This window comes from Gymnoscopelus microlampas (assembly GCF_963454915.1).
Source record: "Gymnoscopelus microlampas genome assembly, chromosome: 5".
Classification (NCBI taxonomy): domain Eukaryota; kingdom Metazoa; phylum Chordata; class Actinopteri; order Myctophiformes; family Myctophidae; genus Gymnoscopelus; species Gymnoscopelus microlampas.
In genome coordinates, this window is record NC_139942.1 from 15,856,661 (window position 1) to 15,928,749 (window position 72,089).

Genomic DNA, 72,089 nt, shown 5'->3' on the forward strand with positions numbered 1-72,089 from the left:
GATGCTTAGTTCTGCACTACAAAGCTATAGAGTAGTAACTGGTTAATTAACGGACAAATTGATCAATTAATGATTAAATGCCTAACACAACAAAATCCATAATGTTATTGTAACTTAGGATATTTTCCCGTCCTCATAGTTGATGTCCTATCCTGCAAATAGTGTTTGTTGATTGTGTATGTGTGTGTTCATTCAGATATAAAAAGTAGGTGTGGCTTAGGAGTTGTATGAGTGTTTTGGCATGATCAAATTCTTGTTCATGACCACCAAAAGGCCCCTATAGGCCCGAGGACAGTACATTTACACAATCAGATAAAGTGTATTGTAAGGCTCTTGTCCAAAATGCGATCTGAAATTCAATATTTTTCGCACTCAGGAAAAAAAGGCTATCTTTTTAATTATTATACAGTATTTTACACTAAAGTCTCCCTGTCCAAAGAAGGTTAAAGTGCAGCCATAAAATAGTAATAATAAAAAACACAAACATTTATTCAACTAGTATTTATTATGTTGGTCAGTTTTTTACATTACATTAAATTAAATCCCAAAATGTCTGTGAATTAATTTGCAATGTTTATTCACATACTTATTTTTTTTATCAATATCATTGAAGGTTATTTCAAATGGAATATCAAACCCACAAAACAATTACACAATAAAATGGTATGAAAAGCCCAAACATTCCTCCATGAGATAAATTGTAGGCTTACTGTATGAATGCAAGATATGAAAATAGTAAAACAGATTATTAACAAAGTATACAAAATATTGTCTATGGACCAAATAAACAAGATTTGAGAGACAAACAAAGTCAGATATACTTGAGGTGACACAACTCAGCAGTGCTTTCAGCATCAGTCCAAAATCCAGCATAGAGGGTCTTGGGGAATGTGGTATTGACTGTGCTAAGGAGAGTCATGGTGTCAGAGACGCTGTAGAAGGACAGAGTGCCTGCACTGTGATCCAGGTACACTCCTACTCGGGACGACACAGGACCTGAGATTTCTGTATCAATGCCTTGGTGTCTGAAATTATAACCTTCGGCCCTACACTGTAAAGACCAGGATTTATCATTGTGCCCAAATCCACTTTCATTCTGGGTACCTGTTCTGCTGATATCTTTATATGCAACTGATATATCAACCTTGTTTCCACCCCACTTTACCTCCCAGTAACAGTGTCCAGTCAGACCCTGTACACTCAGAACCTGATAGCAGTCAGTGAATCTCTCTGGGCGTTGATTGTTCATCCTTGTTACTTTTCTGTTTCCTTTAGACAGAGACAGGCGTTCATGTGCTGTGTTTGGATCCAGTGTAATTGGACACGAATATTGTAAGAAATCATCTCTGGTCTTGGGTTCTGGTAATGTCTGCAAAAGTTTTTTCTTCCTTTGTTTTGCCAATGGGTTCCCAGATTGGGGTTCTGGTGGTGTCGATAGTAAAACATCCACTCTATTCACTGTCTCTGATATGTTTGTCCCTTCCTCTTTAAGAATGTCCTCTAGTTTGTCCCTCATCTTTGACACGGACACAGTCACATTTTCAAAGTGAAAGACACTGCTGATGATTGGGAGTGTAGATTCACTGATCTTTGAGAGGGAGGTGTAACTGTGTAGAAAATGTATGTGATCCTCTGTGTGTGAGATCTGCTCCAGCTCAGCATGTCTGCTCCTCAGTTCAGAAACCTCATGCTCCACACACTTCCTCTGTTCTTCAACATGACTCACTTCATGTTTCTCCTGGTCTCTGATCCGCTCCCTCGCCTCAGATCGTTTTCTCTCAATGGAAGAGATGAGCTCAGTAAAGATGGTGTCACTGTTCTCCACTGCTCTATCGGCACATTGATTGATGCACTCTACCTCCTGGTGAAGCACCTTCACGTCCTTCTCTCTCTCCTGGATTCTTTGCTGGATGTTATGCTGACTCGTATCAAGCTCTTTCTGTCTCTCAGTCCTTTCTGCTGCAGCTGAGATAGTATCGTGACCTTTGTGTTCTTCCATGCAGCACAGATAACAGATACACTGCTGATCAGTACGGCAGAAAACCTTCTTCACCTCGTCGTGAAGAGAGCAGATGTTCTCCTGAAGCTTGCTGGAGGCTTTGACCAGCTTGTGTTTCTTAAAGGCAGGAAATTGATAGTGAGGCTGGAGGTGAGTGTCACAGTAAGAGACCAGACACTGAAGGCAAGACTTCACAGCTTTCAGTTTTCTCCCAGTGCAGAAATCACAGGCCACATCTTCAGGTCCAGCATAGCAGAGATCAGGAGGAACAGCTTGGAGTCCTGTCTTCTTCAGGCTCTCCACCACCTCAGCCAATATGTTGTTTTTCTTCAGATCAGGTCTTGGGTTAAAGGTTTCCCTGCACTGTGGACAGCTGTAGAGTCCCTTCTGGTCATCCTGATCCCAGAAGCCTTTGATACAGCCCATACAGTAGCTGTGTCCACAAGGAACAGTCACTGGATCCTTCAGTAGATCCAGGCAGATAGAACAGCAGAACTGTTCCTGGTCCAGTTGAACTCCTTGCTGTGCCATTTTACAACTGACTGTCTGACAGATTGAGAAATAGACTCAGTGCAGTATGGTTTCATTTACTCAGAAATCACATGACATGGGAGGTTCTTCCTGGCTGTGTGTGTGTGTGTGTGTGTGTGTGTGTGTGTGTGTGTGTGTGTGTGTGTGTGTGTGTGTGTGTGTGTGTGTGTGTGTGTGTGTGATAGGAGGAGAAATATGAGTCAGTAATTTTCCACTTGCGTTGAATACATCAAAAAAACTAAGCAGGTTAAAGTTCAGTCATAAAATAATAATACAAACACACACACAAAGAGTCTCCTTTGTATCTCCTACAGGAACCGCTGCCTACCGGTCCGCTGGTCATCAAATTATTGGCTTAGGAATGCAAAAAAATATCCATGAATTCAAGTCTCCATGGGGTGACTAATCGATGTTTTGGGGGGGTGAACTATTCCTTTAAAATAGACACAACTCTCTTTCTCTCTCTGCCCTCACTCCATGCTAAAGGTGATTCAAATGTATTTAGTTATTGTTTTATTTGCTACTATTTTAATTGTGACCGTTTCAGAGGAACATTTACTTATCGGTTTATTAAGTCAACTTCTCTAGATGATTATAAACCCTCCTTCACAAAGCACATCAAATTCACATTAACTGTATTTTACGTTACAGTGTCCCAGCCCACTTTACAGTGACAGTAATAAGGATCGTACAACAGCAGGTTATTTAAGTTCAGTCAAAAGAAAAAACAAAACAAAAAACACAGAGCCTTTTGAGACCCGGCTTGGTGTAGCAAAAAAAAACGAATTACAGATAACATGCAATATTATAACTATGTCATAGCAAAGCCATAGAGATATCCAGCTATATCTCAAGTATTTGCTGTTCTTTGGCTTGCAGGGCAGCAGTATCTGTCTGGTGTATGAATATTACAAAATTATATACTGTCCAATCCTGCACCACTGACACTATGATAGGATATCAACTATGAGGACAGGACAAGATCCTTAGTATTATAATAACGTTATGGATTTTCAACAATATCCTGAATATTACAACAACATAGGCGTTCAATCATGAATCGATCAATCATGAATCAATGTATTGGTCCATTAAATAACCAGTTACTAGGCTACTCTATAGCTATAGCTCTATAGCCTGAATTCATCTTCCTGAACTTTCAGTATGCTTTGCATGTAAACATACTGTAGTGAGCGATCTGGAACATGTAACACAACCACCAAACCTTACAATGTACAGATGAACTTTATTTATGTAAGGAATTGATTATCGCTTTTTAAAATGTAAACATTAAAAGGATATTTTAGCAATTAAAATAATTAATAAAAAGCACATGTGATGTGTGCTGTTTGTGTTTTGGATCTTTATTCAATAAAAAGCAAGTCTCTTGCGCACCTACAAAGGCAACAGGTGCGTAGGAGAAGACCAACCGAGGGCCCAACTCACTGAAAATGAAAAACTCCCTGTTACATATTTGAGTTCTATATAAGGGTTTTATTGTATATTCTGTTGCATTGGTATATGCACCCCTGATATGAATTCATCCAGCTCAGGTCCTGCTGTGGAGGAGACCTGGCTGCCACTGATTGGCTAGGCGCCTTCAATCAGACTGGACCAAGGCCTCCTATTTATGAGCTGTCAGCAGCTGTGTGCATTGGCAGTGTGTTACATGCTGTCCACTGAGGGGTGTGTTGCAATAGGTGTGCTAAAAGTTTGGCAGCCCCTGTGCTCTACAGGTGCCCACATTTTGAGTTTGTGAACCCGCTACTTTCTGTTGTACGATAGTTTCAACCACAACCTTGTTGTATGCATTACAAACCACCAGCGCCAGCTTTTTGTAACCAAACCTTTTTCCTTATGTAGATTAGAACAGATAGATTAGTTTAGATTCCCATTGTACTTTTTGTTTTGATGTAGGTTAGGATAGTTGGAGGGTTAAAAGTAAGGATAGGTAGGTTTTATGTGTTTATTGGTTATCTGGGGTTGTCCAGATTCAAGTGCATCCATTGTAAAATATTGTATTAAGATTCCCTTGTAAATATAATTTCAAACGTAAAAGAAATCAAAAGAAGGTCATGTAATAAAACAACAATTCACTTTTTAACATGATGTCACGGTCCTTTCATTCCCTAGACTAAGGATCCCACACACTGTCTTCAAATGCAATCAAAAAGTTGAAAAAAAAGGAAAAAAAAGTCTGAATGGGAAACTGGATCTTTATTTAAAACTGGTTCGACTTACAATATGTCTTATTGCAGTTTACAGTAATGTATTACTGTATATTGGTCAACATAAACTCTTTGTAAGTAGGCTACACACGTTAATCTGATGGTGCTATGTACGTGTGGCTTACCACCCAAAATCACACTGCCTGTTCGTATGTGTGCGTGTGTGTATTTCATGTAGCTGCGGGTGTGGCTAGAAATCTTTGGTCCGATAATATTGTAATATTAGTTAAACTGACACAGAAAAATTAAGAGTGCACTAATACCACTTTTTCATGACTGAGTATGAGTATGAATATGAGCATTTACAATAATGGTGTTTCCTTTCTTTTTCTTTACTAGTTTTTTAATTCTTATTTTATCACTTGCAACGTTTTCATTTTAGCTGTACAGAACCGGATTTGTCCCCTTTGAGTGGTATAAACATGTACTAAAATTATACTGCTCAGTCATTACTTATGGCCGAGCAGTTTTTTAACGTCCCTCTGGGTTATGGGATCTAAATAGCCGACACATCCCTCCGGATTATGGGAACGATGTCACTTACTTTTTTACTGCGTTTTTACTGGTCAAAGTGTCAAAATGGTACAGTACATTGTGCACCTTTACAATCATGAAAAAATAACCAACATTTTGGACACAAAGAGAGAGAAAAAAGTAGGTGAATGTGTGAGGGATTATTTTATCCTGGTATAATAGGGGCCCGGTCCTCCCCCAATCATTCAGCTTTTCCTCCCACCTTGTGTGGCTTTCTCTATTCCAGGGGTCTTCAACAGGGGGTCCGAGACCCAGGGGGTTCTTAGAGTTACTACAGGGGGTCCGTCAAATCTTTGTGTGATGGGGAACATTAGCCGAAAATAGCAGATCTGGGAGCTTGTAGATTGCCTATTTTGGTGAAGAGGGGGGAAAATAGCAGACCAAGTACAGAACCAAAGTTTACTAAATATTGAATATTTAAAAGGTTAACTATCTGAAAATACACATTAACATCAATCCAACACTGATGATAGTGCTGTCAAACAAGTCTATGAAGCAATCTATGAAAACGTTTAATCTGCAACAAAATTTTGTACAATATGTAGTGAGGGTCCCTGCTTCATCTCTCTCAGCTAAGGCGTCCTTGGCCTGAAAAAAGTTGAAGACCCCTGCTCTATTCTAATGTATTTCAGGAATTTGACACACTGTTAGACTGTTAGACTAGATCATTAACACCAAACAGCAGTTTATTTTCTTTTCTGATCTCAAAGGGGTCTTTGGGTGTCTCTTTGTAGAAAAGCATTGATAGAAAGAAATGGTCCACATTAGGACCTGTGTGACGCTCCTCTCTGCTGTGTAAAGATGTTCATATGGTCAATGTACAAGGTAATGGATAGGCTAGGAATGACGTATATTGGGAACTTAATAATCTTATTTTTAACTCAACTTCAGAGTCTGCTGTGTGACTGTATTAGTATTGTATTTTTTATTATTCTTTTATGACTGAACTTTAACCTGCTGTCTTACGTTCTTTATTGCTGTCCGTGGACTGAGACACTGTACCGTAAAATACAGTGTAAGTGAATTTGATGGGATTTGTGAAGGAGGGTTTATGATCCTCTAAGGCAGAGAAGTAAACTGTCACAATTAAAATGATACCAATTAAACAATAACTAAATACATTTTAATCACCATTAGCATGGAGTAAGGGGACAGAGAGAGAGAGGAGAGAGACAGGATGAGTTCCAGTTGATCTTGTCATTAAATATTGATCAATTTAATTGAGTTTAATTTGATAATTTCAAAGCAATAAGAAAATGACCGACTCATATATTTCCAAGCAATGAATCGCAGCGAAATAGACCTCTGTAAATACTTCTGTAAACACACACACACACTCACAAATGCAATCAGGCACGTGTGCACCCACACACAAAACACGCACACATATTATTTTATGACTGAACTTTAACCTGCTTAGTTCATTTGATGTATTCAACACAAGTGGAAAATTACTGACTCATATTTCTCCTCCTACCGCGCACGCGCGCGCGCGCACACACACACACACACACACACACACACACACACACACACACACACACACACACACACACACACACACACACACACACACACACACACACACACACACACACACACACACACACACACACACACACACACACACACACACACACACACACACACACACACACACACAGCCAGAAGAACCTCCCATGTCATGTGATTTCTGAGTAAATGAAACCATACTGCACTCAGTCTTTCTCAGTCTGTCAGACAGTCAGTTGTAAAATGGCACAGCAAGGAGTTCAACTGGACCAGGAACAGTTCTGCTGTTCTATCTGTCTGGATCTACTGAAGGATCCAGTGAGTGTTCCCTGTGGACACAGCTACTGTATGGGCTGTATTAAAGGCTTCTGGGATCAGGATGACCAGAAGGGACTTTACAGCTGTCCGCAGTGTAGGGAAACTTTTAACCCAAGACCTGTTCTGAAGAAAAACAACATGTTGGCTGAGGTGGTGGAGAGCCTGAAGAAGACAGGACTCCAAGCTGTTCCTCCTGATCTCTGCTATGCTGGACCTGGAGATGTGGCCTGTGATTTCTGCACTGGGAGAAAACTGAAAGCTGTGAAGACTTGTCTTCAGTGTCTGGTCTCTTACTGTGACACTCACCTCCAGCCTCACTATCAGTCTCCTGCCTTTAAGAATCACAAGCTGGTCAAAGCTTCCACCAAGCTTCAGGAGAACATCTGCTCTCGTCACGATGAGGTGAAGAAGATTTTCTGCCGTACTGATCAGCAGTGTATCTGTTATCTGTGCTGCATGGAAGAACACAAAGGTCACGATACGGTTTCAGCTGCAGCAGAAAGGACTGAGAGACAGAAAGAGCTTGATACGAGTCAACAGAACATCCAGCAGAGAATCCAGGAGAAAGAGGAAGACGTGAAGGTGCTTCACCAACAGGTTGAGTCCATCAATCACTCTGCTGATAGAGGAGTGGAGGACAGTGACACCATCTTTACTGAGCTCATCTCTTCCATTGAGAGAAAACGATCTGAGGTGAGGGAGCTGATCAGAGACCAGCAGAAAAGTGAAGTGAGTCGTGTTGAAGAACAGAGGAAGTTTGTGGAGCATGAGGTTACTGAACTGAGGAGCAGACATGCTGAGCTGGTGCAGATCTCACACACAGAGGATCACATCCATTTTCTACAAAGTTACACCTCCCTCTCAAAGCTCAGTGAATCTACACACCCAGTCATCAGCAGTGTCCGTCACTTTGAAGAAGTGACTGTGACTTTGTCAAAGATGAGGGACAAACTAGAGGACATTCTTAAAGAGGAAGGGACAAATGTCTCAGAGACAGTGAATACAGCAGTGGATGATTTACTGTCGACACCACCAGAACCCAAGACCAGAGCTGAGTTCTTACAATATTCATGTCCAATCACACTGGATCCAAACACAGCACACCAACGCCTGTTTCTGTCCAAAGGAAACAGAAAAGTAACAAGGATGAACAATGAACGCCCAGAGAGATTCACTGACTGCTATCAGGTTCTGAGTACAGAGGCTCTGACTGGACGTCGTTACTGGGAGGTAGAGTGGAGTGGAAGCAAGGTTGATATAGCAGTAGCGTTTCGGGATTTCAGCAGAACAGGGACCCAGAATGAAAGTGGATTTGGATTGAATGATAAATCTGTTTCTTTACAGTGTCAAGCAGGAGGTTTTAATGTCAGATATAATGGCAAAGTACTGAAATGCAAAGCTCCTGTGTGCTCCAGAGTAGGAGTGTACCTGGATCATAGTGCAGGTGCACTGTCCTTCTACAGCGTCTCTGACTCCGTGACTCTCATCGGCTGGTCCAAGGCCACCTTCACCCAGCCCATCTATGCTGGACTCTGGACTGGTGCTGAAAGCACTGCTGAGTTGTGTGACCTCAAGTAGATCTGTCCTTGTTTGTCTCTCATGACTCCACAAAAATGTCACTGTAATCATTATGTGTATTTTGTCTATTGTATAATTTGCTAATGATCTGTTTTTGTTCTCTTGCATTCATAAAGCACAATTTGTCTTATGGAGGAATTTGGGCATTTTATTGTGTAATTATTTTGTGGGTTTGAAATTCTATTTGAAATAACATTCAATGATGATTTCATTTGAATAAACATAGCAAATTAACTCAGACATGTTGGAACTAAATTATTCTATTCTATTTAATGTAATACAAAGTAACCAACATAATAAATACTATTAGTTGAATAAATGTTTGTGTGTTTTATTATTATTATTTCATTTGTACTTTAACCTTCTGTCTCATGTTCTTCATTGCGTTCAGTCTCTGTGACTGTCGTGTAAAATACTGTAGACGGTATAATAATTAAAAAGAGAGATTAGCCTTTTTTCCTAAGTGCGAAACAAATTGAATTGAATTTAGTGTCTTGGACAAGAGCCTTAGAAGAAACTTTTGGCAAAACATTTGTGCAACTCCTAAGCCACACCTATTGCTTATATTTGAATGAAAACACACACATTTACATGGTCAACAAACAGCTTGGCATGAGTGTTTGTGCACAGCCCTACCAGATGTTGCAGTTTCTCAAAGGACACGCACGCACGCACACGCACACACACACACACACTTATATTTATATATATATATATATATATATATTATATATAGATCTGTTTTTGTTCTCTTGCATTCATAAAGCACAATTTGTCTTATGGAGGAATTTGGGCATTTTATTGTGTAATTATTTTGTGGGTTTGAAATTCTATTTGAAATAACATTCAATGATATATTTTTTATGTGAATAAACATAGCAAATTAATTCACAAACATGCTGGAACTAAATTACACTATATATATATACATATATATATACATATATATATATATATATATATATATATATATATATATATATATATATATATATACATACATATACATATATATATATATATATATATATATATATATATATATAGGACACACAACAATTGTACAGTAGGGAAGTACTAATTACTAAATACTAAAAACTAAATACTAATTACACATGCTGTAACATGCAATATTATATATCATAGTAAAGCCAGAGAGCTACTTCCCTGTTTTCCAGATATCTGCTCCTTCTCAGGTATGTGCTGTTCTTTGGCTTGCAGGGCAGCGGTATCGGTCTGGTGTATGAATATAACTCAAGTATATCCTGTACATTCTGTACCACTGACACTAGGATAGGACATCAAGAGTACCTGACAATATCCTGACTATTGCAATAACGTTATGGATTTTGCAGTGTAGGCATTAAATCGTTAATTGATCAATCATGAATCAATCTATTAGTCCATTAATTAACCAGTTACTACTTTATAAATGTGTGGTGTAGAACATCATCTGGAGTATGGGCATTAAGCTAGGCAGTGGATTAATTAATCTTCCTGTGTATTGGCATTAAATTCCATTCAAATTAACATAACGAATAGTAACCAACATGATAAATACTATTAGTTGAATAAATGTTTACATATGTGTGTTGTGTTTGTATTATTCTATCATGATTTTACCTGAACCTTCTGTCTTATTTTCTTTACAGCTGTCACTACAGTGGACAGGGGCACTATTGTGTAAAATAGACCTGTATAGTAATAAAGAAGAGAGAGAGAGAGATGAACATTTTGTTGATCATTTAAGTTCATACGTGTATTTGGACAAAATCCTTACAATGCACTTTATATCACTGTAAACCATGGTCTCAGGGCCCCAGGATTTTGATGGCCCGAAGCAAGATTTTGTTTTTGCCCCCACAACATTCCTAGTGGAACCACCAAATCAATAGCTTATATCTGAATGAACACACACACACGCAGAGCTTGGTATGAGTGTTTGAATAAAAGGTACGAGTAGTGTCTTGTACACAGCGCACGCCGCACAGCCCTTTATGCAAACTTACACCCAAGCTGAAAGTTTGCATATACCGGTATTGTTTTATCAGTTTCTCAAAGGACTTTGTAACCAGGGTGGTCAGGTTAACTTGCATGTTATCATAAAATTGTACAAAACAACAGCTATATACTACTGTAGGAAAACCACACTTCTCTCAGGTAGTTTCTGCTCTGTGGCTTGGAAGGGAAGTGTAGTCATCATAATGACAAACTGACAAACATGCAATAACAACTGCAGTATGTTATAGCAAAGCCAGAGAGAAATGTGTCATTTTCCAGATTTCTTCGACTTCTCAGGTATTTTCTGTTCTTTGCCTTGCAGGGCAGCTGTATCTGTCTGGTGTATAAATATTACTAAATTATATACTGTCCAATCCTGTACCACTCACGGATAGGACATTAACTATGATCCTGACTATTGCAATAATGTTATGGATTTTCAACAATATCCTGAGTATTAAAATCCTGAACCGATCAATCATGAATCAATGTATTTGTCCATTAATGAACTAGTTACTACTCTATAGCTATAGCTCTATAGCCTGAATTCATCTTCCCGTACTTTGCAGTATACGATACGATACGATAATACTTTGTCAGTTTGCACTGAAATTTGTCTTGCGACCCAGAAACAGCCATGTATGCAACATATAACAGTACACACATTTGACATGACACAAGAAAACAACAAAATACAAATACATACATAAAGACATGCAAAGACAAGAGCAATGTCCACCACTCAGCCTACCCCTGGCTTATAACTCCTGATTAAGCCTCAATGTCGTCTGATGGACAAAGGACCTCTTCAGTTTGACCTTATTGTATGTAGGAACACTGTATCTCCTTCCTGAAGGCAGCAACCTATATTCTCCATACAAAGCATGGCTAGTGTTTGAAGTGATATTCCTTGCCAACCTTATCATACGTAGATGTATAGAGCCTCTGAAGTGGTTGTCCAACAATCTTTGAACAAATGTTCACTTGTTGCAGCAGTTGTGACTTTAGAGCTACAGACAGACATCTATACCAGGTGGTACTACAGTACTGCAGGACACTCATAATAACAGAAGTGAAAAACAAAAGAAGAATCTGTCTACTAGCACCAAAAGATCTCAGACGGCGAAGGAAATAGACTCTTTGTTTTGTCTTCTTACCCACTGATTCAATCTGGTCTTTCCATGACAAAAGGTGGTCTATTACTACTCCTAGGTATGTATACGAACATACCTGGTTGATCTGTTCACTATGAATAGTAATAGGGGATCTGTGTATCTCTAGTGGGGCACCAAAAACAATCTCTTCTGTCTTTTTTGTGTTAATGATAAGAGCGTTGTTATCACTCCATTCCACCACCTTATTTACTCTGTGTTGGTGCAGTCCAGGATCACTGGAACTATCCAAAAGAGAAATCAAAACTGTATCATCAGAGTACTTTAGAATGTATTGGTCTGGCTTGTCAGTGCGACATTCAGACAGACATTTCTCAGTACTACAGCTGTCAGTATAAAGGGTGAACAATACAGCTGAGCTTACACAACCCTGGGGAGCACCAACATTAGTGGTTAATGCTGAGGAGAGGGTTTTGTTCACTTTCACCCTCTGTACTCTGTTAGTAAGGAAGGAAGCATACCAGTGAATTAAGTATGGATTCAGTTCCAACTGTACCATCTTTGACACCAGAATATCAGACTGTATTGTATTGAAGGCTGAAGAGAAGTCTAAGAACAGCACCCTTGCATGATTCTTATTAGACTTATCTAGGTGTTTTGTAATGAAGTGGACCAGTGTGACAACCGCATCCTCTGTACCGCAACCTTTCTTATAAGCAAACTGACAGGGGTCAAATTTGTCTTTAGTTATACTCACAAGATGTTGCAACAGTATTCTTTCCAGTGATTTCATGGTCACTGAAGTAAGAGCTATGGGTCTATAATCCTTATGTTCTTTTGGACATTGGATTTTGGGTAATGGTTTTATGTGTGAGGTTTTCCAACACAGAGGAATTATATGTGTGTCTACAGAGGTTTGAAATATTGGTTGCCACACAGGAGCCAACTCGGATGCAAAGTTTTTGAGGAGAAAAGCACTGCACTCGTCCGGCCCATTAGCTTTCCTTGTGTTAGTACACCGAAACACTTTCCTGACATCCTCTTCAGTGATGATAATTCTGTCTGAGGGGGCAGGTGTTACAGCCTTAAGTATTTCAGTGCACTTAGAGGAATCGCCCAATGATTCGAATCTGGCATAGAAAGTATTTAGGTCATTGGCAAAGCCAGTATGTTTTGCATGTAAACATACTGAAGTGATGTAGACAATCACCAAACCTTACAATGTACAGATTAACTTTATTTATGTAAGGAGGAATGATTATCGCTGTTTAAAATGGCTTTGATGTGCTGTGTTTGGATCCAGTGTGATTTGACATGAATATTGTAAAAACTCAGCTTTGATCTTGGGTTCTGGTGGTGTTGACAGTACAACATCCACTCTATTCACTGTCTCTGAGACGTTTGTCCCTTCCTCTTTAATTATGTCCTCTAGTTTGTCCCTCATCTTTGACACAGCCACAGTCATGTCTTCAAAGTGACGGACATTGCTGCTGACTGTTTAGATTCACTGATCTTTGAGAGGGAGGTGTAACTAGAGGTGTCACTAGAGGGTGCCATGAGGGAGCGATATGAGAGTTAAAATGATAGCAATAAAGTAAAGTGTGAAACATGTTGTTGTGTGGTATACTGTAGACTGTCAAAACAATTTAAAATGAGCATTTTAAATAGCATGGGATCATTTGTTATACATGAATGAAGATTTCAGTCAGCAGGTTAAAATTATGTAAAAACATTAAGAGTTTAATATCTAAATATTTTAAACAAACATTTCATTAAAAAGTATTTAATAAAAACGGTCTGTATAAAATCAGTAAATATAGAAAGTTTTACATTTAAAATAATATATTCTATAAGCCTACTACACAATTTAAAGACACAATTGGTAAGTCAAGGAGAGAAGCAATTGCAACAATGTCCAAACTAAAGATCCAGCATACGCTCTGCTTCAAATAAGCAGGTGTAGGTAACCAGTAGCTAGGTGTCCTACCCGACACCAGGGTCTAAATGTCACAACAATGGAAGAGTAGGGAGACCACCTCCAACCACTGCAGATGTACTGTCATGTTAGCTTGTCCTACACGTCTCTAAGGATCTGAAACAAAGTTACAGTAAATATATATTTAAAACAGTAGGCTACACTGTTATTGAATATGCAGTGTAATATGTGTAGTCTGCTATTTAATTTACTATTTAGTCTAGACCAGCAGCAATCAATGGCGTAAAGTGATGCCAGAAATGACCCTATCTATCAAATAGTGGGACTACTGCAGTGACTACACCAAATGAAACTTGATAAAAATTATTAAATTGAATCTTTGAAAAGTGTATACTGTACCATTTCCATCACGTGTGTGCGCGTGTGTGTGCGCGTGTGCATGTGCGTGTTTGTTGTGTGTATGTGCGTGTTTGTTGTGCGTGTGTGCGTGCGTGCGTGCGTGCGTGCGTGCGTGCATGCGTGCGTTTTCAATATTTCGTTTTCTTTTTCTTTTTTGGTATTAATAAATAAAAAACTGCATAATAAAACAATTCACTAAAATGCAAGTTGTTTTTGTTCAGATCAGAATCAGAATCGCCCCCTTGAAGTAGCATAACGCATATCCTAAAATGACACTACTCCTCAATCATAACTTGTGGCCTAGCCTACTAAGCCTAGCAGTTTTTAACAGCCAATTGTAATGCACCCGTTCCTCTGGGTTATGTATAAACAGCTGACGTTTCCTCCCAGGTTACGAGAAAATGTAAACACAGCTCTTTGAAAGTTGTTTTAATGGTGAAAGTAGCAAAATGCCACAGTTCACCAGTTCACATTTTGGACATAAAGAGAGTGTAAAAAATATTGTGTGGATGGGAGTATTTTAGTGGTATCTCTGGAACGTTCCAGGGCTCCTGTCCAGTTCTGGGGCCCCTGAATCATTGAGGATCTCCTCCTACTTACTGCTTGAGTTTCCTCTAATAGTGTGTACTTCATGAGGTTCAGAATCAGGATCAGAATCAGGATCATCTTTATTGTCACATCACAGGTTTACAGGCGTAAAGAAGTGGGTGAAATTTGTTTTTGTGCAAGCTCCATCATTTTTGTTGTTTTCAAGAAGAGAAAAATAAAAGAGGGGAGGGCAGGTATAAATATACTTATATTTTCTGTATTTCAAATACATAAAATATATGTTATTACAGTATGTAATTATATTCTCAAATTGACACATTTAAACATACTGGTTTATGTTGTGGGATAAAAATAACAATGTGACATGTCACTTCTTTATTACCACTTGACCTTTCTCACCGTAGCTTGTACAAAGTGCTGCCGCACGCCTTGTAACGGGTACTCGAAAGCGAGAACACATCTCCCCCACTCTGGCCTCCCTCCACTGGCTCCCAGTGCGTTCTAGGATCCATTTTTAAATGGATTAGCGCCAGTTTATATCTCTGCTCATTTTGATCCATATGTCCCCTCCTGATAGCTCAGCAGACCAGTTGCTGCTTGTCAAAGGGGGGGGGGGGGGGGGGGGGGGGGGGTTGGGGAGGGGGTCATCTATGAGTTTCCACACACAACCAGGAAGAACCTTGTGACTTCTGAGTAAATGAAACCACACTAAACTCAGGCTGTTTGTCAGTCAGTCAGTCAGTCAGTCAGTCAGTCGGTTGTAAAATGGCACAACAAGGAGTTCAACCGCACCGGGAGCAGTTCTGCTGTTCTATCTGTCTGGATCTACTGAAGGATCCAGTGAGTGTTCCCTGTGGACACAACTACTGCAGTAGGTGTATTGAGGGATACTGGAATCAGGATGATCAAAGAGGGAGATTCAACTGTCCACAGTGTAGACAGACATTCATCCCAAGACCAGTTCTGAAGAAAAACAACATGTTGGCCGACATGATGGATTTACTGAAGAATACAGCACAAGATTGTCCTCCTGATCTCTGCTATGCTGGACCTGGAGATCTGGCCTGTGATTTCTGCACTGGGAGAAAACTGAAAGCTGTGAAGACATGTCTTCAGTGTCTGGTCTCTTACTGTGACACTCACCTCCAGCCTCACTATCAATTTCCTGCCTTTAAGAAACACAAGCTGGTCAAAGCCTCCAGCAAGCTTCAGGAGAACATCTGCTCTCTTCACGACGAGGTGAAGAAGGTTTTCTGCCGTACTGATCAGCAGTGTATCTGTTATCTGTGCTGCATGGAAGAACACAAAGGTCACGATACTATCTCTGCTGCAGCAGAAAGGACTGAGAGACAGAAAGAGCTTGATACGAGTCAGCAGAACATCCAGCAGAGAATCCACAAGAGAGAGAAAGATATGAAGGTGCTTCACCAGGAGGTAAAGTCCATCAATCACTGTGCTGATAGAGCAGCGGAGGACAGTGACACCATCTTTACTGAGCTCATCTTTTCCATTGAGGGAAGACGATCTGAGGTGAGTGAGCTGATCAGAGACCAGGAAAAACATCAAGTTAGTCGTGTTGAAGAACAGAGGAAGGGTGTGGAGCAGGAGGTTACTAAACTGAGGAGAAGACATGCTGAGCTGGAGCAGCTCTCACACACAGAGGATCACGTCCACTTTCTGCATAGTTACACCCTCCTCTCAAAGATCAGTGAATCTACACACCCAGTCAGAAGAAATGTCGGTCCTCTGGGATACTTTGAACATGTAACTATGGCTGTGTCAAAGATGAGGGACAAACTAGATCACATTCTAAAACTGAAGCTGACAAATGTCTCAGAGTCAGTGAATAGAGTGCATGATTTAATGCTAATACCACCAGAACCCAAGACCAGAGCTGAGTTCTTGCATTATTCATGTCCAATCACACTGGATCCAAACACAGTACATGAACGCTTGTCTCCGTCTACAGGGAACAGACAAGTAACAGGGATGAAAAATAAACAACTATATCCTCATCACCCAGAGAGATTCACTGTATGGTTTGAAGTTCTAAGTAGAGAGGGTCTGACTGGACGTGGTTACTGGGAGGTAGAGTGGAGGGGAACCAGTGTTTATGTAGCAGTCTCATACAAAGATATCAGCAGGACAGGGAAAAGTAATGAAAGTAGATTTGGGCACAATGATAAATCTTGGTGTTTACAGTGTTGGACAGGAGGTTATATTTTCAAACACAGAGACATTGACACTAAAATCCCAGGTCGTGTGTCCTCCAGAGTAGGAGTGTTCCTGGATCACAGTGCAGGTACGCTGTCCTTCTACAGCATCTCTGACACCATGAGTCTCCTCCACAGAGTCCAGACCACATTTACAGCCCCTCTATGCTGGATTTTGGCTTTCTGATGGAGCCACTGCTGAGATGTGTGACCTCAGACTTTCTGTTGGTAACTAATGGCTCCACAATCATTTCTTCATTTTTAATTTCTCTCAAGGTCAACATTTTCAGCCACTATCTGTTAATGTAAATAATACAAACTAATGATTTCTGATATTGTACAATTTGTTAATAATCTCTTTTACTATTTTGCTCTTCTCTAATATTCATACTATTTATTTTATGGGTGAATTGGGGTTTTCAGAATAGATTTTCTTTTAATCTATTCATGAAGTCATCATTATCTCTCAAGACAGATCCTTCATGGGTTCACAGATTGGAATAAACACTACAAATATGTTTACATACCGGACTGATTTTATTCAATTTAATGTAATAAAAAGTAACCAACATGATAAATACTATTAGAATAAAGGCTTGTGTATGACTGTATGTGTATTGCGTTCATATTATTATTATATGGTTGTACTTTTACCTGCTGTCTTATCTTCTGTAATGTTGTTACTGTAAAGTGGACTGGGACACTGCTACTGTAATATACATTATATAATGAAAAAAATAAGAGATTACCTTTTTCATGAGTAGATAATACCATCTACAATACCAAAATACAAAATACATATATGTATTTTGTATTTTGATATTGTAGATGGTATTGCTTAAAAGTTGTTTTTACTAGTGAAAGCATCAACATGCTACAGTACGTGGTGCACATTTAATATACTCCAAAAGAACCAACATTTTGGACGCAAAGAGATTACAATAAAACATTTACAATGTGTGTGAATGGGACTTTAGTGGTACAGTATCTCTGGCACGTTCCAGCATTTCCGTCCATCTCTGGGCCCCCTGAAGCATTCAGGATGTCATCTCACTCACTGCCTGTGCAGCTGCCTCTAATAGATTGTACTTAATGAAGTTCATGTACACTGTGACTGCATTACTGATGTGACATGTTAGACTGACTCTTATTGCCACCTAGTGGCAATAATAATGATTAACACAAACATTAGCTTTAGGGTCCTATTGCACTTGTCTCTGGGTCTCTTGTATTTGTAGAAAGGTACAGTATGACCTATAAGCTACCTAGAGAGTAAAATGAGCTCAATACGGCTCTCTACAAATCATATCTCATTAACTAATGGCTTCTTAGAGGCCCACTGTTATTTATTTGTACAGTATGTTATATGTATTGGTTTATGTAATGATTTCACATCCATATTTCCATATGAAGGTATGTATGTCCAAGACTTTGACTTCCTTGTCCAACGTCCCACAGTGGGAGGTTGTTGTATGACTGACAGGAGAGGACCAGGTTGTCTGGTTTGGAGACATCAGAACCTGTGTAGAACTGTGCTTATCTGTTTGACTGTGAGTGGCTTGTTTTTAATTTGCTTTTATATGGCTATCATGTTGTTGTTGCTGGTCATCCTTGATTGTCAACTGCTGTAGTTTTTAAATGTGGAATATAATTAAGGATGACTTGACTTGACTAGATCATCTCACATTAGATGACACAGTCTACAAGTAAACAAACTAATCTATCACGTATCAAGAAAATCAAATGTGATACATTATACGAATATTGAGTCAATCAACGTGAAATCCACGGATCCGGATCCAAATTTCAAATAGTAAAATCAGCAGGAAGTTGACATCTTTATTAAAAAAATAAACAGTACTGGGTTTGGTGATGTTCTAAATTGTCTGTATCAGCTTTGTTGTGTTTGTTTACGGGCTAAAAGAGTGACTTTGAGAATTGTTTTACCGTACAATGTAATTCAATGAGGAGCATTTTGAATTATCAATTTCTAATCAATGGAGCAATTATTTTGTATTTCTTGTCCACCTTTGGAGTTACATCATGGCAAGGTAACTACACAACCCAAACCTCTACAAAAGTGGTCTTGCCCTTTAAATACTGTATATGCTATTAAAATGTTTTATTTCTACAATCGTGGTCCTGACAGAATTGAAGATGCGATTTGTGGTGGGTGGTTGATTAACTAGAGTAGAATTCTGAATAAACTGGAATGTAAAAATGTATCTGAAACTGTCACGGTTCAAATAGTCACACATTGAAACTAACATAATACATTGTATTCACTTTTAGCATGCAGGGTTGGGAGAGGGGGCAGAGACAATGAAAGAGAGAAGGGGACAAGTTTCACTGCATTTTGTCTTTAAATGTTCATCAAGGTTTATTTGATCATTTCAGCAGAAGAGGAAAACTATACAGACTCATATTTCAACCGTGAACTAGACACAACCTGTCGGACAAAGTGCATTGTGTCTCAGCCACTGCGTGGGTGAGACCGTGACCATGTCATTTTTTACAGAGTAACAAATGACATGGTCAAGGTCAACGGACAGTTTGATCGCAACATCAGCTACAGTATGTTATGTAGAAGAGCGCCATCACATGACCTAAGTGTTAAACACACTCCTCCTAATCCACACCCACACAACCGGGAAGAACCTCCCATGTCATGTGATCTCTGAGGTAATGTAACCAAAGCAAGCTCCATTTTATTTGGGGTCAGACAGTCTGCATTTAAAATGGCAGAACAAGGAGTTCAACTGAACCAGGAACAGTTCTGCTGTTCTATCTGTCTGGATCTACTGAAGGATCCAGTGAGTGTTCCCTGTGGACACAACTACTGCAGTAGGTGTATTGAGGGATACTGTAATCAGGATGATCAAAGAGGGAGATACAGCTGTCCACAGTGCAGAGAGACATTCGTCCCAAGACCTGATCTGAAGAAAAACACCATGTTGGCTGAGGTGGTGGAGAGCCTGAAGAAGACAAGGCTCCAAGCAGTTCCTCCCGATCACTACTATGCTGGACCTGGAGATGTGGCCTGTGATGTCTAGACTGGGAGAAAAATGAAAGCTGTGAAGAATTGTCTGCAGTGTCTCATCTCTTACTGTGACACTCACCTCCAGCCTCACTATCAATCTCCAGCCTTTAAGAAACACAAGCTGGTCAAAGCCTCCAGCAAGCTTCAGGAGAACATCTGCTCTCTTCACGACGAGGTGAAGAAGGTTTTCTGCCGTACTGATCAACAGTGTATCTGTTATCTGTGCTGCATGGAAGAACACAAAGGTCATGATACCATCTCAGCTGAAGTGGAAAGGACTGAGAGACAGAAAGAGCTTGATGCGAGTCAGCAGATCATCCAGCAGAGAATCCAGGAGAGAGAGGAAGACATAAAGGTGCTTCACCAGGAGGTGCAGTTCATCGGTCGCTCTGCTAATAGTGCAGTGAAAAACAGTGACACCAACATTACTGAGCTCATCTCCACCTTTGAGAGAATACGATTTTCGGTGAGCAAGCGGATCAGAGACCAGCAGAAACGTGTAGTGAGTCGTGCTATAGCACTGAGGAAGCGTCTGGAGCGGGATGTTAATGAACTTAGGAGGAGACATGTTGAGCTGGAACAGATCTCACACACAGAGGATCCCATCAAGTTTCTACACAGTTGCACCTCCCTGTCAAAGATCCGTGAATCTAAACACCCAGTCAGCAGCAATGTCCATCCTCTGAGATACTTTGAAGATGTGACTGTGGCTGTGTCAAAGATGAGGGACAAACTAGAGGACATTCTTGAAGAGGATGGGACAAAGATCTCAGAGTCAGTGAATAGAGTGGATGTTTTACTGTCAACACCAACAGAACCCACAACCAGAGCTGAGTTCTTGAAATGTTCACGTCCAATCACACTGGATCCAAACACAGCAGAAAAATCCCTGTCTCTGTCTAAAGGGAACAGAAAAGTTACAGTGATGAACCAACAACAATCATATCCTCATCACCCAGAGAGATTCACTGTATGGTGGCAGGTTCTGAGTAGAGAGTGTTTGACTGGACGCAGTTACTGGGAGGTAGAGTGGCGTGGAAACAGTGTTTATAATGCGGTCTCATATAAAGATATCAGCAGGACAGGGACCCATAAGGAATGTGGATTTGGACGGAATGATAAATCTTGGTCTTTACAGTGTTGTATGGACATTACGTCTTCAGACACAAAGACATTAGTACTTATATCCCAGGTCATGTGTCCTCCAGAGTAGGAGTGTACCTGGATCACAGTGCAGGTACTCTGTCCTTCTACAGTGTCTCTGACACCATGACTCTCCTCCACAGAGTCCAGACCACATTCACACAGCCCCTCTATGCTGGGTTTTGGCTTTCTGATGGAGAAACTGCTGAGTTGTGTGACCTCAAGTAGATCAATCAGACTTGTGTTTGTCTCACATGACTCTACTCTTTAGTTTCTCTTTCAAGGTCAACATTTTCAGCCTTCAAAAAGTGAGCTGTTTTGTTGATGTACATAAAACAATCAAGTGATTTCTTTGACTTTAGACACCAGTAGTGTTGTTCCAAAGCTGTCACAGGAATCATATGTTTATTGTATTTGTCTATTGAGAAGATTTGTCATAATCTCCCAGTGTTTTTGTATTCATAAGATGTATTCTATGGGAGAAATTAGCTTTTCTGAATTGGCTGATCTTTATTTTGTTTTTGTTTTTTACCATTGTGTATTGCTATGAAGTAATTGTTATTTTGTGGGTTTGATATTCCATGTTATAACATTCAATGATTCCTTTTTTTTATGTTTAAACATTATGAGAATAATCATTAGCCTACAAATGACTGATGTAGTTGTTGTCTTAAGTGTATGCCCATGGCTCCAGGTCACCCCGCAAGGAAGGCTGACTAACTGAGGCCTGTGACTAACTAACTGAGGCCTGTGTCTCTGAACCCAGGTTCGGAGAGAGTGGAAGAATGATGTAAATCTTCCACCGCAGCAAGATATTTTCACATAAGTCACATAAGTCATGTCAGCAAGATGTCAGCAAGGTGGACTTTGATTAATCTGTCCCTATGCCTTGCTGACAGTTTGGTAGAGGATGGGGAGGATTAGGTCAAACCTAGTTGGGAGACTGTACCTTATGGGGTGGGGTGGAGGATTAGGTCATACCTGGTGGGGAGACAGTGGGAAGAGTTAAGTCGTGGCCAGAAGATATTTAAGCAGATAGGCACATTGAGAGCACAGGGCCTTTTATGGGGACACAGGGTTTTTGACTGGTAAGAGGGACTGCTTGTTCATGTTCTGTCTATACTGTGCTTTCACCACTGTATGTCAATATATCCTGAATACTTAAAGTAAAGATACATCTGTTCTGCAACCTATTTACCGTGTGATTGAATTATGTGTCTTTGTGTATTTCTATGTGATCCACTGCTATACGAGACCCCTCCAGGAGCCAAAAAAGTGCATCTTCACTGACCTGGTTGAATTTGAATGAATCTATTCAATTGAATTTAATAAATAGCATAACCAACATGATACATATACTGTAGTTGGATAAATGTTTGTGTATTACTGTACGTTCTTTACTGATGTCACTGTAAAGTGGACTGGGACACTGTAGTGTTAAGTATAAGTCAATTTGATGTGATTTGTGGTGGAGGGTAGTAAACTTCTGAATAAACTGACATTTAAGATGAACGACCCAAACAGATTTCTGAACAGTTCTTTGTTATTCTATTGTATTCTATGAATGCATTTGACACAAATTACAAACGCCCTATAGCTGTGTGCGTGGGTGGGTGTCTTTGTGTGTGTTTTGAGTTTCGGTTGGGTTCATGTGTGATGATGCTAAATGAGTGTGAGAGAGAGAGAGAGAGAGGGACAGGGAAAAGACAAAAGAGATGCTGGCGGAGAGAGAGATGACGAGATGAAGAGTGTGAAACAGAAAACAATGAGAGAGAAGAGAAATCTAGAGGAAGAGAAGGATAGACGAGAAAGTGAGAGAGAGGGAGAGAGAGAGAGAGAGAGGGGGGGGTGAAACGAGAGGGAAAAGTGAGTACGGGTACAAAAAAAAAAGACAAAGAGAGATAATAGGAGTAAAAAAAAGAAAGAAAAGAAAAACAGGAGGAGCTTCCTGTTGTGATCTGTGACACTTTCTGTGATCCCAGAACTGTGGCCCAGTTTGTTCCTCCCTCCCTATCCCCCCCAACCCACCCTGGTCCTTCTGGCCCAATGTGTACCTCCCTCCCTATCCCCCCCAACCCACCCTGGTCCCTCCACCAGGGTGGGTGTAACCCTAACACTTAAGAGGAACTAAAACAGCAGGGCTGGGCAGAGGAGATAGGAGACGGTTTCTGTCACACAGCTTGAATTTAAAACTCTGTGCCAGTCAGCTGTGTCCTGCTTGTGCAGCCAGCTGCATATAGGCACAGACCTAATGACGAACATTAGGCTACAGGTCCAGATCTGGTCTGTTTCTCACTATCCTTCCCCTTGCTTAAATATGAATGTCTCAAATCATTCATTAAAACGGGCGTTTGCAAAGTTCTCACCTAAAATAAAATAAACTGAAAAATAAATTGAACATAGTAATCTAACATAAGACCAGACAAACAACAAGCACATGCAGCAACAAATGAAAATGTTGATTGGGAAATGTGCGAGTTCCACGGAAGGTGAAGTAGAATGCGTACTTCTCAAAGGTTGTGGAGTCAGTGTTGCCAGTGTGCTGCTGAATAGCTCTCTGTTCCTAAGCTTTAACTCCCACACAAAGTTCCTGCAGTTCTGTTCTCCATAAAACCTTGAACAGATAAAACGTCAGCTCTTTGCCAGAATAGCTATGAGTTATGCTGATGCCAAACTCCCTACTGATGTGTGTTCATGCGTCGTCCTGTCCTCGGCTATCTAATGACTCTCTTCCACTCAAAAAGAGCAGTTTTAAGGCGCGCGCGCGAGCGAGAGAGAGAGAGAGAGAGATTGCATGCAGTTTCTGGTTATTGCTGCTAGAAATATTTGGCCTCTGAGATCTGGTCTCCCGGGCCCCCTAATAATATATTACTTAAACTGACACAAAACAATTATGGGCGCAGTGAACACTTTTTTCATGACTGAGTATGAGTACTTGAGTACCAAGTACAGTATGAGTATTTTCAATGATACTGCTTTTTCCCCCTTCCAGTTAATTGTATTTATTCATTTCTTTGCAAGTTTTTTTTTCATCGGATCGTTTGCATTTTAGCTGTATACACATTAGGATTTGGCCTCTTGAAGTAGCATAAACATATCTTAAAATGATACTACTCAATCATGATCTATGGCAGTTGTTTAACGCAAAGCAGCCAATTAATCCACCCATCCCTCTGGGTCATGGATTCTAAACAGCCCACATATGATGTATTTTGTAAACAAAGCTCTTTGAACTTCATTTTTTTCTGGAAAGTTGTTTTTCTTTCTGGTGAAAGCGGCAAAATATTACAATACACAGTGCACCTTTAATATCTTCCACAATAACCGACAAGTAGGTAAATGTGCGAGGATGGGAGTATTTTAACCCGGCTGGTATACAGTCTATAGGGCTCTGGTCCAGCTCTGGGCCCCTGGAATCATTCATGGTTTCCTCCCACCTTCCCACCCTGTGCAGCTGCCTCACAGCTGTGTAGTACATATTATGTACTGCATTACTGATGGGACACGTTGTTGACTGTTATTGCCACCTAGTGGCAATAGTAATTATCAACACAAACAGCAGTTTAACTTTTCTGTTCGACAGACATTCCCACATTAGGACCTGTGTAACGCTCTCTGCAGTGGAAAGATGTTCATACCGGGTCAAAGGTGGATGTTCTGTGACAACTGATTATTTAATGTAAAGATGCGTAAAAGATGTAATTCATTTTTTGTCACTGTATATTTGCACATACGTGAAATTTGCCCTCTGTATTTTACCCATCCTAATCATTAGGAGCAGTGAGCAGCCACTGTGCGGCACTCGGGGAGAAATTCATTGGTCAGGGACACACGTCGACACATTGCTGTCATTCTGTCATTCATATTAGGGTGATCTTTACAACTGCTTCATCTTGCATATTCCTGCATGCCCAACCCTCTCACTAAACCCACCTGATGCCTGTGCCATTCAACGTGTGCACATGGCAGAGTAGGGACATACCAGAACAGAGCCATGCTGCCCAAACATAATATTTGAATATTGCAATGAAATTACTGCTTTCATATGCAATTAAAATGTTTTATTTGATAGAAAGTCGTCCACTTGTGACAAAACAGATGATGTGATTTGTGGTGGAGGGTTGAAGATGATTTAAAGTAGCAGTATGCTTTTGAATAAACTGGAATGTATCAACTCTGAAACTGTCACAATTCAAATTGACATCCATTTTAGTCAATGCATGGTGTGTGCACACATGGTGTGAGCAGTGTGCGGTGGCAGGGACACAGAGAGAGGGGACAACTTTCAGTGTATGTTGTCTTTAAGTGTTCATCACGTTTTATTTTAATCAATAGCCTAAGAACAAAACTAAAAAAGCATGTACCTTTGACTACTTAAGTATTTTTAAAACCAAGTCGTCCAGCACTTTAACTCAAGTACAAATTTGACAGAGCAAATTTCACTTGTAGTGGAGTAATATTGACCAGGAGTATCTTTACTTTGACTCAAGTACTGGAGTTGAGTAGGCTACTTTGCCCACCACTGAATAATGCAAAAAGTTAATAGGTACAGTATACAAAGGCCTGACAGGCAGATAGATGAGTGAGAAGTTGATACTTCAGTGGTGTCCTTCTTGCTGGTCTCCTTTGATATGATTTGATTTGATTCATTTGAAATGCAATAAAACCAAAGGGTTACAGCAGTTTGAGGATAACACAACTACAGGGTGCAAAACAACTGAGAGTATGTTTTGCACCCTGTCCGTCCGTCTGTGTGTCCGTCTGTCCGTGTGTCATTCTCTCTGTCTGTGTACAGCTAATCTCTGGCACTGTTGGCTTGATCGCAGCGAAACTGTGCGCACACACTCCCTGGATGCCAATTCAGAACCTATATGCCCCAATTTTTTCACATGGGCCTGTTATAGCGCCACCAGGAGGCCGCTTTTTGCAAAACACATTTTTGGTAGTACTACAGATTTTGTTCAAACATCACGCAATTCGCTACACAGTATCTCTATAGTCATTAAACGAAACAGGGTCTTTCAGATTTTTCATATTCCATCCTGATTGGCTAAAAATGGCTTCCACAGTTTGCAGGAGTGCTCTGTTGTACCTACCAAAAAGTTACCTTTTCAAATGGCCCGGATTTACAGAGGACTATGTCTAAAAAAATGTAATGCAAATTCTCTCTATCACACACACACACACACACTTCCAATAACAGTCACAACACAACCGACGTGATAGTGTAGATCAGCCTTCAATTCCAGCCACAAACCAACAGTCAATGAACATGTTTCACTGCCACACCGGGCCCCAACATGACAGCCACAGAGCTACTGTACATCTTGAACCACATCAACACACGACACGAACAGCATCAAACACGAACAGCATAAACAACAAAAACATCATACAACACAAACTGCAGCAGCAGCAGCAGCATCCAGCAAAGGAAAAGGAAAAATTGGGTATGTCACAATTAGTACATAATCACCTGATCGCAAGTATTTGAGATAATCGCAATACTTTTTGGAAAATCGACAATCATTTTCATGTTGAAATTTTTTTTTGTTATTGAATTATGCAAGTTATTTGTCATATCTGACCCGTGCACCTTTTGTTTACGAAGACAGACACATTTTTATTAATAATGTTACAATGTTCAGTGTACGACACAATAATTCATTAATTCGGCCTAGTCGCAATTATTTGAAAATGTCATAATCGTGACAGCCCTAAAGAGGTTCCTACTTTGAGTCGTCTTCATCAGCCGTCTTCAGGGGAAACCCCCGAGAAGGACAAGGTTTTCGGCCGTTCGACCGTGCGGACCAAGTCTTCGGAGGAATCCCCCATGCAGACAAACCCATGGATAGAGAGAGATCTCCAGATCTCCATCTCTAGGGCAGGGCATCCTCGGATGAGCCTTCCAGCGGGCGTCTCCCATCATCTCCATCCTCCATACACCAGTACATCTTCATCCTCCGTACATCTGGTTGGCTTCCCCAGTACTTTATATCTCTCTGGTTAGCTTCACCAGCACTTTATTAGAGGTGGGTGGTCTGGGAGGGTGTAGGTGAGAACCTCAGTCTTCTGGGCATTTACGTATGTGTGTGGGGGTGTATGGGTGGGTGGGTGTGTGTGTGGGGTGTGTTTGTGTGTGTGTGTTTATAAAATTAAAAAAATACATTAGGGAGTCATCTAGACCTCCTAGTTGTAGTAGTGAAGCCCAGTTCTTGCTGCCCTCCTCCACTGATGGCCTGTCTTCATACTCCACACTTATAATGAAGAGGAGGGGGGAGGGGGGCGTGTCCCTGCAACACCTCTGCCAGCCTCGAGTATCTGAAAGAAAGAAAGAAAGAAAGATTAATTCAAGTAACCGAGAGCCACATATATGTATACTGTATCCTGTCACAACATACAGCCTAGTATACGTATACTGTATCCTGTCACAACATACAGCCTAGTATACGTATACTGTATCCTGTCACAACATACTGTACAGCCTAGTATACGTATACTGTATCCTGTCACAACATACACAGCCTAGTATACGTATACTGTATCCTGTCACAACATACTGTACAGCCTAGTATACGTATACTGTATCCTGTCACAGCATACACAGCCTAGTATACGTAGAGCTTGTAGATCAGCTATTTTCACAATGTTTGCCTCTTTCTTACGTAATATTTGACCATTTGGCCAATTTAGTATTAAAAGTCATTACATTGTAACTTTATAAATGTGAAAATACCCTGTATGCACTTATAGGGCATAGCAGTGGTGGCCATTTTGTGGTGTCACTGATAGAAAATCCATTCATATTTCCCATGGAGATTTCCGAAAATATTTTTTATAAACGATGTTAAGCCTTTAAGACCTGGAACACATCTGTGCAATTTTTCTATTTGAGCTAAAATGCATTATTACACTTTGGCTATTCAAAAATAGCAGATATACAAGCTCATAGCGTGGCACCGAGTGCCGCGTTATGAGCTTGTAGATCTGCTATTTTGAGATGGGGCCCACGGCCAAATACATATTATTTTAGGGGTCCTTGACATGAAAAAGTTTGAGAACCACTGATATAGAAACATAAACATGGGTTTTTCAAAGAACTGTTAGGATTTAGAAGACATTTGTAGAATCCCCAGAAGCAAAGATTTGAGTTAAAATGTTTGCTTTAAAAAATATGTATTCAAAGATTTGCACAAATTTTCAAGATATATATATTTTTTGCAGATCTACAAGCTCATAGCGCGGCTTTGCTTTGAGCTTTTATATCTGCTATTTTTGAATAGCCCAAAGAAATGACACAGATGCTTCCCCAGACTATTTTGAACCAAGCCATCCAGGATCCTGATGAATGTGTAAAGTGATTTACTAGGCCCAGTGGTGCAAAAAGCACTCAAATCTTTACTTGAGTAAAAGTACCAATACAGCAATTTTGAAATACTCTATTACAAGAACAAGTCTGGTATTCAAACTTTACTTCAGTAAAAGTACAAAAGTATTGGCATCAAAATATACTTAAAGTACCAATAGTAAAAGTACTCATTATGCACAAAGCGTTACGATGTGACGTGTTGTGAGTTTGTAGATCGGCTATTTTCAAATAGCCTAACTATATAGGCTGTAGGGCTGAAGTGGTATGTTTTGTAATAATAATCCAAATCTACAAAGTAAGTAACCAAAGTTTTCAAAATAATTGTAGTGGAGTAAAATATTTGTCTCTGGGATGTAGTGGAGTAGAAGTAAAAGTATTGAAAATGTAAAATACTCCAGTAAAGTAAAAGCTCCTCAAAATTGTACAGTACTTGAGTACATGTACTTAGTTACTTTACACCACTGACTAGGCCTGCATAGCCTGTTAGCATCACAATCAAACACAGCTCAGCAATACAACATATTCACTTCACATCACATCACACAACAACACAACAATGCTTCATCCTGACTAGTTGTTGCTTTACCAAGTCAAATAAAAATTCCATAAATTCCTTTAATGCTAAGCCGCTAATTAGCTAAGCTAACAGAGCCATGCTGCCCAAACATAATACTTGAATATTGCAATTAAACTACTGTTTTCATATGCAATTCAAATGTTTTATTTTATAGAAAGTCGTCCACTTCTGACAAAACAGATGATGTGATTTGTGGTGGAGGGTTGAAAATGATTTAAAGTAGCAGTAGGCAGTAGGTAAAATAAAAATGCCATCAATTCCTTTAATGCTAAGCCGCTAATTAGCTAAGCTAAGTCACCTGGCTGCAGAAACTCACCTCAGCTTGGCCGGATGGAGAAAATGCACTTCTTTTTCCACAGTCTTGTTGTCACAAGCGTGTTTTAGCAGCTTTCACCACTCTGGTAAACACTGACAACTCTACACAACGTTCATGAGCTGTTTATTTTGATATTTTACTTACAAACATTGCAGAACTTCTAACAAACTGTGTGTGTGTGTGGGGGGGGGGGGGCTTGGGGCAATTGGAGGACTTAAGGCCCGCGCCTCCCTCCCTCCTTTCTAGGGAGTGTGGAGCAATAACTAACTACCTCCCAGGGCATGTACCCCTCACTGCAGCGTGCAGTAGGGAGGAGGGGGTGGGGTTTAGGGAGGAGGGGGCGGGGCTCCACTCCTCTCAAAACCCCACCCACTCCTCCTCCATAACCCCGCCCACTCCTCCTAGGGAACTCCTCGAGAAGCCCCGCCCCGATCTGTAGGCTGCAGTCAGGGGCTTCTCTCCCAGGGCAGGGTTTCTCAAAGTGGGTGCCCCGTGGCCAGTGGTGTGAAGTAATTAAGTACATTTAATTTACTCAAGTACTAAGTACAATGTTGAGGTATTTTCACTTTACTTACAAATTTCAATACTTTTACTTCTACTCCACTACATCTCAGAGGAAAATATGGTACTTTTACTCCACTACAATTATTTGAAAACTTTAGTAACTATAGTTACTTTGCACTTTTGCAGATATAGATTATTACATTATAAAATATACATTAACCACTTTAGCCCTATTTTATACATAGGCTATTTGAAAATAGCCGATCTACAAGCTCACAACGTGTCGCATCGCGACACATTGTGAGCTTGTAGATCTGCTATTTTCAAACATTTTAGTACTTTTACTTCTGGTACTTTAAGCACCTTTTGATACCAATACTTTTGTACTTTTACTCAAGGACTCAGACCTGCCAGCACTCTCCCCTCAGTGCTCCATATTCTTTTTCTTACAGGCTCGGCTTGCACTACACCACATTCCACACATCCATAGTATTCATACACCACTGATTTACTAGACTGAGAGAACGAGAGGAATCCATGGTCTCGAAGGGCGGATCCAAACCCAGGCGCCTGGAGCAAGGCGCGTCCTCCGATTGCTTCACCAATCTATGTCCCCGCCTCCCCTCCCCTCCCCCCGGTCTGTGCACGGAGCAGGCTGACGTCACCAAATTTAGAGCGACGCCCCTCTGCACTCTGGTTGGTTAGGAGTTAACAAGGTCCTAAGACCATCGTTCCTGCACCGTTCGCCAAGACGTTTTTCTTTTGAAACAAAAAAAAAGGCTGGGATTCCGAGGCTACTGATTTACTCCACACCTCACAGTATCCTTATCTCATCTGTTCAGTTATGCCATCCATTTATATCGTAGTTGATTAATGTTAGGTTCATTCTTTAATAAACATTTGTTATTGATTTTACACCTGATGTTCCTTCCCTTATTTGTCATGGATTTGAGCCAGCCATGACACTGGGGACACCCTGCCCCCCTGGATTCGCTATTTATCTGTGCCAGATTACATTATGTGCCGTATGTGTTTCTTCAAAACACACTACGGTCATGTGATCAAGATGTATGAGATCAGACCCCATTCCAATTGGCTATGACTGGCTTCCAAAGGGCCCTGGGTAGGCAACCCGGCCTGGCGGAGACCTGTGCTCTGAGGAGCACACTTCTAGTTTCCATTGCGGTCCTCTCATAATCAACAGTTAATACGTTAAAAAAACATTACAATACAAAACAAATGATAGTAACATACACAGCACATACATAAAAAACAAGCGCTCCACTATCTGTCTCTATACTAATGACTCTCTATAGGGGAACCTTTTCTAATAGATATGCTTTTGTCTGCTGTCCTTCAAAAATCGGGTACTTCTCACAGACTTCTCCCATCTCAGACAACTCATTGACCTCGGCTCTGATCTGTGTCATTGAGTCACGGTCTCTCAGAGTGGCTGCGTGGGGCGTCTTGTTCACCGTGTCAAAGTCAATGGTGATGCCAAAAGCCACTCCGATCTCATCTGTCCTGGTGTACGCAGTGCCTCACGATGGATCCTGAGCAGTCGTCCACTTTGTGAGACACACCGTTTTTGGTCAGCGGCGCTAATAAATCCGTCACGAAAGGCAAAGAATCCTGTTTATGACTCTAAGGAAGGATGGAGCATTTACATGGAGCCACAGTGGCAGGGAAGCTGAAATACGTTCTTTGTTCGTCACCTTCTCTGACATGGAATGTGTGCTCTGAGATGCTATACATGATTCTGCCAATGCCGAACGAGGGCTCAATTAAAGATGTCCCTCTACACCAAACCTCTTTGCCGAAAATAGCTGATCTACAAGCTTGTAGATCTGCTATTTTGGGATTACGTTCTCCTCATACGGTTCAAGTGGTTAAAGTAAAGTCAAAGTTAAATGTCCTATCACACAAAGATTTGGCAGCCCCCCTGTAGTAACTCTGAGGACCCCCTAGGGGTACTGGATCCCCTGTTGAAGATCCTTGCTCTAAGAGTTCTAAACTGTTTAAACTGTAAATAAATAAGACCACAAGCGTAATTGACTTTGCCACTCTGCTCTTTTATTTTAAATCAAGGCAAGATGGGACAGATGATGCTCCAGCGGCACTGCTGCAAGTTTCCACACAACAGCAGTAACGTGTACGTTTCCATGGTGCTTTCAGGGGTTGTATCCGTCACCATGGTGTTGTCAGTGGTTGTCTTGGAGATACTGGGCTGAGAATGCCTCTAGTTGACCTTCGAGGTCAGTGGCTCTGTTTCTGTGGAAGATACAAGAAAGATTGAATCTCATATATATGTATATATCTATCCATCCATCCATCCATCTATCCATACAGATAGATATTAGGGAGCTTCCTGCCTTCAATCAAGTTCAATGAGGATCAGAAGTATGAATATGCTTTATTGCCCACACAGATAGGATAACACACCATCACAACACACAAGGGCAATCAGCATCCAGTCCATATTCCACACAGGGCCCAGTATAGAAGTGGACAAGGTTTTGGCCGGATTGTGCACTTGATTTTATTATCTTAGTAAACTTTTTCATTAACACTTTATGTTTTCAATCGCTAGTTTGGGGCTTGGGGCTTGCTTTGTCCATTCATTGTACAGTCTATGTTTGGACCACATAGGGACAGTATCATAGGTATCGGGTGTCATTCTCCTGTACCCATCACGGTGGCACCTCCTACCTAAGGGCTTTGGAGCGCCGCTGGATGCTCTCCAGTCTCTGGATCCTGAAGGTCAGTTGTCTGATATGACCCTCCAGCTCCGCCTCACTCAGGTCCACTCTCTGACACAGACGATTGAAGGTGGACGCTAGCTCCCTGGTACAAAAGGGACACAATTACTCTCTCCTTGAGGATAGGCTCTATTCACAGCAGCCATATTATGAAGACATTCACAGGTGTTACCAATGATACTAATGAAGGCTCTGTTCCATTCTGGTCAAACAGAGTCAGGGTGGAAACACTCTGTTACACCAGTGGGTCTACAGTTGGGGTCCAGGGACCCTCATGGGCTTCCAAATGGCCCCTTACCGGTGTGTAACTCTGAGAGTGTACAAATGGAACCACGGGTCCATTTGGTTCCATTTGTACACTCTCGGAGTTATGGGGGTCGTGGAAACCACTGTGCTACACTAAATGGAACAGAGCCTTCATTAGTATCATTGGTAACACCTGTGAAGGAAGTGATAATATGGCTGCTGTGCATAGAGCCTATTGTTCAACATAATTAATTTATGCTAGTGGTCCAGAGCTCAAAAAAACATTTGAGAACCACTGATCTAGATGTCTTATACGCCTATGCTCACTTGAGGACCTGCTGGCTACAGCTGTTGCCGGTGCGAGGTATGATGGTTTTGAGTCTGTGTGTGGCGTGCTCCGCAAACTGCTGTTTGAGGGCTCTCTCCCTGGAGGCGTTGGTCCAGGTGACTTTCTCATACAGGTAGACCAGTCCGTACAGAGACGCGGAGAGGGCGATGAGCCTCCATCCCATTGACCTCCACACCTGGATCACAGGGCAGGTGCACAGAAGGTACTGTAGTTGTTGTCAAGACTCTAATTTAGACCAACTGTTACTAAAAGTAGTATTAGTACTGTGTGATTTTGTTCTTGGTTCACCGCTCAAGACAGAATTATTTATTATTTATCATCATTATTAACCGTTGGGCACACAAATTATGGTTTCTTACTGGCATTTGTTTTTCAGTGTGCTTTCATGTATTTATGAATGGCTTGGAAATGTGCAGATCGTTATGAAACAATGATGAACAACTTCAATTTGCTGTTTCTGTAAGTGAATGCCAAAAGTCATACGTTCTTGATATCTGTGAAATGTACTTATCTGCACATAATAATAATAATAATAATAATAATAATAATAATAATAATAATAATAATAATAATAACATTATAGTACATACCACTCCTCCAATGACCAACACTGTCATGGAAGCTCTGGAGGTGAGAGAGACCATGGAGAGCAGCAGCTCCTCTTTGAAGGTTGTACCTTCCTGGGACGAGACAGGAGACCATCAACATGGACAAGATGGTCAGCATGGAAGTCAAAGGAATCATGCATAATTAAGCTTATAAGCCCTAATACGTTTTAAAAGCCTGCCAGTGGAATAGACGATGGGATTGACGTGCTATATGCACATGTTAAAACCAAAAGGAGAGGACAATGTGGAACCTGTGAACAGTCTCTGTGCTCGGCCCTCAATGAGAGAGAGGGACAGGGAAAAGGAGATGCTGGCGGAGAGAGAGATGACGAGATGAAGAGTGTGAAACAGAAAACAATGAGAGAGAAGAGAAATCTAGAGGAAGAGAAGGAAAAGTGAGAGAGAGAATGGGAAAAGAGAGGGAAAAGAGAGGGAAAAGTGAGTACGGGTGAAAAAAAAGAGAAAGAGAGATACAGTAATAGGAGTAAAAAAAAAAAGAAAACAGGAGGAGCTTCCTGCCCCTCTCATTGGCATCTACAGCATTTTTAATAGCAATTGAAATTATAACCGGTTCGGCTCTGTAATATCTCCTAACAAATTGGATCTCGGAACAAATTTCCAGGGTCCAGTTAGGGTTCTGATCTGACATTTTTATGTCAATTGGATATCGTACCAAATTTTAACAGGTCCATTAGGGTTCGGGTCTGCCATTTTGGACCCATGAAGACCTTTATTTCACACTGCTTAGCATGAATGCCCAGACCAATGTGTTTTCATCCAGCAGAAATATCTTAAAATTACTAATATCTCAGAAAATCTTAAAATGACATCTGAGTCGAACCTGAATCCTAGGGTCCATGGTGTTCAGAGCCCGCTTGGCGCTGGTGGGTCCGATGAAGCGCGTCACCAGAGCGGTCCAACCCAGAGAGAACTGGAACTCAATGCTCTCCTGGAAGTCTGCACACAGGGTGGCCAGGTCCAGGTCATAGGTCAGCTCAAAGCTGGTGCTGGGTAGACTGAACTGTTCCTGGACCGCCAGGGACAACAGAGGACGCACGCTTTCTGGCGAACACAAAGCACAACCGGGTCTCTACGGGTCTCAATGAAAACAAATAAGAAAGGTCAATCAATAGGCTCTATGCACAGCAGCCATATTGGAAAGAAATTGGGCCTCTGCCTTACTTCCTTAACAGGTGTTACCAATGATACTAATGAAGGCTCTGTTCCATTTAATGGAGCACAGTGGTTCTCAAACTTTTGATTAACTAAATGGACCCTTCCGGGTCCACATACATACATACGTACGTATGTATGTATGTATGTATGCATGTATGCATGTATGCATGCATTATGAATAGAGAGCTACCTGTCATGTTGTTCTGTGTGGTTTTGATGTCTCTGAGAATGGCTGGAGAACATCGGACAGCCAGGGAACCTGTCATCCTCTCCTCCACATGAGACACCATTCTCTGGAGCAGAACATAAGTTTAAATTGAGCATCGATGTACAGCTAACACACACACACATAGAGAGAGAGAGAGCCGACACTTGACCTAAATATTGCTAAAAGAGATGATTATCTCTGATTATCAGACTGAAGCTGCGTGGAGCTTCAGTCTGAAATTGGCTCCAGTGTTGGGGATTACAAGGGGGAGGGGATTAGAAATTCCCTAAACCAATCCTAAGGGATCCCCAGGCCCACCTCCGCCTCTCATTGGACGACGCATTTTGTACCGGAGAAGTCTTAGGTTCACATTTACAAGTCCAGACCAGGAGGCAGTCCACTCAGAGAGTGGGCGGGGTCTATGGTATGGAACCAGGCTATAAAAGAGTCGCTAGCAGAACATTAAGCTGCTTTAATTCCAATCCTGTTTAGAAAACATGCGCACGCACACACACACACACACACACACACACACACACACACACACACACACACACACACACACACACACACACACACACACACACACACACACACACACACACAGAGAGAGAGAAACCTGACTGACTCTTTAACCTCACTCTCTAGAGAGTGAGGTTAAAGAATCAGTCAGGTTTCACTGTACAGATTACTGCACTGATCTGAACTCAGCTAGTAAACTGTGGTCAGTGTTAAAACATAATGTACAGCACTGGTTCTCAAACTTTTTCATCTCAAGGTCAAGCACACCCAAATTCATTTTGTATTTGCCCCTCTGGGGGTCCCCGGGCACCACTTTGAGGACCACTGATGTATAGTGCCGGCACTGTATGCATATATAGCCTTGTGTGGCCAGTGTTTGTTTCAGTTCTTACATGTTTGTAGAGGGTCAGGGTGTCCTGCGTTGGGTTGAAGTCAGCTCGGAACTCCTCCACTATCACAGGCAGAGTTCTGATCTGGTCTGCAAGGGCAGCAGCCACCTGACACATAAACAACATTACCCATAACATTTTACTTTTAGCCTACAGAATATTACAACCTTGCACCATCCTACCTATCATATCCCTCATCGCTACTACAGTTAGACCCCCCCACGATCAAACAATGGCGCTCTGTTAACTACCCCAAAAAGAAATAAAACATAACAGTAGGTGGCAGAGCTCTCTCCTATCAAGCCCCTCCATATCTGAGAGTCTAGCTCAGTCAACTTATTCAAGAGTATACCTGAACACACTCCTTTTCGCATCAGCCTTTGACATCATCTAGTCTGAGTCTCACACTCACACTCAGTCAACCATGCAGTTCATTGTCAGTTCTTCTTCTTGACACTTCATCTTCAATTTCCAAAATTGTTTTTATGTGTGTGATGTGTACGTCTGTACAGTATACATGTATATATAATATATGGCACTGCATTGCTTTGTTTTAATATTGCTTTGTTTTTATGTACAGCCCTTTGGGACATGTTTTGTGATATTGGGCTACAATAAAATGTGATCGTACTTGACGAGGTGTTGTTTGTAGATCTGCTATTTTCGCAGAGGATATTTAATGAAAAAACTGCTGGGGGGGGGGGGGGGGGGGGGGGGCTAGTACAGCATCTAGAAGCCCTGGGGGACTCCGGGCCAACAGGGTTCATTCAAGTGGTTAACGAATTGCTTTCCTTAATTTGGATGACGTTTGATGAAGTCTTAAAGAGACTACCATGAATTTATTTTTTTTGGTCTCCCCTACCTCTCTTCTATCCCAAAAAAGACCCCAGTTTGAGCACTCAGGCTTTCACAGCATATCTGGGGTTTTATGTAAATTGGGCCAACCGATTTGCCCCCGCCCGTGACGTCACATCCGATACCTGCTTTGTATAATCCCTCCCGTTCTTCAGTTCCGGCATTTGAAATATAAAAATCAATAGCGCCACCTGCCAAATAAGGACAATGTGGTATTGCAGGTGACAGTGCTTTATAAGCCAGAGAGAAGTTAGTTGGACTTGGAATGAGTATATCTGAGGCTTGATTTAGGCGCAAACCTTTTGAAAAACGTTTGAGGGACATAAACAATCTGATATCAAATATAAAATAAAAAAAAATGAAATGCATGGTGTAGATCCTTTAAAGTCTGTAAGTGTTGGGAAGAAAATAAGTTCATGAAGATATCCTGATAGCCTGAGGAGCTGCTGTATACCTTGGTGACCACGCCGTCTGTCAGAGCCTTCATCTGCAGTTTGACGCTGTCGGTCAGCCGGTTGATCTGACCTCGGACAAAGTCCAGACGGTCTCTCTGATCCTCTCTCTCCTCCAGGCAATAGATCCTACAGGGGGGCGGTGGTGGAAAAAGTACTCAAATGTTTTTACTTAAGTAAAAGTATCAATACTGCAATGTAGAAGTACTCTGTCACAAGTCAAAGTCTGGAATTCAAAATTGACTTGAGTAAAAGTACAAACGTATTGGCATCAAAATGTACGTAAAGTACCAAAAGTAAAAGTACTAAAATGTTTGAAAATGGCAGATCCACAACCTCACAACGCGTCACGATGCGACGCGTTGTGAGCTTGTAGATCGGCTAGGTATAAAATAGGGCTAAAGGGTACAGTATGTATGTATGTATCTATATATACAATTGGCAAACTGGATGTGTGCGTGTTTGCGTGTTTGTCACTTGCATGTTAGGTTTTGCTTTTGGTTTGCGTGTTGCAGTTACGTTTCGCTTTCCGGTGTTGCAAGGAACGTATACGCTCTTCTGTCTCTGTCTCCGATGTGCGGGCCAGGCTACTAGACGGGAGGGCCGCATAGCGGCCCGACCCTCTAGTGTTTTATAATGTAATAATTTATACCTACAAAGTAACTAGTAACTAAAGTTTTCACAGTCAAAAGTGCACTATTTATCTTTGAAATGTAGTGGATGCTTCCAAAAAGACTGTACTGTACTCATGTAAATGTGCCTATACTGCCCACCACTGTCAGTGTCTGAACCACTTTTCCTTTTAGAGCTATTACTGAAGGAATACTTGATGGTCTGACCCTTACTTCCTGTCTGCTGAGGAGATGTTGATGGCGTCCATGACAGCTTTGATGGCCTCAGTGATCTGCCAGGCTCTGACCGTGTGCTGCTCAAACTTTGTCTTCACCGCCGACTGGGAGATGAACTCCTGAGAGGTCAAATGCTCATTTAGACATTTTGGCAAACAAACAAACAAACAATGTATTAAGTAACAATTACCCCTACAGCAGGCAACTGAATATCTTGTTTGATAGAATAAGTCTTTAAAGGAGTTGTTCACCCAAAACATTTCTTATTTTCTATCAATCACACACCCCATGAAGCCTTGAATTCATGGAGATGTTTTTGTTTTTGTCGCATTCCTAAGCCAATAATTTGATCCAATAATTTGGTCATCAAATTATTGGCGTATGCAACAAAAACAAAAAAAGTCTTCATGGGGTGTGTAATTGACAGAAAATAAGTCATTTTTTAGGGTGAACTACTCCTTTAACAAACAGATATACTGATATATAATCATGAAAACAATAAAACAGCTGAAACAGTCTCGTGGAGGCCTTTCTAATCATCTTGCTACCTCAAATGTCCTCTCAAAGCTGTGGAACTCTCTCAGTCTTTCGTGGAAGCCCTCCGCCAGCGCTTCACCTGCAGTATGAAAGCACACAGTGCAGGTCAATGAGAGGAGTGCTGGTGATTCCACACAGAGCTCATGGTGAAGTGTCTTGTCTGCCCACTGGCTCAGTATCCTCAGTTAAACATGCTAATGATGCTATCGACTTGCTCAAGCATCTATTGACCCATTTAGACCTGGAAAGCCTTCACGTTGTTATACCTTTCAGTCCGGGAAAGCATCTGTTCATTTTAGTCACTGTCGGACCGAAACCTTGTATCTCCTAGTCTAAATTAAAGCCCTACTTCATCATACAGGAATGTCTTACAAAAGCACACAACACCTGGCAATGCACTTCTGTGCCATTTTATACTTTAGCTATTCAAAAATAGAAGATATACAAGCTCATAGCACGTCACTTCGTGCCGCACTATGAGCTTGTAGATCTGCTATTTAAAACAAAAAAACATTGCACTTTGCATATCATAGCGAACCTTTGTAACTCAAATCCTTGTTTCTGGGGGTCCCTGGATCAAAATATTTTCAGATGGGGGTCTGCGACCAAATACATTTCAAATTTTTCTTTGACATGAAAACGTTTGAGAACCACTGATATAGCAACATACGTTTTAAAAGAAAACTGTTAAGATTTAGAACATTTGTAGAATCGGCCTCAGGTCTTAATGTATTAACATCCCCCAGCATCTCTGACCCCGTATAGACTCTAACCTGCCTCACCTGTCTCGGGGGGCATGCCCTGGGCTCGCTGCATCCTGGAGCACAGCACCTCCTTGGCCGACACGAAGAAGACCCTGCCCGGAGCCTCCTCCAGACTCACCACCTTCAGCTCCTCGGCCAGGAAGCTGACACAGCGCTCTATGTGTTGCATCCTTACCTGTATGGATCAGCCATAAAACACACAGCTATAGACCGGGGGTCTTCAACAGGGGGTCCGGGGCCCCTAGGGGGCCCTCAGAGTTACTACGGGGGGGGGGGGGGGGGGGGGCACCAAATCTTTGTGTGATAGGAACCATTTTTTCTTTCTTTTTTACATTAACCACTTGAACGCTAGCATCCTTATTCTGAGGGGAACATAAACCGAAAATAGCAGATCTACAACCACAGTCTTCTACTGTTGACCACTGGGAGCTGACCAATACAACCACAGTCTTCTACTGTTTGTCACTGGGAGCTGACCAGTACAACCACAGTCCTCTACTGTTGACCACTGGGAGCTGACCAATACAACCACAGTCTTCTACTGTTTGTCACTGGGAGCTGACCAGTACAACCACAGTCTTCTACTTTTGGTCACTGGGAGCTGACCAGTACAACCACAGATTAACCCCAGGAATAAAAAAACAGACCCCGGAACTACAGTAAAATCCTCAGAAAATAGGAAACAGTCGATTGATTGTGAGACGTTTGTATAATGGAACTCTCTATATCTTACATCTTCTATGGACTCTGGCTCAGTTACAGACGCGTCCCATCTGTTCTGGAGGATGAAGATGTTTGGTTTGGAGATCCTCTCGCTGACCTTGTGGAAGAACAGCTTCTCCTGTTGAGGGAGAATTAAGAATATAAAAGGAAACTCATTTAGCACTCACACAGTACATACTGAACAGTACTACACATTATCAAACTGGTGAAATTGCTGTTTGAATGTAATGACAGCCTATTATACATGTCTGCAACGTGATCACAGCCTGATGTGGCACACAGTTATTCAATACAATGTTGCGAAATAACCCATGAGGGAAGTATGATCTTGTGTGGGGACCTTTTTTTCTATGTCATGTGCTCATAAAATATTGATCTATATTTACAGATGTATATTTATATAAAATATCTACAAATAAGTGTGGCAAAATTGTAAGATAGAGTTCATCGTTTGAATTATAAGTATGGTTAAATACAGAATCTTTGTAGAATTGGAGTTGATTGAACAGTTGCATTCTGAATAAGAGAATCCAAGTGGCCAGAAATATAAATATACTGTATGTATGTGTAAGGTAAAACATAGCCATGTTGTTTTAAGAATGCAGTTGCCCAATTTCCATATAAAGAAACGGGACTTTTCTGATCACGGGACACCCCAGGACTAAAACGATAAGTTAAGTGACAAACTGTTTTTCTCCAGGGCTATTTAAAACATAGTGTAGGCCTATAGTTTAAATCAGTGGTTCCCAAACGTTTTAGCTCGAGACCCAAAAGAGAAATTGTCTCCCCCTCCCCGGGACCCAAACTAGTGAAAATATCTACAAGCTCGATGCGACATGTAGTGAGCTTTTAGATATGCTTTTTTCACTAGTTCTTAAAAGTATTTTTTCCACGCTAATTAATGGATTTTATTTTTAAATTGTTAATCGAATTATTTTGATTCTGTCCTCAATTAAAATTGTCGGGTGATTTTTTTTTAAAATCTTTTGAAATAAAAATAATTAAAAACTAAATGTAGGAAACAAAAAATAAAGGGGTATTTACTCGTGACCCATAAAAATTGGTCCGCTACCCACACATGGGTCCCGACCCGCTGTTTGGGAAAGTTGTTTAACTGATGAGTCAAGTATGATGAGTCAAGTGTAAATGAATGAGTGAATGGTTTATAAGAGGTTCTGCTCACTGTGTTCATTAGAGTGGACTCAGCGTTGCCCACCAGCACAAACACATCAGCATCCAGACAGAACTTATCAATCCAGCTGTCCAGCTCCATGGTCACATCTGTCCCTGGACTGGTAGACATAGTTATGACATTATTTTCATCACATTATATTAAAAGTATTATTGTATGATAACTTGTGTTCCAAATGGACCCATTGCAGTTATTATTTATACACAAACTCATGTTAATACTTTTCATGTATTATATTATATCGTCTCTGTCGGGTGGAAATCTATATCCAAAACTATTACTTTTCAGGATTCAAATTTAAAAGTACCTAGCAGATCTACAAGCTCAAAACGCATTGCTTCGTGCAACGTTTCGTGCTTGCGGATCTGTCATTTTTTATGCTTTTGTGTGACATTGCAGTACGATCAAATAGGGCGTTAATTTACGAGAAGAAAAACACAACAAGTTAGAATATGGAGATAAGAGTTTTATGCCCGACAGCAACGATAGTCGGTGTGTTGCTGACCTGTCCATCAGTACCAGGTCGTCTCTAAGCAGAGCACAGCAAGCTTTGGGCCAGAACACACTGACCAGACTGCCTGAGTCTACACTGGGATCCATGTGGAGAGCATGGGCTAACTGGTTCACTGTCTGGAGGAGAGGAGAGGAGAGGAGAGGAGAGGAGAGGAGAGAATAGAAGAAGAGAAGAGGGGAGCAGAGGAGAAGAAGAGAAGAGGGGAGCAGAGGAGAAATTACGATAGTTGGAGGGTGACAAGAGGTGATGGAGAATGAGGAGATGATTATAATGATCATTGTTAGTAACACAATTTACAAATTACAAGCATATTAGTGTGTAGTCTAGAGTTCAATAAACATGATTGTGCAAGTCGCTCTGGATAAGAGTGTCTGCTATAAATGCCTGCATTGTAATTTGTAATGAGGCCCCTAGTACAGTATAGACCCTAACCCTAACCCAACAAATGATATATAGGGTTCTTCAAGCGGTTAACTGTACTGCTAGCGTCCCTGTATGTCCTGTGGTTCCTTCAGTGGTAGAAAAAGTACTCAAATGTTACTTAAGTAAAAGTATCAATACTGCAATGTAAAAGTACTCTGTTACAATTAAAAGTCCAGAATTTAAAATGTACTTATGTAAAAGTGCAAAAGTATTGGTATCAAAATGTACTAAAAGTACCAAAAGTAAAAGTACAATATTTGCCTCTGAGATGCAGTGGAGTAGAAGTAAAAGTATTGGAAATTGGAAATACTCAAGTAAAGCACAAATATCAAAATTGTATTTACTTGAGTACATGTACTTAGTTACTTTCCACCACTGTGTGGGTCCTTACATGGACACTCCTCCTCTCGTCGGACAGCTCTGTGGTGATGTAGGCCTCGTCTCCGTCCGTCCCCTCCACCCTTAGGAAGCAGTTGGTGGTGTGTCCCATGCCGCTGGGCAGCACCCTGTCCCTCAGCATGGCGTTGATCACTGTGCTCTTACCATTACTGGTCCTGGAGACACACACGGAGACATGAAGACCTCTGTCACCAACTGGGATGTTAGTCTCACATAGTGGCGTAAAGTAACTAAGTATATTTACTCAATGCCATGGTTTTGCACTTTTTCAGTTTTTCATGTGTCTATGAGGTTGATAGAACTTCATTAAGCAAAAATAGTAGTTATAAAATATAGTAAAAATATACCCTCCCCCTCATTATCATAACACAACAGGTGTGGGCATGAGGAGGAGGAGGGACTAGGACAGGTGGGTGGTGCTAAGGTGGCGGAGGAGGTGCTAAGGTGAGAACCAGGTTTACTTAATGAACTGGAAGCGTGTCCACATAAAAACATAATTTTAACAATTTCTGTACACTTTTTTGAAAAAGATCTTCCTCCTAGTATACCATAATACCTGATGATTATGTTTTAGGGGGGGGGGGGGGATCACTGAAAATCACGGCATCCCGTCTTTAAGTACAATATTGATGTATTTTTTTTTACTTTGTATTGGAGCATTTCCCGTTTTAAGTACTTTTACTTATACGACACTACTGTACATCTCAGAGGCAAATATTGTACTTTTACTCCCTCCCTCAGGTCTCACTCACCTGCCAAAGAAGGCCACCTTCATGTGTCTGCGAGCCAGCACCTCCCGTATGGTTGCTAGTTTGGTGGCGCAAGACTGCATCTCCAGCCTCTGCTCCTCCAGAACCACCTCTCCCAGGTCAGAACTACCCCATGTCTCTGAAACAACAACAACAACAACACCATCAACTTCATTCATACCAACATTCATCTCTCATGTGTATTGTAAATTGGGGGATATCATTTTTAAAAAGTAAGTCAAATTGCAGCCTTGTATTTTTTTTATGATTGTTTTAAACTTAAATTGTCCTGAATAGTCTGTGATCTTTCTGAACTAATATGGATTGAGGACAATATACATTAGACAATGTCTGAGTATTGAAATAGAAAAATAAATGTGTTTCTCCTGTTTTGTCAAGTGTTGTTGGTTTACAGAGAGCATATATAATAAAGGTTCAAGCTATTTATTGTCACATGCATATATAATACAGCTGGTAGCAACTTTGCAGCCAGTGACTACAAAGTTAACAGTGTGGATGACAAATTAAATGCGCTAAAATGCAAATATTTCAGGAAAAAATGCAATGAAAAAGAGGTCAAATGTATACTAACGCGTGTGTATAACTGAAATCTAAACCTTTTGGGGAATTCTTGTATAATTGTCAAAAGATGTTTAGTGGAGTCATGCCTTTATAAGGCTGTGTAGGTGGAGCTAACGTGGCTCTGCTGTGTTCTCCTACCCTCAACGAAGGTGGTGCCCTCTTTAACGTAGTCCAGTAACTGGTCAAACACGCCAGTGATGGTCCTCTTGGCCACAACAAAGTGTCTGAGAGGGGAGGCGTCCTCCACGTGGTCCATATTAACTCACTAGAACAAGAGAACATGATTGGTACTGAATGAATGACCAGAACAAGAGAACTTGTTCCATACTGAATGACTCGAACACAAGTTTACATGGAAATATATCCAAACCATAGAAACAAATATACAGTGGTGTAAAGTCACTAAGTACATTTACTCAAGTACTGTACTCAAGTACAATTTTTAGGTACTTTTACTTTACTGAAATATTTCCAATTGTCTATACTTTTACTTCTACTCCACTACATCTCAGAGGCAAATATTGTACTTTTACTCCACTACAATTATTTAAAAGCTTTAGTTCCTAGTTACTTTGCAGATATAAATGATTACATTATAAAACATACATTAACCACTTAAGCCTTATTGAAGCCCTATTGAAAATATTTTCCAACATTTTAGTACTTTTACTTTTGGTACTTTAAACACAATACTTTTACCAATACTTTTCTACTTTTACTCAATTTTGAATTCCTGACTTTTGCTTGTAACAGAGTACTTCTACATTGCAGTATTGATACTTTTACTCAAGTAAAACATGTGAGTACTTTTCCCACCACTGCATATGTATACTTTTATGGTCGGAACACACACAGACCTTTCTGGCACCTTAGTCTATACTCCAGTGGTTCTCAAAGTGGGGACCAGGTGGACCCTCTGGGTCCTTTTGGTTCCATGTGTACCCTCTCAGAGTTATGGGCGTCGTTGAAATAAAATAAAACATTTGAGAACCACTGGTCCACGTTGCAAAATGTTCATTGTAGCAGCTCTCACCGTCACACCGGGACGACACAGCTTGTTTACATGGATTCACTGGTCCACCCTGCACCGACACTGTCCATCATGTTGTAGTGATACTATGTCCATTATATGTCCATTGTATGTCCATTACGTCCATGAAGTTCTACTGTTCTACTGTCTTCTCTAGTCCTGCTGTCTAACAGGTGCAACACAGAGCTGTACAGTGTGTGTGTGTGTGTGTGTGTGTGTGTGTGTGTGTGTGTGTGTGTGTGTGTGTGTCTGGCCAGCTCTGATCCTCTTACAGAGACTTATCTGTAGCCTAAGTTCAGTGGTACACATCCTGCTTCCTTCACCTGCACATGAACACACACAGCACTGCACTGCACTGCACTGCACTACAGTGCTGTGCTGTGCTTTACCAACACATGTTAGAGTGATTTTGAAGGAGTAGTAAGGATTCACACTTTATGACTGTTGGTAGGGCATTCCACATTTTGGTGGCATAGCAGTAGAACAAATTTACCCCCTTGTTTGAGCCAAATGTGGGTTGATTGAACCTGATTTGTGGAGCTCCCTCTGGTGTTGTGTTTGTGGACGTCTTTGACGTTTTTGAGGTGCAGTAGTTTGACAGGTACTATACATGGGTGTCTTTGTGTTTGAGTTGTCCTCTACCCTGAGCCATCCGACCCTAGCAAAATGAGCAGGGGTTAGATGTGTTGTAGGTGTGAGGCCAAGTAGTAGACCATGGCAGTGATTGATATTGTTAAAATGGCGGTATATGTGAAATTATTTTTATATTGTAGCCTATTGTTTGTACTTCTTTTTTTTATATAATTGTTTTTATCCCACAATTTTGTAACCCTTTTTCACCCGGTGGCAATTATCTAAGTGATCCTGGGCGCTACACTCCCCCCGCCAGCCTAGGGAGCCCAGAGCCGAGCTCATGCCTCCTTCTTGTTTGTACTTCTTAAACATGAAAGTTGTTATTTGTAAAACTTGTAGTGCCAACTCGGTTTGTCTCAGAATGACTTACTGTAAGCATCAGGGATGCAACAACGTGCCCATCGATGAATCACCTGGGAATGGCCTCTGTTTGTCTTGTTTATATATAAATATCAATACTCAATGGATGATCATTTCTATAGCAGACAAAGTCTGGTCATTTTAAGGCTCTCACAGTGGGTTTCTAGCAGTGATGGACAAAGTACCAGTACTCAACCCTACTTGAGTCAAAGTATAGATACTCCTGGTCAACTATTACTGAAAGTTACTCAGTCAAATTTGTACTTCAGTTAAAGTACTGGGGCAGCTGCTTTTAAAAAGATATTTCAATACCTAGGTATTCAAAAGTCAAAATGACAAATTACACTTTTGCATTGCTGTATTCAAATGTATAATACTGTACGATTTCCATGTTCAATGATAGTGAAAATAGCAGATCTGCAAGCTCTACCACTGGTTTCTAGTCACATGCTTTGATGCTGCAAAGTAAATGTGACTTGAGAATTAAATAGGCTTGCTTATGAATGTTTGCTTATCTGAATGCTTGCTAACTTAACACACATGCATGCCTTTAGCTGACTTCTGTAATAGCTTAGACAAATCAGGAGAGAAAGGTCACACTCGATTAAACCTTTCATTCCCTGTGTATGGAAATTAAGTGGCCAGTCTTATCCTGTTTTCATGCTATCAAATAGTTACACTGGCTTTAAATGACCTATGAAGTGCCAGTTTAAACCCATGTGTATGTTTCTGATCAGAAGAGAATGTAAGAGTCTTTTTGAGGAGTAGCGCTGTCACGATCGTGACATTTACTTGAAGATGAATTGTCATTCAAATAATTGCGTTTAACGATTTCATTGTGTTATTGACATTGAACATTGAAAGATAAAAAAATACATTTCCGTTAGCCTTTTATGCTTTGAAAAAAAAAAAAAGTAATAGGGCAGATATGTCAAATAACTTAAATAGGCATTATGCAATTATTGTATACTATAACATTTGGTTAAGGAATTGTGGAAACAGCCGATGGACGCATTGTAAACTTGTAGATCGGCTATTTCTCAAAAAATCTAAAGGAAACAATTTTTACATTATTGTGCAAAAACATTGCAATTATCTCAAATACTATTATAATAATAATTATTATAGGCGATTATGTAATAATTGTGACAGGCCTAATTGTGAAGGCAGTGTGTGGATTCATTGTATGGTGGTACCCCTGGGTAGCACAGCCAGACAAGAAAGGATTTCTAAATTGAAAACGTCATACGCCGGCTCCACAACCATATTAACAAGGCCACGTGTGACTTGGGACCAGGGCCGGATTTATAGGAGTAGAGGCTGCTCGCGCGAAAAATTGTTTTTGTTGTTTTTTTGCGGACTTTTTTACTTTTATTTCAGGCTTTTGTTACTTTAATTTGGTTAATTCGGTTTGGGATACTTTACAATTTGATCATACAAATAAAATAATAAAAATATGAGATTTATTTTTTTATTTTTTTTAGGCCCCCCCCCCAGCTGGGGTCCCCTGGGCTGCAGCCCACCCTAGCCCAACGGTAAGTCCGACCCTGCTTGCGACCTAGTTAAACAATGCAAGCCATTTTTGGATGCAGAACTGGTGAAACGATGCACGTTAGGCATGGTGGAGGAATTATGCTGGGGAGAGACAGAAGGAGGAGATCATCAACCGAGTGAAAACTGTCCAGCTATCTGACTCTACCGCGATGCGCAGGGTTGAAGTTTTGTATGAGAACAGCTTTTCATCTTTGGTGTCAAATCTGAAATCAGAGGAGTTGGAGTGTATGTCCATTGCAGTGGATGAGTCAACAGATCAAACGGATCTCAATTATCTGTATTTGTAAGGGACATGTGTTCAAAGAGGAGTTACTGTGCCTTTTGCCCTGACAACTAACACAACTGGAGAGGTGATTTATGCAGCTGTGAAGATTTTTTTTTAATAAAAATTCTTTGGACCTCTGTAAAATCAACCTTCTCGTTACCGACGGAGGGCCATCTATGGTCGGAAAGGAGAAGGGCTTTGCGTCCCGTGTAGCAGCAGAACATCCCACTGTCAACTCACTACATTGCATCATTCATCAGACTGTTTTGTGTGCGAAGCTGGCTGGTAAGATGAAACAAACCATGGACGTGGTGATTAAGATGGTGAATCATATCCGTTCAATGTCAAGTTTGCAGCACCGGCTTTTTAAAATGTTGCTCAAGGAGCAGGATGCAGAGTATTCTGACCTCCTTCGGCACAACAATGTGAGGAGCAGGGGGCGTGTGCAGGAGAGATTTTTTGCCCTGCGAAAAGAGGTAACTGAGTTTCTCTCCGGACAGAAATCTGCCAAATCACAGGAGTTATTGTCATCTATGCAAGATCCAGAGTTCATTATCCTATCTCGCATTTCTGTGTGATATCACAAGCCACCTTAACAAGCTTAATCTGCAACTGCAGGGCGGAGGTGCGAGCGTAGGAGAGCTTCTCCACAAAGTGAATGTATTTCAAGCTAATTTGGATGTGTTTATGTCCGATCTAAAGGGGAGAAAGTTACACTTTCATTCTCTATGTGATGTCCCTGCTGCAAAAGCAGCTTCTCTGTCAGCAATGGGAGAATTGCTGAAATGTTTGAGAGATAACTTTAAGAGCCGTTTTGAGCATTTCAAAATCATGCATATCGCTCTGACATCACACAAGCCAGTGTTCAGTAAGATTGCGATGGAGAGGGTATGCCACCCGTCTCACTAGACTGGGGAACATATTTCCCAGGTAGATTCTATTTTATACTTTATTTTATCTGCTTTTATGGAGAGAAAAAAAACTTTGTGTTTAATGTGGCCCAAGTCATAAATGACTGTCATTGTAATGCAAATGAAAGAGATGTACTGTAGCTCAACTTAACTACTGTATCATTCATGTTAAGTACATTTTGATGCCAATACTTTTGTACTTTTACTCAAGTACATTTTGAATTCTGAACTACTACTTATAACAGAGTATTTCTACATTGCAGTATTGATACTTTTACTTAAGTAAAGCAATTTAGTACTTTTTACACCACTGATCAAAATAAAGATATTCCTTCACAAGAATTTGATGTACTCACTCCCATCCATCTGTGGAGGTGTTTCGTAGTCCTGTGAACAGGTTGTCATTCTCCCCCCTCAGGCGAATGAACTTCTTAACATCTTCATCAAGCCCTGAAGAGACAATTGATATTTATAATTTAGCCCATGTAGTTTTAAATTAACGGAGCGCGTTACTGTACAGAAGATGGCTATTGTTAGCAAGCATGTTAACCAAAGCTGTGTCGCTTACATTGAGCTAAGTGGTCGCTAGCTGTGTTTTGTACCGTATAATGGTCTAATGCATACATTACACAATGCAATATTTATTACACGTCAACAACAAACTTCAACCTCGAAAGTTAAACAAAAAAATACTTACATTTGTACGTGTTATTTTCTTTTACGGGCGGCTCCATTCTGTTTGCACCGTCGTGGTAGGACGTTCGCCGACTTTTGTCTCTGCTCTGCCTCAGCTGACTTCAAGTGCATGCGTGCAGTGCGCGTGCGCATGCCACCAGGGGCAGCGCAATGCATTGTGGGGTGGAAGCGCTTCTGTAGCGACCATCGCATGTTCCCTACTTTTCCCGATGCATTGTGGGATACTAGAGTCCACTATATTAGGGTACAATAATGCTCACTATACATTCGGACACTAATACAAAATGGCAGAACCCCCATATAGTGCACTATATTGGGCATAGGGGCTGAATTCGGACGCAGCCCTGGTCATACGCACGTCTCTGTGATATACGAACCCCTTTGAGAATTGCACGTCAGTTTGTGAGTACCAAAAATACGACCTCCTTTACAAACTTTATTTACCCCATTTTTACGACCAGCATAATGAATCGGGGCCATTGTACTTAGTTGCTTTCCACCACTAATCCACTGTCATTCTGGGAAGGAACGCTGAAGAACCGGTTCTTCCAGACCAGGTGTTGTTGTGTAAACGAAACCTGACTCTGTGTCACTGTCACTTGTCACGTATGTGGAGTAGGCAGAGGGACACTCAGCACAGTAGCACAAGAGGATATACATATACGCCACATTTTAATCAAACGTGTTGTTTTAGCTGCAGGTTGTTCATGAGGTAAGATACTATTCATTGTGTACCATCGACCACTAATCAACATTTACATGATTGTCTGTGTAAATGGTCGAGGTGTAAATTATTGGATTCTCTGTGGGTCTGCTGAACATTTCATTAGCTGACGACGGGTCTAAACCAGAGGTTCCCAAACTTTTTAGCTCGACACCCAAAAGAGAAATGTGGTGTCTCCCCGGGACACAAACTTGAAGAGCGATTTGTTTGGATCCAACTTTAATTACCACACACACACACACACACACACACATACACACACACACACACACACACACACACACCCCATGCATTACCACAACACACACACTCGCACTCACAGACACACACGCACACACGCACGCACGGCACACACAGCAAGCACGCACGCACGCACGCAAACGCACAGAGGAATGTGTTTTGTCAGAAACACACCATACTAACACAGACACTATGTAGAGGAGAGCATGTTTGTACACACACTGTTTCCACTCAGTATAAACACACACTATAAACTAACAGCTCAACATCTTACATAACTGCTATTTTAGTAATACATAAGACAATGAGATAGTGAAAGAATGAAGCACTATTATTTCCCTGCCATATAACATAACAGGCAATAATGGATTAATTTTGTTCTTTATTGTTCCAGACATCCCAGCTTTGTTTTGGACAGGACTATTCATGATGGAGGTTGCCGTTCCTGTGACGAAACGTTTAATTGTCTTTAATATGGTAAAACAATTAAATAATTAGCTGTGGAAACAGCCACACATTCACACACCTGTACATCGCACACACACTCAAGTGCACCTTTGTAGAAGTTTAATTTCAACTATGATATTTAACATTTTCTTAAAGAAACCAAACTGAATCAGTAATGCTCATATTTTTCATTGTTCGATAGATGTTTATGATGCACATGCATGTTGGATGTGATGTCACATGTTCCAGTTCAGAGTATGAGGATTTAGAGGGGAGATGCTGCTCCCTGTGTGGCCCTGGTAAGAACTACATCTTTGAATTGTCTAGTATACATACAGTAGATACATACTTAGAGAGAGAGAGAGAGAGAGAGAGATACAGACATGGAAACGGAATAGATTGAAGAGAGAGAGAGAGAGATGGAAAAATAATAGATAGTTTGGACATCTCAACCTATTGCCATTGACAGGAATCGAACTCTCAACCTTCGGACTAGGCTGCAACACTACCTATAGTGCTATAGCTTTGTCGAGGCTGATGTTGTCTGTTGTTGAAGATCTAAACTCTTGCCTTCTGTCATGAACCAAGCCCCTGTTTCACTAACACTAAGATCACTCGTTCACAAACCATTTACCAATAGATAAATGATATGTCTCCTCACAACCGAAAACAGTGAAAGCAGCCGATCTACAAGCTCAGAAACACGTTGCTATCTGAAAAGTTTTGAGATTGTAGATCGGTTATTTTCAGAATGAAGTATGTCATACATTGAAAAAACATACTCTCAAATAAGCATTTCAGGTTATCTTTAACAATTGCACATGCATTAATTGACACAATCATGTTGTGTGCAATGCAACTTTAATGAAGCCTGCATCAAGTGAGGTTTGAACTGGCGACCTTGAGGTACACGTTTAAGGGAGAAGCCATTGGACCGACAGACTTGAACTGGTGAAAAAGCAGCTCAAACAGATGATATAGTTTCAAGCAAACAACTGAAAAATCCCGGGTTTAAGTGTTTTTCAAACTGCTAAACATTGAGGACAATCCAAGGGCGGAGCTTACTGATCAAAGCGATAGATGTGTTCCTCATGAGTCAAGGCACATGTGTAAGCAGGTTTAATGGCTGTCGGCCAAATGAGGCATGACTTTTGCCAGATTAAAGTTTGCATTTTCAAAAAATTGCTATAGCGCCCCCCTTTGGCCAATTGGAGTAAGATTGGTTTCAGTGATATTTGGAATGACCCTCAACCTTTCTGCAAAGTTTAAAAGAAATGTGAGTCTGCATGTATGTGTTAGGGGCAGATGAATAATTTTCATAAAACTGCAATAGTTAAAATCTATCTCCTCCTGGGATTTTTGAGTAATCTGCACAAATTAAGGATATCTGTATATACATATATACATATGCATAGCGTATGTATATATATATGTATATACATATATACATATGCATATCATTCTATTAAGCCTTCCATACGCTACTGCACATGTTAAAAAAAAAACGGAACAGTACGGTCCCGTTTTTTTTTAACATGGGAGTGGATGGAACTTCCGGCGAACGGAAACGGACGCGGAACGGTCGCGAACGGAGATGTGTGGATTGACCCTGAGTGTTCAACAGGAAGTCATGTGTCTGAACATTGTGTGTCCAACAGGAAGTCATGTGTCTGAACATTGTGTGTCCAACAGGAAGTCATGTGTCTGAACATTGTGTGTCCAACAGGAAGTCATGTGACTAAACATTGTGTGTCCAACAGGAAGTCATGTGTCTGAACATTGTGTGTCCAACAGGAAGTCATGTGACTCAACATTGCACAGAGTTCAGATCAACATCATGTGAAGTCTGTCCTTACGGAACCTTCCAGCCGCTGCATAATGGAGAAATACAATGTGAAACATGTAACACCTGTCATGCAGGTACATATATGAATATCTTTCATATAATTAATGGAAAATGCACAAATTAAAACTGTAATTATTGAAACTAGCTAATAATTAAACCCAAGTGACACATAAGGCCGCCATTACTGGCATTTTAATAGAGAAAATGTTTACAATATAATAAAAAAGATAATCAATACATAATACATTGTCCGAAAATAGCAAATATACAAGCTATTACAGCCACCCTAGTCGAAAGCAACTCTAAATTATTTTTTTTATTTCTTGACTCTAGAGTTGCAATACCAACCCTTGACAGTCCACACATCCAAACAGAAAAGTCCATTCTGATTGTATTAAACTAAACCCACCAACATTGCAGCTGTACAGAAAGCTTGAATTATCCTCTTTCTATCTGCAAAGTTTTTGTTTCATAAAAATCCACTAGATGCTTTCTGTCAATAAATTACGTGCAGGTGATAATTGTCAAGTGTTGGCGTTTGGTAGCGCTCGTTTTCAATAACGTAACGTTCTGCCGTTCTGCTGCCTCCTGCAAGATGTGCAATTTAGAAAAAGGTATGCAGGACTGATTTTCAACGTGCGTTTCCAAACTCCCAAAACAGAATTATCACCGGCACGGAATTTGAAACAAAAACTTTGCAGATAGAAAAGGATCATTCAAACTTTCAGTACAGATACAAACATCGTTTAATATAATCAGATCTGACTTTTCTGTTTGGATGGTTGGTGTTGCAACTCTAGATTCAAGAAATTAAAAATAAAATTTTTGCTTGTGGCTAAGGCCACCCAGCCCAGAACAGTTAAAGGACAACTTGAGTTTTTTACAACCAAGGTTCATATTTTAGCTTGTAATTAAAGTAAATAAAAGATGAGGGTTATTTTTTTTTCATGTACTGCTTTCTACAGTTTTGGCAATTTTTGCGATATTTTTTACAGTGGGTGGGGGCATTCTGTCCGGTGGCTAAATATGCCTTTTTTACACAATAAAAAAGGTCCTGTGGTCTTTGATGGCCAGATGTGAGTTATTGGGGGTTAGAAGAGCTACTGTAAATAATAATAAAGAAAACACCGGGTTATTGTGTAAAAAAAATACATATTTAGCCACCGGACAGAATGCCCCCGCCCACTGTAAAAAAGATCACAAAAATTGCTAAAACTATAGAAAGCAGTACATTTAAAAATTTTAACACTCATATTTTATTTACTTTAATTACAATCTAAAACATAAACCTTGGTTGTAAAAAACTAAAGTTGTCCTTTAAGTTGACACTAAGGTTCTTATTCATATTAAAAAAGGAAATTATCAAATATTATGCTGCCATTTTAGCTATAAAGTATCAATTTGTAAAACTTGTACTTCAGCCAATCTACAAGCTCACAACGTGTCTTTTATTTTCATTATTTGAAACAGGGCTTAAGTGGTTAATTCATAATGCACCTTTTCCCTTCTTAGAAATGTAGTGGAGTCAAAGTACAATATTTGTGTTTGAAATGTAGTGGAGTACTATTTTCTTTCCTTTTCTTTTGTGATAATTAATTTAATTTGAATATTAATAAGGTGGGCATAATAAGCTTCGGCTCAAATATTTTCAGCCAAAATGATCTTGTTGAAAATATTGTATACGTTCAACTGTTTATTTTTCTAAACCATGACTGAAACAAATAAACTAACTAACTAAGTAATACATAATCCCAAATACTCGTATAAATCCTAAAATCGAAATTTCTTGAGTAAAAGTTTGAGACTGTTGTGGAAATTATAATCAAACCAAAATAGCAGATCTACAAGCTCACAACTGTAGCGTCCACCCGGGGCCTATTTCACGGAAGCAGAATTAGGGGTTAAGCCTGGATTTAACAGCTATCCTGGCTTAATTTATCCAGGATTATCCATGAATCGGTTTCATGAAAGGTGAATTAAAGTATCTTGGCAGATTAGTTTAGCCAGTTCACCCTGGATAAGATTATCCATGACTCGGTTTCACAAAAGAAAATTGAAACAATCCTACCTTAGTTACCATGGAAATTTAGCTGTGAAGTTTGCCTGGTACGGACCAGGCTAACAATCAAGCTTTATTAATCCAGTGCCTTGTTCTTCAAGTTTTGTGACATAGCTAGTCCAATGACAATGGCTTTGATGTGTCGCTAATCACTCACCAACATACAAAGGGCTGTTGAATTTTTCCAGAGAAGCCCCTGTTGTCCATTGTGGAGACCCCTTTTTTTCCCCCCACTAATCCTCATTACGGAACTGCAGATATATAAATAGATGGATTCCATGTAATGTCAACATTGCATGGAGCTTATAGCATTGTAGATTAGTAGGCGATAATTCCAATATTCACTTAAACTCCTCATGTTTAAGCTAAACTGAATTATATGGACTTGTATATAAATGGTTTATATTTTTGGACGACTTGTGCATTTAATTTGTTGGCAATACTTTGCCACACTTTATTGCGGCCGTGTTTCCTTTCTTGCTTATTGTACATTTTATTTCCTCGTATGATTCCATGAGCTGCTGCAGTGCTGCTGTTCAGCCACAGAGAAGAACGCCGCTCTGGTTTTGGGCTCCATGATTGGTCAAGTTCAAGGCTTCTGCTATCGACTTTCATGGTATTTTACAGGAATATGTGAAGCCTGGCTTTACCATCCTGGCTCGACACAGTCTGGTTTGACAAAGTCTAGCTTGACAAAGTAGCTCCTTCTGGCTTGGCGTTCGTGGAACGGAATAAACCAGGCTGTACGGAGCAGACTTTGTCAAACCTGGATTCGGCTTAAATCCAGGCTTATTTAATTCTGCTTTCGTGAAATAGCTACCATCAGAGTGTTGAACAAGGCCTGATCACCACCTGTCACCATACTGGTCTGTCAACTGGTACATTTGACTTGAAACAGACCATATTTTTTAGTCTCTCTCTCTCTCTCTCTCTCTCTCTCTCTCTCTCTCTCTCTCTCTCTCTCTCTCTCTCTCTCTCTCACACACACACACACACACACACACACACACACACACACACACACACACACACACACACACACACACACACACACACACACACACACACGTGGAATTCAGCACATTACTCACATATTAAATATAACTTATTCAATCAGAGCTCTGTATAGCACTGTTGCAGTTAAATTGTGTTTAGTTTTACATTTGAGAAGTGTCATGCTCTCATGTTTAACCTCAACTCAATGTAATCCACAGGTCCTGGTCTGACAGTGAAGAGTCCATGTACACCAACATCTAATGCACTGTGTGGACCATCAAAGGGATTCTACTGTGTCGACCCAAGAGAGAATGGATGTTTTAAAGCACAGAAACACAGCAGCTGCGAGCCTGGTCAATATATTGCTCAAAAAGGTTAGTCTATATTGACTGCCAGGTACTACTGTACTGTATGTATCGGCTTCATCCGCTGGGTGCCAGCGTTTTTTACCTGTTTTGACCATAGACTGTAAAAAAGAATGGACAAAGCCACTCCCCTGCTTTCTACAGAACGAAAATGAAGCCGATAGTTCAGGAACATGCATTCCTCCATCGTTAATATATACAGTTGGCCACGTCCGGAACTCAAACGCTATTGGTTGAGACCAGACACGTGACCAGCGAACCGGAAAACACCCCCAAAAATGCTATTGGTTGGGTAGCTTGTCAATCAAGAGCGGGGGCGGGGAATGAATGCTATTGGTTGTGTAGGTTGTCAATCAAATCATCCCGGCTCTCCTGGAGCATAGCCTACTTTATCGTCAATTTTAGAATAAATGGGACCATAATTTAGCAAAACGCATATCATGATGATTGAAAGGAGACTTTAAACTAGCGACTGGAAGCATATAGAATTTATGACAATTTTTATTACGGTAAGAAAATCTAGTCTAAAGTTTGTCAAAAACTCACTTGCGCTAAAATAAATTCTTTCTGACACTTCAGGTCGGCGCAGGGTAAAACAGCGCCACTCTGGCCATTCATAAGCTTCCGTGTTGGCCTCATCGTAAATATCCAAGCCTTGCCCCTTGGTTTTGACGATCTTTGGAGAGCGGATGTAAACAAAAAGTGTCCGGTGGGTAGGGGAGGGTCTCGTCTATCATTCCTAAGTTGCGTTAGAGCGCCCTCTTGGGGGATTTTCAGAAATTGAGAAAATGAAAACAGAGATGAACATTTACCATGTTCAGTTCAGTGACTGCTTCTACAGTCAGAACTAAAGGTGAATTCACACTGAGTGCAACGTGATTGTCTTGAGTGACATGATTCCACAGTAAGTTTAAATAAAGTTGACTGAAGAATAGAGAGATACATTTTTTCAACTGCACAATTGTACTGAACCATTAGTATGTTCCCCTTGCAAATATTCATGACATGGAATATGAAGCCTACTGGAAATATGTTCTCTTTATGTTATGATTGTTTTTTGTTTTTGTCTTTCATACAGGAACATCCTATACAGATACAATGTGTGCTAACTGTACCTTTGACACATATTCTGATGGTACTTTTACAACCTGTCAACCACACACACAGTAAGTGTCATTTACAGTCCAACCTTCATCATGCAAATTCCTCCAATGAACATGAACCAATTAAAATGTTTCTTCTCTGTTATTCCAGCTGTGAATATAAGGGATTCCATGAGATAAAACCTGGAAATCATTCACATGATACTACATGTGGAGGAATTCATTTTAATATTTATATCTTTGTTGGAAGTGTTGTTGTTGGTGTAGTTGTTAGCGAAATTGTCGATCGTGTTGGTGCTTCTGTTATAGTTCATGGTTTTTTTGTTCTTGTTGGTGGTGTTGTTTCTGATTTATTTCATCGTTTTGATCAGTATGTAATTTATGTCTATAGTCCTGGTGTTTCTGTTGTTTCGTTTCATGTTTTTCATCATTTTTTCTCATCTATTGTTTTGTTCTTTGTATGTTATTTTGCTCATCATGTTGTTAAGGTTGCTGTTATGGCTGGTTGTACGGCTTATAGTTTTGGTTTTATGGTTGAATTTCTTAATGGTTATAGGTTTGGTATCCCTGTTCGTTTAGGTGATAGTATTTTGTTAGGTGTTTGTGTTTTTTTGGGTACTTTGGTTAGCGGTGTGCTTGTTGGTCTTGATGGTAATTATGGTTTTCGTATTGCTGGTTGTGGTGGTGGCTGTGTTGGGGCTGTTGTTTTTACTCTATTTTATCTTCAGAATGAGAATGAGGATGTTTTTAGAAATGATCTTGCCGCTATAGTTCGTGTTGCAGCTGCTGTTGCTGTTGGTGTTTCTTATGGTGTTGTTTATGATTTTGATGATTATGATTTTCTTCATATTGTGTATTCTCTTATTTATTGTATTAGTATTGCTCGTTCTGATTACTTGTGGGTTTTAGGTGGTTGGTATGGTGGTACAGTGGTTGGTGAAGGTTTGTTTGGTGATAGTGTTAGACATGTTGATGGTGATGATGTTTTAGATATACTTGTTATTGGTGAGGTTGGTGGTATTGGTGTTGATATTGGACTGCTGATTCTGCTGGCGATTAGAAGATTATTCAAGAGACAACGTGGTAAGTTTACATTTATAATGCTTTCTATAAACAGTCACACTTACTGTCAAATGGTAAAGTTCATGCCTTTGGATATTCTGATGGTTCTCATAGTTATTCTACAGTATTTTTGTGAATTATTTTTTTTGTGAATTGTTTATCTTTTTCTTTTTCTGTTTTCATTTGGGGGGAAAAAACAAACTAACTGATTATGCACTTTTTTCTTCATTGGGCTATATATGGGGCAGTGCAATTGTATGTGTTTTTGATATACAAGAAATGCCTCTGTCAAAATCCAATAAACAAATGTTTTTTTTTTTAAAGTGAAAGTATTGAAAATGTGAAATACTCCAGCAAAGTAAACAAATAAATACCTCAAAAGTACAGCACTCTCTCTCTCTCTCTCTCTCTCTCTCTCTCTCTCTCTCTCTCTCTCTCTCTATCTATCTATCTATCTATCTATCTAGATGCTATGCAAGAGCGCAGACTAGACATTGACAACACCAACGCAGCACCCCTGAATTCTACTGCAAGAATCATAAATGTCAGACAACAGGTTTGTTTTCCCACATTTAAAGAAATAATGAAATGAAAAATATGTTTTTCACACTGTCACCTACCAGTGACATCATCAATGGGGAATCCAAGCTAATAGAAACTGCAGGCTTTCTCTTCCTGGAAAGTTGGCATGCTATAATAGAAGCCATTGTTCTCACTTTAACCCATTAAAACCGGGATAGCATCTGTCATTTTAGATTTTAACCACTTTAACCATTATTATATACGTTGGCTAATAAAGAATAGCAGATAAACCGCTCACAAAATGTAAGGAAACTTGAATTTGGGCCATTATATCTCCCCTTTACTAATACCAATCAGTAAAGTGTTATATATCATTTTTAACGGTGATTAGTCACCTTTACAACGAGGTACAGCTTGTAAGCATCGGGCATTCATGGAATAAGCAACACAGGCAAACGTGTGGGTAGCGCCGAGCAAAAATGTGCCAAAATGGCCTGTTAGACTTTTCTGCTGACATTCAATGTCGTGACATTCATGACATTGAATGGGCTTCAGGTGTGTGCCAGTCACAGGTATGTGACTGCCTCACAGGTGAGTGACTGGCACCTGAACATGGGTTCTGCAACTTTGTTGAGTTTGTGTATGCTCCAAGCAGCAACACTGCCCCCATGGAAAGATGCCACTTTTGTCAGGATAAGGCCCGTGCAACAGGGCAAGTGAAGCTGGTGTTCCGTTATGCAGAGTGACAGCATTATTTGTTGTTAGCCCTGGTACCATTTCCAAACTTAGGACTAAGTTCTGTGAGACTGGTGAAGTCAACAAGGAAGACAACAACCCAGACCCCTTGCTTCACTGAGGAACCATAGATTTACAGGCAAGATATGCACAACGGTACCAAAGACAGATGTCAAAGTTGCAGGGCCCATGCTCAGGTGCCAGTCACTCACCTTTGACTGGCACACACCTGCCTGCAAATGGTACCAGGGCTAAGACCAAATAATGCGTAATCTGCGTAACGGAACACCAGCTTCACTTGCCCTATTGCACGGGCCTTATCCTGAAGGGACAAATGTGGCATCTTTCTATGGGGCAGTGTTGCTGCTTGGAGCATACACAAACTCAACAAAGTTGCAGAACCCATGTTGCAGAACGCAAAGTTGCAGAACCCACCTCTCAGCAGGTGGGCGCTGGCTGGCAGGTTGCTCAAAACAAGAGCGATTACCAGCAAAAGCATATTGGGTGATTTTGGCACATTTTTTGATTCCATGAATGCCCGATGCTTACAAGCTGTACCTCGTTGTAAAGGTGACTAATCACCGATAAAAATGATATATAACATATATATAACATCTTCATCCTGCGCTATGAGCTTGTAGATCTGTTTTTTTTTCTTGAAAATGTGCGCAAATCTTTATTTTAAAGCGGAAATCTTTAACTCAAATCTTTGCGTCTGGGGGTCGCTGGAACAACATATTTTGAGATGGGGGTTGGCGGCCAAATCCAAAAGAAATTGGGGGTCCTTGACATGAAAATGATTGAGCACCCCCCTCACACACGCGCGCGCGCACGCACGCACGCACTCACGCACTTAGCCAATCAGGATGGAATATGAAAAGTCGGACAGAGCCGCCTTGATCACTTAACTATAAAGATAATGTGTACCGATTTGCGTGATGTTTGGACAAAATATGTAGGATGATATAAAAAAGATGTTTTGCAACAATCGACCTCCTGGTGGCGCTGTAATAGGGCAATGTTAAAAGGGTGGCATGTGTTCAAAGTTTAAACTTTAGATGTCAATCTTAGCCTATCAGGATGGAATATGAAGAATCAAACAAATTTGTCTTGATCACATGACTATTAGAGATCATGTGTACCGATTTGCGTAAAATTTGGATACAATCTGAAGGAGCAATATCCAAAAATGTGTTTTACATAAGTCTGCCTCCTGGTGGCGCTATAAAAGGCAGATATGAAAAATGCAGGGGAAAGGTTTTTCCTTGGCCTTTAGGGAGTGCGCATACAAAGTTTTACACAGATCGGTGCAGTTATAGGTAAAAACACAAATCGGCCTGTTACAGCGCCACCATGAGGCTGATTTGAACATTTTCAAGTGACATGTCTTCTCCGCCTAATGGGAATGTGCGAGCAAAATTTCACGGAAATTGTAAGCGGTGTTCATGATTTGAGGCATTTTGTTCGAAACTGACCAATCCTGCAAACTTTTGGAAGACAATATTAGCCAATCAGAACGAACACACGGATGGACGAACAGGGTGCAAAACATACACTCGGCCATGCCTTTCGGCCAGGCGGAGACAATAATGAAGAAATGGAGAAATTTAGGATGCATTTCAATTCAGGAGTCAAGAAGGAAAATTCAGGAGTCATGACGATACTGACATGCCTCAGTACCCAGAACCCACACTGAGTTTAGCCTCGTTACCAGCCTTTACTCATCTGTGAAGAGAAAAGCCTGGTCACGATCTAATGCCAGTGTCTGTAGGGGTGGGACTTCCGTCTTATGTATATCCCCCGGAAGCGATCTATTTCGACCAATCACAACACTCGTGTAATAGTGTGATGCTACTGCCAGCGAAAACAAGCGATTTCACTGACCTTTGAAAAATCATGGAATGTAATCTGTGATCGCCTCATTATACGCACGGGAGTCTCGGGAAAAAAATGATCCGATCGTGGTAATCCGTTGCATAGTTGTGGCCATTTGAATGTGGCTTGTTTTTGCCGTAAAGCAAGAGGAACGGAGATATAGCCATTTTCCCACAGGAAATAAACAGCAAGTAAACGAGACTGTCCTGTAACCTTCACACGCCTTGCATGAACCGACAGGCAGATAAACTCCATCCCCAATTACCACACAGACAAAGACGTTCCAGTTAAGGATCTTTACTGTAGCAACTGGCAGTAGGGTAAAACTGACAGAAAGAAAACATACATACAGTCACATGTCAGTCATGTGCATAAATCACATAAATGCAAGGTGTATGAATACATCACAAAACAATCCAAAAGTTACACAAAGCTTCCAAATGTTCCATAAACATAGTCTAGGGTAAGTATACCGTTGCAAAACACAGAACACATTCTTAATCAGCAGGGTACAAACATTTTTCCTAAAAATGAATACCGTGTTTGTATTAAATCCACATCAACTTGTACAAATGTCTCTTAATTGTAAGAACATGCATAAAACATAACGTCAAAGTCTTTTTAGCCCTTACCAACGATGCTTTCAAAGATCTAAACGTATAAAGAAGAGAGAAGAAAAGGCACATCCTTCTCTGGGCTTGGTACAGGTAAAACCGAACAGCTCTGCACTCTGTTAGACTAATCAGCAGTCTCTAATCAAACTTATTAGACGCACAGTGGACTACTCTGATCATAATGATTGCTAGGTCATGGTGACATCATCAATTACAACCTTACAGGGCAGCCTGACCTTTACAATCAGTTAAATGCAGTTACACAAACTAACACACAGGGGGTGCTAAACAACAAAATAAAATACTGACTGACAGGGCAGCACAGAGACGATTAAAGAATAAATTACGTCAATTCCGGGTCCGTCGTCATCTGGCAGTGAAAGCATCATTCATAGGGTAGTGAACAGCGGCATCTGGTGGAAAACCACTGAAAACACAAATCTCGTCGTTCTCGTCAGTGGCAGGCTGCCCCGCAGAATCCAAAGCAAAGGGTTAACAGATTTGTATATAGTGTCAACGTCATTTCCTTGGGCGGTACTTCCGTCAAACTCTGGTACTTCCGTTTAGACATCCAACTGGCTAGGTCTTGTAAGCCATATAGGCAACAAAAAAAGAAAGAAAAAAAGCTGATCTACAAGCTCCCAACATCCCGTGATAAGCTTGTAGATCGGCCTTTCCCCAAAAATAATGTATATATATTTTTTCAAGTGGCTCATTTTAAAATGTGTAGTGCAGTGGAATAGAGTAGACACTATGGCACATCAAGAGTCCATTAGTTCTGTATACATTTAGGGATGGCACCTGTAAAAGTCAAAGCCTAGCCTATTGATCACTTAATGTTTTGCATGTCCGTGGCAAAAATAAAATATTGATGGAAATGTCCATCACAAGCTGGCATGGTGATGACCCCTGGAACTATATACTCGAAGCTGATAAACAGGTTCTCTCTCCTGACTGGATTGGTATCCCTCCTGAAAATGTATTTTCTGTTTATTAAAGAGCTGGAGGGACAGTGTGACCCCTGTTACTGAACTCTATAGCCGGGGTCTTCAACGTTGTTCAGGCCAAGGATCCCTTAGCTGAAAGTGAGATGAAGCAGAGACCCCCACTACATACGTATTGGATTCATGTTAAATGTGTTTTCAGACATTAACAACTTAAACCCTCAATACTTTGAGAACTTGACCTATGGCTCGGTACTTCGTCTGCTCTTTCCCCCCCCTGTACACCAAACCTCTTCACCGAAAATAGCCGTTCTACAAGCTCACAATGTGTCGAAGATGTGTTGTGAGCTTGTAGATCTAGTATTTTCGGCTAATGTTCCCTCCCAGGATAGGGATGCAAAGGTTCAAGTGTGGTTGATGTAAAAATACAAAAATAAAGTCCCTATCACATAAAGATTTGGCGGACCCCCTGCAGTATCTCTGAGGACCCCCTAGGGGTCCTGGACCCGCTGTTGTTAACTTTTTGACAATAACATTTTAGTTTTAATAAAACAATATCACTTACACTTCATTTCACGTTGAATACCACTACTGTAGCCAATAGCATACAATACATAATCATTGTTTAACAGGGTTGGGTTGAAATAACACGGTTACACATCGCTATTCCTCCACATCGCCACTTAGAAGATTGACTTCCATTCTTCGGAGTGGAGATGTTTCCCATTTGTTTTAAAGACATCGCTATTCCGACTGTGACGCATTGCTATTTATAAACACCACCATTCCGACTATATAATCACAATGAATGTGAATTAATGTAGGCATACTTGGTAAAGCATCTCATGCACATTAATGAGACACTTGCATCTGATCTATTGTCAAATCAGCCCAACATCAAAACACCATGTGTGTATTAATGCTTCATCAATCCTCCTTTATTAAATAATATTAAAGTTTACACCTGCCACAGCCATAGGCATATGTCATTTTTGTGAACAGCACTGCTTTCTTTTTGTCGTCTCCAATTAATTCTGGGCCTTTAGTTTGGAGACAATGGAGAGATTCAGTTTTAACCCAGAATGAACCCAAATCTCAAGCGCAATAGTTCAGGGTTCTCTCTAAATCCTAAGTGTATATATCCATGTTACTTTTGTGAATAATTATGATAGGCTACACATGAGCCAAGCTTTCCATTATGGCGGTGCGGGATGGGGCGCGCTGCGCAGGTCGACACGCAACAAAAATAAAATAAAAAGCATTATACCGTCTCTCTCCCTCTCCTCTCTCCTGTCTTCCCGTCTCTTTCCTCCTGGTTGGAATCATCTGAGCTTAATATGTTAAATGTGTTGCTTCTTTGTGTCATTTCATTGTAGATTTAAAAGCAGCCTAGTATTAGCCGACTATTGACTGTACTACAATATGGCTTGGTAACATGAACATGAACTTGGATGCATCACAGCGCCACGCCTTGTGAACTATAGGAGATTACATATTTTCGAAGAAACTGTAGCATTTAAGAAACTAGGAAAAATAAATTAAGCATCCGTGCGCAACTTGGAGCTCTCCAAATTGCCACATTCAGATTGAAGGATTTTTCTCACCTAATTCACAACAACTGTCGTGAATTCTAACCACAAGAAGTATGATCAAATTAAACTTTCACCTTAATCTATCCACTTACTATAATAGTCCACTTCATATGCCCATAAATGAAGTCTTCAAGAGGCGTCCATGAGATGAGATTGCGCACAGCTGTCCACCGACAGCCTGGTTTGGTTTGATATTAGACCAGACTGGACAGTGGACACTGCATGTGTCTCAAACCAAACGAGGCTGTGCGTAAATGCTGTGCAGTGCAATAAACAAATTGATGCTATTATTATTATTATTACCCTTATTATTATTATTATTATTATTTAGCACATTGGCGTGAGTGCGCTCCCACGGACGCCCTGCATGGGTCTGTCTGTCTGTCTGTCTGTCTGTCTGTCTGTCTGTCTGTCTGTCTGTCTGTCTGTATATCTATCAGTCTATCTATCTATCTGTCAAGCTCTTTGCCAAAAATAGCCGATCTACAATCTCACAACGCCTGACGCTGCGAGGTGTTGTGAGCTTGTAGATCGGCTACTTTTGGTGCGAGTGAGTGTGCTGACGGTGCTGACTGTGCTCCGACGGATGTCTGTCTGTCTGTCTGCAAGCGCTCTCTCTCTCTCTCTCTCTCTCTCTCTCGTGTGCGTCTGTCTACAAACTAAGTGCCTTTGATCCTAACCACCTTTGATGTGTGCGCCGAATGGGCCATCAAGTTTTTCTGATCTCCCAGTGGGGAGCTAACGACCACTGTTGATTCATTGACTGAAGCCATCCACACCTATTTAATTGTTGTTGTTTTTTTCCTCGAAAGTTAAAAGACTCATGGAGAAATCATGATGTCATCTCAATCACCTCAATCAATCATGACTGAATGGCAGCTTGCTCTCCGGTCCCAGCCAGCTGCTGGGGACAATTTGTGGGGAATTAGGAGAGAAGGAGAGCTGTGAACTTTGCCTATACTGTGCACCCATGCAGGCAGGGATGTGCAGCACGCGCTAAATAGGCCCATGGTTTATTCTGGTATAGGTGAAAAGATCACCCCCCCCCCTTTTAAATTATTAATAATACATTCTTAATTTATAACTAACTAGAGGTCCGGTCAAGCTCTTTGCCAAAAATAGCCGATCTACAAGCTCACAATGCTAAGAAGACCCCCAAGAATGTTAGCCTACAGTGAGCTATATGTACAGCACACGTTGTGTATTATTATGTTACATGCACTTATGTGCGTAATTACGCACGTGTAAAATTCCGCTGTTACGGTAGTTGTTCCACTCAGAGGAGGGGGGGGCACCTTCATGTCAGGAACCCCACAAATCACAAATTATGTGTATTTGGCCGTGGACCCCAGAGAGGAGGGAGAGAGAGAAAGCGCATGGAATGCTGTGTTCTTGAGCCATAGAGGCGAGAGTCTTCAGACTTCTATTAGAAGGGAGGTTTTTCATTGAATAGAGGTCACTATTAGAGGATTTAGCCTACTCACAACGCCTCATAGTGCTAGGCATTGTGCGGTTGTAGATCGGCTATTTTTGGCATAGAGTGTAGAGAGAAAAAAGAGCAGACCACGTAAAAAAAAGACATATATATATATGGAGAGAGAGAGAGAGAGATATGTTTCATAATATCATAATATTATCTGACAAGTAACTAGTAACTCAAGTTTTCAAATAATTGTAGTGGAGTACTATATTTGCCTCTGAGATGTAGTGGAGTAGAAGTAAAAGTATTGGAAATACTCAAGTAAAGTACAAATACCTCAAAAGCGTACTTAAGTACATTACTTAAGTAAATGAGTTAAATTCCAGCTGTCTTTATTGTTATTATTATCATTATTAATATTACTATTATTGTTAATATTATTGTTATCATTAAATAGCATAATATTATTATCAATAATAATGGCATAATAATAATAACAATGATAACGATAATAATAATAATAATAATAATAATAATAATGATTGTCATAGGGTACTAATAATAATAATAATAATAATTAATAATAAAATAGCATAATAACAATGATAAGGGTAATAATAATAATGATAATAATAATAATTAATAATAATAATATATATTAATAATAAAATAGCATGATGGGGCGTCCGTTTTTCAATAGCATAATAACAATGATAACGATAATAATAAGGGTAATAATAATAATAATAATAATAATAATAATAATAAGGGTAATAATAATAATAATAATAATAATAATAATAATAATAATAATAATAATAATAATAATAATAATATTAATAATAATAAGGGTAATAATAATAATAATAATAATAATTAATAATAATAATAATATATATATTAAAAAACATACTCTCTCGCCATGCCTTTCGGCCTGGCGGAGACAATAATAAAATAGGATGATGGGGGGGGGGTTTGTTTTTCTAAGTGGGGATGTTTCTAAGTGGGGATGTTTCTAAGTGGGGGTGTTTCTAAGTGGGGGTGCTTCTAAGTGGGGGTGTTTCTAAGTGGGGGTGTTTCTAAGTGGGGGTCTGTCCCCAAATAACGCAACTGTGTTCAACAGGATGCTGTTGACGGAGTCACTTCATTTAAAACTGATGCAGAAAAAGGTGAGTTTTTTCTGTCCTTCGTACAGTTCAGTTTTGTTTACCAGGGTGTACATCCTTAATCATTATTCCAAAACTATAAATGCAGCCCGTTGTTACACTTACTGTATGTGGGAATGTAGAGATGCAGAAAGCTTTATTTTTCATTGATATAATGACATTGCTGTGTTTCATTTACGGAGATCCCCCACTCTTTTTCTCTTGCTATCAGAGCATTTCGTTGTCCAGAACATGGCAACGTTAGTTCAAGACGTTACCACGGTCATGGCCATAGTGGAGACTCTAAAGAAAGACATCGACATCCATAATGAGATCTATGAAGAGATCCACGTTGAGACAAAGCGCATGGAGCAAATGAGAACTGTGTATTGTAAGGTGCTGAATCCAGGGGCAAGACGTGTCAAAGTATTGTTTTATAACGCTCTAAAACAACACCAACCCGGCCTGTTGCAGAAGCTGGGTAAGATCAGATGTAAAACTGAAAGACTTTTTTATTTTATATTAAAAAAACATATTTAGAACTGTCATTTAAATGAAAAACAGCCGGCCCATGAACCAACCATAATAATTCATAGCAGCAGTCCCATAGAGTGGATGTGTTTAGGCAAATAGGGGATTCTTGCCTCAAACATTTTACAGAATGTTTATGAAAAACACTTAACATACGATGTAAGCTAAATCAGTAATTCATTTCAGCATTTCAAATAATTTCTTGATTAAGGCCATTTGGAGCATAAATCTATCTATCTACCTATCTATAATGCATTCTGATTCTGATTTATGAAGAATACAAGTTTGTTTCAACACATTTAAAGAAGTAATGAAACATATGGAAAAAAAAATGTTCACACGTGTTCACATTATCGCTTACCAGTGACATAATCAAGAAATCTAGCTTATATAAAAATGTATCTTCCTAGAAAGTTAGCATGCTGTACTAGAAGCCATTGTTACAAGAAGAAGCCACACTAATAAAAAAAAAGACAATGAAAAAAGAAATGATGGCAATGATGGCAGGTTTATTATGAATGTTGTGCTGCTTCTAAAACCCCTTTCCAAATCACAGAAATGCGTGTTGGAGACAATAACACCTCAGACGGTGAACTCCTGGTCATCAAAACCGAGTGACTCCCAGGCAGTCCACACCGGACTACAGCCTACGATCACAGGATACTGACTTGCCTCGGTACCCAGAACTTGGAGAAAAAAAGGCTTTCCCTTTGCTTGGAATGAACTTAAAAAAAAACTCTGACTCTGACTCTTACTGCTCACCTACAAGCCCCTCGACAACCAGGCTCCCCGCTACCTCTCCAACTCCACGCCCCCTCCTGCTCTCTCAGGTCTGGTGATGCCAACCTTCTGGACATCTCCAAGACAAAGTACTGAACCTGGGGGTGGCAAGGCTTCCTCAGTTGCAGCCCACTCCCTCTGGAACTCACTCCTAGCTCACATCAAATATCAAATATATGGCCATATCAGTTGGATCACTGGTGCAACATAGCTGTGAGGTGAATGTGCGATGCGAAGTGGACGCTACGGCACGCTAGATGTGACTTCTAAATCTAGTTCATATAATTCTCTCTAATTCTCATTATAATATGGCATCATGTCTGTCTACTCTCTGGGGCTGTGGACAGTTCAGAAACCTGCCTGTGACACATTTGGAACTGGAACACTATATAATCTCAGCTGATAAACGGTATTCTCTCCCGATTGGCTGAAATTGGCAACTCACATAAACATGAATTTTCTGTTTACTAAAGAGCCTGAGAAACAGGGAGACCCCTGTTACTGAACAAACACTCTATAGCAATGATTACTATCACAATATAGAGCTATTTAACACTGTCACTGAACAAACACTCTATAACAATGATTACTATCTACTATTACAATATAGATCTATTTAGCACTGCACTGTAAAGATTTTGGACCTGGCACATTCCAATCTCTCATAAACCTGGAGAATGGCTGACTCTGCACAACTCAGTCCATATAGAGATAGAAAGCATGAGAGTCCCATGTGTAGGCCCTACTTCTAAACGTCCAAATGTTTAATGGGATAGATATTGATATAAACATACTGTAAGGCCATTATGTGCTGCTGTGTGTGTTGTACCTGCATTCATTTGCATCTATTCTAGGGAATCAAGTGTTTCTGATTGTGTTTTATTATAGTCACTCTACATAATATCATTTATAAAATGACAAATATAGAAACCTAATATGTTATAAATACATACATACATACATACATACATACATACATACATACATACATACATACATACATACATACATACATACATACACACATGCATACATGCATACATGAATGCATGCATAAAGTACATATTAGTATATAATTGTATATGGTATACATATCTTACATACACTGTACACATGCATGCACACACATACTGGCAGAGGCAAGACTTGTTCTACTCTCTCTGGTAATTTACAGTATAATTCATAAAATAACTCATTGTATAGACCCCTTAACAGACGACGTCACACTGATAAGAACCAGTATGCGTGCAACCAGTATGCGCGCAATGAAACCCATTCTATCAGGTCTCGTTAGGACGCGCCTCACTAGCTAACACACAAGAGGGGGTTGGGGTGTACTGAAACCAGCGCACCCCGAAACAACAGGTTGGGAATTGATTCCGTGAAACAATCACCTGTGCGTCCAGTCTCAATGTTAGTAAACAAATAATTGGTCTATAAAACGTTCTGTAAAAAGAGCACGCCATATTAGCAGTGGTTATCAATGTCATTTGCACCCTCTTGTGGACTGGAATGGTAAGTGCAGCCTTCTCCTCAGACCAAACTCAACCAGATGGAGGAATAGATACTGTATGTTACTAAGTAAGGCTCCATTCACTGTTGTAGGCTAGTTTTCATAGTAGCCTATCATTTATGTGTTATTCTAAAGACTCCAATGTTTCACTAATTAGTTATTTAATTGTGTCGTTATTTTGTTATTTTGTTAGTTAGTTAGTTAGTTAGTTAGTTAGTTAGTTAGTCAGTTAGTTAGTTATGTGTGGTTAATTAAGTTAGGCCCGCGCCCTATAGAGCTCTCCACAGCTACCTCATTTGCACCTTCTTGTTGACTTGAGTGGTAAGTGCAGCCTTCTGAGGTCAAACAACTTAAAGCTGCAATCCAGAACTTTTTTTAAATTTCATTTTTAATAATCCTTACCTTACAGTATCAATGATACTTTAAGGTAAGGATTATTGAAATATACTATACTGTATCATCTTATTAGTCCAGGATTTACTTTAATTAATAAAACATTATTTTAACCAATCATGATAGAGTATGTTGATACAATATGAAGCACATGTCAATGGTTGCTAATGTTCAATGAATCCATTCAGTTTATTCATTAGTATATATATATATTATTTTTTAAACAGAACATTGCAGTGTTCCATGTAAGACTAGGCTATATAAAAATATGAAAAGATGGGTATGGTTTTATACAATGATATTTCCAGATCACTAATATTTATTTTCATCACATGGTTGACAAAGAAATCTGTGTTGGATGCTAGATTAATTCTAAAGTAGTATTTTATTCCAGTGGTTCAAGGTAAGGATTGGCTTTTGAATCTATTTGTGATCAGTATACGCAGTTACCAGGATCCACCTGAAAATCATGAAAGCGCTCACGGACCCATCTGACCAGTTAACACATCAACCTATGGGCTGCTGTGTTAAGTGGTCAGATAGGTGGGCCGGTGCATTTTCAGAGCATACTGTTTAATTCCCCTTATATGGGAATTTCCTTAAGAGGAATATAGGGGTCGGGCATAGCGACGTCACAGGGTTGAGACGCCGTTAAATCAGCCCACTTTCACCGACATCTTGAGGGAGTAGATTGACAGCTGCCACAAGTGTAGAGTAGTGTAGTGTAGTCTGTCCTGTGTTTGTTGTCCAGCAAGTAGACGGTGTACATTATTATCTATCTCTAACTTGTCTGTTGCTCTAATTTAGCAATGGTACGACAGTGCTGCATTATCGGATGCAATGCCAAGGTTTCAGACGTTAAATTAAAAAAAGTGAAATTGCACACATTTCCAACCTGGAGGAAGCACGGCTAGTGTGACTGACTCTCTCTGAAGAGCGGCCAGCGTGACTGCAGTAGGAAAAGCTGTTGGAGATCAGATGTCGAGATATCAAAGAAACGGCTTGGCATGGGTTTCTTAAATACAATGAGATTGAGCTAACAGCTAAATTGTGTTTCTCTATGTGTCCAGTCTGAGAAACGTTGTCTAACGTGGGTGGCTCACGGTCACGGTGGCTGAGTAAACAGCCAGGGATTCTTGTCTGTCTGTCAGCAAGTGTTCAGACGTCGGAGATATCAAATAAATGTAGTATGGCTTGGGTGTCAGCTGACGAAATAACATAACCTTCAACAACATTCCCAAACACATATAAGCTCAAACGAGCATGACAGCACACAATCAAACATATAAACATCTTTTGGAGGCGAGGAGATTATTTAGGCTTTAAAAAATATATATATAATAATTAAAGCAGTGGTTCTCAAATCTTTTCATGAAAATGTTTTGTGCCAGGGAGCATTTGTGTTGTTAGAATGTTTTAAAAAATATTCCAAATATTCTTTATTTTATTGCAAGAGTTTTTTTTAATAACCTATGTACAAGCTCACGTGAGCTTGTAGATCGGCTATTTTCAAGTAGTCGATGTCACTAAGCCACTTCTTTTGGGCTTGTTTTCATAGACCTGGTTGCTTATTTCTCTCG

At 40.3% G+C, this 72,089-nt stretch overlaps 3 protein-coding genes and 1 pseudogene across 4 annotated transcripts; 2 read left to right on the forward strand and 2 right to left on the reverse strand.

The window, feature by feature from the left end:
* Positions 1-525: 525 nt before the first annotated feature.
* LOC311046236 (tripartite motif-containing protein 16-like) lies at positions 526-2,538 on the reverse strand. The gene has a single exon (XM_084058439.1). It carries the CDS (start codon positions 2,528-2,530, stop codon positions 812-814), a length of 1,719 nt encoding a protein of 572 aa, XP_083914565.1. The 5' UTR covers positions 2,531-2,538; the 3' UTR covers positions 526-811.
* Positions 2,539-7,030: 4,492 nt separating this feature from the next.
* Positions 7,031-21,321, forward strand: LOC311044951 (annotated as a pseudogene). Its single transcript has 4 exons — positions 7,031-8,696; positions 9,897-9,958; positions 15,416-17,134; positions 20,036-21,321. The product of its transcript is annotated as an uncharacterized misc_RNA (transcript).
* Positions 21,322-32,023: 10,702 nt separating this feature from the next.
* On the reverse strand, positions 32,024-44,410 carry mfn1a (mitofusin 1a; the record flags this gene model as incomplete). The annotated part of the gene is made up of 17 exons (XM_084056762.1): positions 32,024-32,130; positions 32,569-32,703; positions 33,192-33,388; positions 33,804-33,893; positions 34,663-34,883; positions 35,188-35,290; positions 36,120-36,224; positions 37,426-37,552; positions 38,269-38,390; positions 38,820-38,887; positions 39,591-39,747; positions 40,306-40,413; positions 41,479-41,587; positions 41,993-42,117; positions 42,816-42,978; positions 43,576-43,711; positions 44,293-44,410. The coding sequence occupies 17 exons, from the start codon at positions 44,408-44,410 to the stop codon at positions 32,061-32,063; spliced, it is 2,154 nt and encodes a 717-aa protein (XP_083912888.1). The 3' UTR covers positions 32,024-32,060.
* Positions 44,411-50,212: 5,802 nt separating this feature from the next.
* Positions 50,213-69,304, forward strand: LOC311046230 (uncharacterized protein). Its single transcript, XM_084058432.1, has 11 exons — positions 50,213-50,315; positions 50,962-51,044; positions 51,217-51,313; positions 52,809-52,934; positions 56,134-56,289; positions 57,359-57,446; positions 57,535-58,466; positions 58,913-59,001; positions 67,271-67,316; positions 67,525-67,773; positions 68,380-69,304. Exons 2-11 carry the CDS (start codon positions 50,994-50,996, stop codon positions 68,439-68,441), a joined length of 1,896 nt encoding a protein of 631 aa, XP_083914558.1. The 5' UTR covers positions 50,213-50,315; positions 50,962-50,993; the 3' UTR covers positions 68,442-69,304.
* The last annotated feature ends 2,785 nt before the right edge of the window (positions 69,305-72,089 follow it).

What these genes read in the sequence shown, in the direction of transcription:
- LOC311046236 (XM_084058439.1), bottom strand. Translation starts at nt 2,530, where the DNA reads ATGGCACAGCAAGGAGTTCAACTGGACCAGGAACAGTTCTGCTGTTCT.
- LOC311046230 (XM_084058432.1), top strand. Translation starts at nt 50,994, where the DNA reads ATGATGGAGGTTGCCGTTCCTGTGACGAAACGTTTAATTGTCTTTAAT. An exon ending in TCAATATATTGCTCAAAAAG is followed by an intron (nt 56,290 to 57,358) that starts GTTAGTCTATAT and finishes TCTTTCATACAG; the next exon opens with GAACATCCTATACAGATACA. An exon ending in ATTATTCAAGAGACAACGTG is followed by an intron (nt 58,467 to 58,912) that starts GTAAGTTTACAT and finishes CTATCTATCTAG; the next exon opens with ATGCTATGCAAGAGCGCAGA.